Source organism: Haemaphysalis longicornis, unplaced genomic scaffold (assembly GCF_048455015.1).
Source record: "Haemaphysalis longicornis isolate Haplotype H1 unplaced genomic scaffold, Haemaphysalis longicornis Haplotype H1 scaffold_1, whole genome shotgun sequence".
In the NCBI taxonomy this organism is placed as follows: domain Eukaryota; kingdom Metazoa; phylum Arthropoda; class Arachnida; order Ixodida; family Ixodidae; genus Haemaphysalis; species Haemaphysalis longicornis.
In genome coordinates this window covers 410,602,462-410,674,550 of record NW_027526203.1, presented here as the reverse complement: position 1 = coordinate 410,674,550, position 72,089 = coordinate 410,602,462, and the positions used below count along the sequence as shown (strand labels likewise).

Sequence of the window (72,089 nt, the reverse complement as noted above, 5' to 3'; positions counted from 1 at the left end):
GCATGCTTCTATCTACGTAAAAAAAATACCATGCAATTACGCCGTATTTATCCAAATAACAAGCGTACCAGCGTTTATCAACTTTCTTTTGCCTAAACAGATGGCTTGCGGGAGGGAGTATGCTCTTTCCTTTTCCAAGAAAAAAAGCAGTGCTGCGCAGGGAAACACACCTACCGAGCTTATGTCAGGGCTTGTGTCAGGGCCGCGCCTGTTATCTCATCCTGTTCGAGACCAAACGGTGGCATCTAACCTTTGGAATTGAAAGCGGACTCGGAAAAGGATAAAATGGCGAGGGTCCGACTGAACACTAAAACATTTTTTTTTTTTTTAGTAAGTGGTAAGATGGCAGTGACTGAAGGTTCTCCCTGCTGCTTCGCTGATCGGAGCCCAGCTAGTACGGAACCTATTGTGGGGTCCGCCAAATTCCAATTGGCAGTCTGATGCCCATCCTGAGCAATCAGGCCTTTTATAGGAGTCAGACCTCGAAGGATCAGATCTAAAATCTCGCTGTCCCCATTCCAACCCAACCTCCCATAACCCATTCCTATATTCCAACTTCCCTTTTCCTTCATCCCAACCCCTTCCGCTACCTTCCTAGGGGAGATCAGGGGAGTCTCCCCGGGCCCGCTCTCCTGGCTGTGGTGTCGCTTGGTAGCTTTTCCCCTTTTATTTCTTTCCACTTCGGTGGTCAAAAACATCTTTTGCCTTTCGGCCAATTCTTTTATATTAATATTGGGTTAAGCCTGTTATACCTAGTGGCACAGGCTGAGGCACTTAAATATTTTATGTTCTTTTTAACTTGCCTCACAATATCCATACGCGGGCTTCTGTAGGAATACTGTTTCGCAAATTGCTGTTCCTGGCGTTGTAATACATTTATCTTGAAATGATACCACGTTTGTCAGCTTAGCGTATTTGGTAGCCGAGTCAGGTTTAACGTTAGTTGAACCAGTAGTTTGTTCAAAGCGGAGTAATAAAACCATTTGGAAAGTATTTTCCCGCTGTATACCTTTGACAGGGGAAATTTTATTTACAGTCACACAATCGTGATCAAGATCGTCCTCTAGCGGCCTGCATTCTCATTACGGAGATTCATCATTACGCAAATGATGACGGCGTTCGTATCCTCCAATTTTGACGCTATAGCCAGCCAGGTCAGTTGGGTGGTCCGGCTAGTTTTGAAGGCGTCAGAAGGCTAATTTTTACACTCATTCTGCGTGAATATCTCTACAGAATGTGAACATCGTTGGGGTTTCCATCACAAAAATGGCATGTGGGGAGCAAGTTCTCGTTTCCTCCATGTATGGTACAATATGTGTGCTGGCCTAAAGGGACTTGTGTGCATCTGAGTTCTGGGCGTGGTAATGAACACTCGCTTGTGTTGTTTTTGAGCTTATGATGCGTCTTGTCTCTTCGCTGGTGTCTGGATTTACATCCCCCTTTCGTTGTCGATATGCTCAGCGTCCAGATGCTTTGAGGAGGGGTAAGATTTCGTTACCGAGTGTTTCTTCATGGCAGGAATTACAGATTATCTCGTATGTGTTGGCGCCTCGCTGGCTGCCTGAGGCAAGTGGCAGCCGCTCGTCTTTCTCGGGTAGCTCAACGTCATTTCGGGAAAGGTGCCAGGTTGGCCTTTAGTTTTCTCGGGGAGGTCAGCTCTGGCTCCCCGCGGGTTTAAATTCGGGTAGTATGGCTCCGGGAAACGCGTGCAACTCTCGTTCCAATCCACTTACACATTCACAAATTACAACCCTTTTCTCTACTAAAACCACTATAATACTGCCGAGCGTGTTCTCATTTATGCCATAAATAATTACCGGTCTCAGTTTCAATACAGTGATCGTATACTACGGCGTTGTATACGATCACCTCGGCCAGGAATGTTGACCATACGCCTTTTCTGGTGAGGTGCCACCGCGCCTTTCGTTCTTCCTCAATAAGTTGATTTGATTTTGATTGGTTATGGGTTTAGCGCGCCGAAACTACAGAGGTTATGTGGCGCGCCACAGTGGAGGGCTCCGGAATAATTTTGACCGCCTGGGAATCTTTAACGTGCGCCGAAATCTCGAACACACGGGCGTTTTTCCTTTTCGCCTCCATCAGAAAAGCGGCCGTCGCTCCCGCGAATCGAACCCGCCTTCTTGGGCTCAGCAGCATAACGCCTTAGCCAGTGAACCACCGCGGCGGGTTTCCTCAATCAGTGTGTCCTGTAACAACGGGTGTAGGAAAAAATGGTCCCGGAAAAAATGGTCCCGGAAAAAATGGTCCTGGAAAAAATGGTCCCGGAAGAAATGGTCCCGGAAAAAATGGTCCCAAATCCAAGGTAGGAAAAAATGGTCCCGGAAAAATTGGTCCCGAAGCCAAGGCACGAAAAGTCTTGTTCGAGTAAAGCCGGTTAATCGAACCAAGAACGTTTGTCTCGCTAAAATGAACGAGGTATTAAAGAAAAATATAGAAATGTTCAGTTTCTAAAAATACCCGAAGAAAATTGAACACAGCACCAATCTAAAAATGCAAGAGCTGCGCTACATTGTTGTCTATAACCCATGTTAAGCGAAAATAAAAATATAATAGCTGTTTCAAACAAGCAAGCACACGATAATTCGGTCGCCGAAATGTTTGCGTACGGAGGTGTCCGTGCAGCGAAACGGTATCCGTACACCGATATGTACGTCCACCGAAATATCCGTACACCAAAATGTCTACAGCGAAACGTCCTGCACCGATATGCCTTGCACCGAAATGTCCTAGATCCGGGACGACGCTGTGCGCTTCTTTGATGGAGCTCCCACAGCTTCTTGTGCAATTTTCACCGATACTGACGAAACCTCGCAGCGAAGAGCTTCTATGACCTTCCAGACACTGAGATGACTGTGTTCGACTAAGCTACTGAACCGACGGTTCCAGGCCTCGCAGTTGCTTGTGCGGTTTTAATCCAATTACTTGCATAAAATGTTTAATCCATGCTCAGTCCTACCATACATCCATCCATCTATCTATCCGTCCGTCCGTCCGTCTGTCTGTCTACCCAATTTTCTTTGTTAGATTTTAGCCTCCAAAGGCGTTAATTTCGGCCCCTTATAGGAATATTAAAGCATTCCATCTTTCTCAAACCTTTAGCTAAAATGCAAAGGGACAAAATCAAACCGCAACAAAGTTCAGATCGGACTAACTTGAAGGGAAACACGTTGGCTGGGCCATGGGACCATTTTTTCCTAGATGGTCACTGGGACCATTTTTTCCGGGACCATTTTCTCCGGGACCATTTTCTCCGGGACCATTTTTTCCGGGGCCATTTTTTCCGGGACCATTTTTTCCGTTTCCGGTAACAACAGCACGTGTGAACTCTTCATCGGTTTCACGGCATGCATGCGCTCGACAACTTTCTGACAGAAAGGCCAGCCGGATTTTTCTGCTCCCATATTGTGTGTCACTGTAGTGCGTATTTTGATATCACTAAATTTTCTTTGGTGACCACGACATCAGTCAGAATTACAGGCTCGAGCGCAGGGTTTACCCCCCGGCCCACGAATCCTTAACGAAAGCCCAGGAGATATTACTTCGGCTGCTTCAAACGAATACGTTTCCCCACTTGACGAAATCGCGTTTAATGTATCCAGCCCAGTACTCCGCTCTTTGTCAGTTTTGTAGCGAACCTGGCACGTTCTACCATATGGTGTGGGGGTGTCAGAAAAACCCCAAGTTAGAATTCCTCGTCCGGCTTATGAGCAGTGGGAGAGAGCGCTGTCCAGTTCCAGTCAGGAAGACCATCTTCGGTTGGTTGAAAGGGCTGTCGCAGCTGGCACTACAAATGGGTTCCTGAAATGAGGAAACCACTCCACATTTCTTTCTCTCTCTCTTTTTTTTTTTTTGCTAATAAAGAAGTTTATTATCTCTCTCTCTCTCTGCCCCACGTTACGTCGCGGCGGCGCCGCCGCAGGCGAGAACGCGTCATTCAAGGTACGTCAAGGTCACCCGGTAACCACGTCTGTCAGGTGCCATTGCAACTTTCTAGCGACATTTACCGCTGCTGCCGCTTGCATCACTGGGGCCTGTCCCCGTGACTCAGGCTGGACAGGCTAATTGTCTGCGTCAGCCCAAATGTCATATGCGGGGTAACGGCCTTTCCCGGAACGTGCTGGCTTTTAATTAGGTATACAGAAAACGCAGAAAGTATTACAACTGTCGCATGAGCGTATTGTCATCGTGTGTCGTCCCTGATGTACAGGTGCCGTCATAGGTAATTGGAACAAGGATTTCTGAATATCACAAAATATTTCTGTTACTGGTCATTACCGGTCTACAGGAAGCTTTTTCTACTAGGGAAGACTCCTTTAAACGCACACCACTGCAGCCAGGCAGTTTCCGGAAGAAGAAATTCGTGTAAATTTACAAGACCATGTTCCAATTACTTTTGACGACACCTGTAAGTTTTAAGGGATACCCCCTTTCCATATGGCGGCGCTCTCTTGACAACCACATGCCACTGCAGCGTCAACTGTAGGCTAAACCAGAGTCCTTAAATTGCAGGAGTGTGGCAAGTTGGGCGAGTTGGAAAGACATCATGAACGGAACCAGCGTAGAAGACACGGAGACGTAGAAAAGAAACACACCGGACAGCCGCTGGTACTGTGCTTGAAGTACACGGGCAAAACTGACTTTACTGAGATTTAAAAGTGATGCCTGCAATTTGCGTTACAAATGGGCTGGGATGCATTACGCACATCAAGAAATCTCTTTATCGTCCTTTGTTTATCGAGTATATATATATATATATATATATATATATATATTGCTAAGTCATGATTTCAAGCTGGGTAAATAAAAAATAGCGGCGGGCTGTTTTTACGCGCAACATCGTCACTGTCCTAGAGCTGAGAATATCGCGGCGTCATCTATTGCTGGCGTGACTGCGTAAATTGCGGTAGTGTAACGCGCAAGCTATCTGGTGGAATATTATTATGCGGCACTTCTCTACGGCGATATATAGCGGCAAAAAGTCGCAAGAATTTTTAAGCGAACATAATATGGCTAGAGTTTCGTGTATTTCTCATGTCCGCGAGTGAAAACTTCCGACGCCCTATTTCTTTTTGAAGCGCGAGGAGTTAGCGCGATCCGTTGGAGAACGAACGTCCTGGTTTGTGTGCTATTAGCACGCGGTCATCACCAAGGTCGCATGACACATAATTTGGACCTCAGTCTAATACGTCTCATCACTTGGATATGCCCCTTGAGTAAACTCGTTAATAATAGGCACTATTTTCCGCATCCAGACATGACTTACACCTCCAGGTTATGCGTCTTATTCCTTGGGTATGAATTTTGAGTATATTAGCCGTTATTGATAGGAGTGGGCGGTTGAACGATTAACCTTCGGATTAATCGATTAGTGCTTTAGTCGCGATCAATTTTTAACCGGTTAATCGATTGTACTCATGCTAGCGAAATGAACTAAGAGTGCCATGTTGAAATTCTGCGCAAGCATGCTGAGGGTCATATATGTCACAGCATGTAACAATGTAAGCATGCTCAGGGACGACAGCGATAAAAAACGCAAGCTTACGCAAGACAGATGGTAAAACGGTCATCTAATACAAATACAAGGATCTATACAGGGTCCGAAAACTGGCGAACGGACGCTCACACCGTTTTGATCAATCTGCGCCCATTTCAATTAAGGGGAAGACATCGGCAGGTGCCGCTGGTCCTCATTCAAGGAACAGTGTGAATGACGACCGTGGTGATAAACTTCTCGACCGCATCAGCGCCATGACGCGTCTGGTATGTCTGTGAACAGGCCTGCAAACATACTGATGCCCGAAAATGTTTTAAAAAATTCTGCTCCAGAAGCTCGCCATGAATGCCTGAAATTATTTTATTTTGACTGTGTCGGCCACATTACAGTAAAAACACCTGTCAAGCGTAAACCTCACTTTCTTACGTTTTTTTTTTTCATAAACGAACGCAGCCTATTAATCGATCAATTAACCGATTAAACCCTGCCGATTAATCGGGTTAAAATTTTTAACCGATACCCAGCCAATAAGCATAATTTTCTATAGCGTTCGAGTCAAAATAAACACGATATGCGTGTAGGTGAATACGTGTCTCTAGTAGGGATGACTACCGCCGTCCCTGGGAAACAAAATTTACTCATATTTTTCTGCTAAAAGCTGCGTCGCCTCTCAGTCAGTCGTGAGCTGAAAAAAGCGTCGCTGGTCATCCCCCTTCACAGGTTGGAACGGCTCATGAACGATTTTTCTTTTTTATTGGTTTGAACGACTCAGCGCCTATCGAGCGCTAAGCTCTATGAAGTTGATGTGTGGTCTGGCACGACGCCGTGCTAGATTGTGTTCTTGTGTGTGGCCTGTCCTTCCGTCACATACGGCCACTCGTACAGTTTTACGCGTTATAAGGTGCTCTGTCAAATCTTACACCAACTCCAGGTATTTTTCGTAACTGATACGACTCGGTTTCGCTGGCCGTGCCACTGCGAGGTGTGGCGTTTTTTTTTTTTTTTTCGTCTAAAATAGAAACACACGTACCACATAAAAAGTGTTCCGGAAATACGCAAAAAACCAGACATTTATGCAGTACCGTCTAGCTTCAAAAAACAGTTGCCTCCCGTATATTTATCGCGGATATCCCGAAATCCCAATCCGACGCATTTTATTAGAAGTGGCCCTGCAGTGCTGCCGATAAACTCTTCCACTCTTTGTTCCCCACTTGGAAGCCCTGCACCGAAGGCTACAGTTACCGTCAGCATGGAGCAGCACTGCGGGATTTGTTCGTCACCGCAGATGTATACGCCTTCAAATTTATGCTTTGCTACTGTTGCGATTTGGTACTGTTGTGGTACCAAGCTCGTTGAGTTTTGTATGGTGAGCACAGCCAGCCGTCATGTGAGCTACATATGGGGGTTATATTGCAGTGGAAACCTACCTAAAGCACACAAAACCACCCGAACTGAAATAAATAATCGCAAAATTGAACCTGAAATGAACCAAAGCAACCCAATTTTAAACTGACCGCGCCTTGTTTGAGACCGGTAGCATCTTAGCACGCATGCGTGGCCCAAACTACGTGATTGCCGTCTCTTCTCTCGTTCGCCCTAGAATGTTGAAAATGTGCGCAAAAATTTGGTATACATAGCACGAACAAACAAAAAATTACAGGGTCACCGAATCTTCTCTTGTGGTGTGCGAATGCGTGAACATCATTTTTCGCTGACTTGTGAAATCATATGGGTGGGTGGAGGTAGGTTGATGTCGGGACCATTAGGAACAAGTGAGTCATCCATGATTCTGTGACTGCTGCTAGCTGTCATCAGCCAATGAAGACGTTATGGCGGCACATACGCGCGTTCACTCCCAATGGAAATTTTGATGTTTCTGGCTACACTCAGCCAGTGGGAATTTCAGTGGCAGGTGGGAATGAGGGATGCCGCTTTTTCTTTTTTGTGTGTGAGGCAGGTAATGCGTCATTGATGCAAGTAACCGCCAAGCCGTGCGCAGAAATTCGTCTATAGGCCATGTGATACAGACTCATCGGATTGGCGACACGATGACGCAATGATTGGCGGCACACCGGGGGCAATGCACGCGAAAAATTCGCGCAGAGCGTGCCCAGGTGGGTTATTCCACTCTCTCTCTCTCTCTCTCTCTCTCTCTCTCTCTCTCTCTCTCTCTCTCTCTCTCTCTCTCATCGACTTCCCCTCCCTTGAGCAGTGGGAGTCAGCGCTGACCAGCTCGGCGCCGGAGCATTAACTCCCCCTGGTGCAATGAGCCCTGGATTTGGCGCAGGCTCGCGGCCTCTTGGAAACAAGAGGCTGACCACATCCCTTTCCCCCTCTCTTGGTTGCTTAATAAAGATGTTTTTTACCACCATCTTGCCCGGCACCGCAGGCAGCGCTTCTCACGGCGAGAGTATAGATGCCGAGGCCGAGGCGAAGGGCGAAGCAAGTAAAGAGACGGCAATCACGTTGTTTGGGCCACGCATGCTTGCTCAGATGCTACCGGTCTTAAACCAGGCGCTGTCAGCAGATGTCACCCGTGCAGTCCAGAGCCGGCCGCTTCAGCGTTATAGACAAGCATTTTGCCGACTGTACATGTATGCTTACCGCAGCTTGCTCAGGCAGCCCTTTTCTGACCCATATGAAGAGCCCAAACCAACCTAAAGCAGACCAACTCACCAAAATTGGAAGAAAATTGTAAACCAAACCCAGGCAACACGGAAACAACCATATATTTCAACAGAGGTAGCTGAAACCGACATAAAAGACACAAAACTACAAAAACGTACAGAAACTGACCTAAAGGGAACAGGACTACCCGAATCCCATTTAGATTACACGAAGGTGTCATAGATTGCGCGCGTGATAAAAAAATATTATCCTTCCCCCGACCTCGTGAAACGACCATCCTCTTCCATCGTAGCCTCCAAGTAATACAACACGAGCTACACCTTCCCACTCACATCGACCATGTTTTCATCGAGCTCATTCCTCGATCCAGTAAACAACAACAGAGTGTGTTCATATTTAACATATATAGCAGCCCCGACTACAACACCGTTTCCACGTACTCTTTAAACAAGCGATCACTCTGGCAGGCAGACATCCCCTCGTAGTAGTAGGCGACTTTAATGCCCACCACCCCGCCTGGGACTACCCAATAGAAAATGTCAAAGGGCGCCGTCTCTGGTTAGACTGCCAACAGGAAGGTCTCACTTTACTCACGGACACCGCATACCCAACTCGCTTAGGAAGTAGCCTTTGCAAGGACACCTCTCCCGACCTCACCTACACAAAAAACACTCATCCCTCTCCCATCTGGTCTCACACGCAAGCGGATATAAGCAGCGACTATGTAATTATTAAAATTGAAATGGGCCTACCATCAATACAAGCCAACCAAAATAAACAGGCCCGAATAATAGACCGGGACACATTCAGGTCACATAAAACGGGACATCAAACCCCCACTGCACCAGTTACCATCGCCAACCTCGCAAGGTAAAAAGAAGCTGTACACGAACGTCTACGCAACTCTACACAAACAGTAGACATCCCTGCAGATTCCCTAGAAACTGACTCCAAACTCTCCAGCTACCACATGTGATTTTGTCATGTGAAGAAAAACCCCTACAAACTCTTAAAAAGCACCCCACTTTATTACAAATTACGAACGCGGAGCAGTGGGAGGCCGCGCTGCTCAACACAGACCCACTGACACAGGCCTCGCTATAGCCCAGGTGGCCGAAGGCGCCGCAGAGATCTATATGAATCCTGCCGTGGCCGGAAGGACACTGAAGTCGACCTGAAAACGGTCCACCCGTGGCAACAATAAAGTTTTACCTGATCTGATCTTCAAGGAGAACCAACAATTAAAAATAAACAGACACAACTCTAGGGATTCGAGCCCTGTTTCACAAGCTTGCTAGAAAGTAGCGACAGCACTACACTAGGGGACCTTCTTATTGCATTTGAGAATACGCTGAAACATAACGACAGTACGAGGACATTAAATAGCCAAGCAGACAAGAGAATACACTAAAATCGGGGCAAGCGCAAATACATCGAAATTCGGGTGAACATATACAGGCACTATGCACAAACGCCACACTATCTCGGAAGTATATGTATACCACTTTGTTGATCTAGGTGGCTCGGCATGCCTATCATATAATCGACACAGACTATTTAAAACTGCACCGACCAATTAAATCAATTCATAGGGTGGCGAACCAGGACAGCCGAATGGCAAAAAATTATATTTAGGAAGGCGTGATGTCTATATCTTTTCTGAGTGTTGGCTGCAAAATGTCCCAGAAAACGACAGCATCCCTACAATCTACAAAACACTGATCTATTGTCTTTGGTCGTGAACAGAGGCGGAATTCTGTCAGCCAAGACTTGCATCGAAGTTTTTACATGGAGCGTACCATGGTATGTAATTTAAAACCCCTGGCGGTACTCACATTTTACATACTCTATTTAGGACGTCCTGGTATCGGCGCTAGAGGCCCGGCACACGATATGAAGGGATGGGGAAAAGGACCGAAACCAGGGCATCAGAAATAGGCTCGCGCGAAGCATTGAGTATGTACTCAAGGCTAAAACTATAAGGTCTGTAAGAAGTGGAAAGTGGCAACGCTTTCTTTGAGAAAACCCCGTGAACGTAGAGGTTCTTCCACAGACATCGAAGACACAACAATATCAGGGAGAAAGTGGACAAGACGACTTGCAGTACAGCTCTCAAAAACAGATTTTAAATATTTCGAAAGTAGAATAAACGAGACACAAGCGGCCAAACAAAAAGATGGACAGGCCCAACAGGGCTTTGTTTTGAGTAGCGCAACCCTACCTCCACCCGCACAGCGGGAAGAAAAAGGTTATCACGACGCATAGGCTCACTACGCATAGACTCACTGCGCGGGAAGCGATGTACAACGCCTGATCAGTGGACAAATCGTTGTTAAAAAACGTATTGGTAGGACGATTCGCGAGTCACAGCCATTTCCAGCGGGGTAATTCTTTTTCTTTGAAGTTCTGCACGGCTTGGCACCCCTTTTGCAGTGAGTAGCAGAGCTCTGTGTCAGCATCTGGTAGCCCCCTTGGGCTTCCGGTCTATTCGGCCTTTGCCGTTAAGTGCCGCCAGGCAGGCTTGGGGCTCCTAGCGCACTCCACCGCGTCCACTCGAGCTCTCCGCAGCGAGAGGAGCCCCAGGACGAGCGCGCAGTCCCGAAGCGCCTTGTTTGGGGGTGCACCCAGGCGCTGGAGCTCTGACCATGGCAGGCCCCACCGCTCGATGAATGAAATCTGTAGTTCGTCCCTGAAGACGGTCGGTCGCGGTGTTACACTCGATGAGGACTTGTTCTGCTGTTTCCCGTTTTCCACAGAGGAGACAACCCGCGCCTCCATGGAGGAAGAATCAGCTGTCCTCCAAAAGGTGCCTTCGCAGGCAGCACCTCAGTATCCTTTGAACTCGTTTCAAAACGCCGTCAGGTGTTGGGGGAGTTGTCGGTAGAGAGGGGCGGTAAAACCTTTTCCACGTGGTCCCAGTACAAATTCCTGGGCTTTGTTTTGAGTAGATATTCCCAAGAAAAGCGTTGCTCAATCAGGGCCAGGGCTAGCGCAACTTCTTTGTGGAACCCGGTTGGGCGTGTGCTAAAGCAGAAAAGGGGCTGTCGTGGCAAGCCACGATGCCAAATATCTGGTACCCAGGCCCTGAGGGGCTCACAAGGAACGGATCGCGTCGATCCAGAAAGTTCAGCAATTGGTGGACGGTCAGTTTGAGTTTCACGTTGACGAGGCCCAACTCACTTTTTTCGACGCTACAAAAGAGGTTTGAGCGCCTCATGGGTTCGTCATGCAGGGCCGCCCGGAATAAATATGCATAGTCATGTTGTGTATTGCTGCTTGCTACTAATCTGAGCATTTCTTCGATAACGCTTGTGCAGTAAGCTTCCCCCTAGCCTCCACAAATATCTGATCACCAGCGAATGCGTTCCTTCAGGGAGAACAAGTGATGAGGCTACAGCGGAGAACTTGGTGTGGAGCTCCTCTGCCCTGCCCTGCGAAGAGCTATACGTCTTGTGCACATCGCCTCCTGCGGCCCGCGCCCCGAACATCCGCCAGATTTCATGGCGTGGTTACAAGGTCCCCACCATGGCCCCTGCTCCGATTTATTCGGGAATCCGTAGTCTATATGTACATATAGTTTTCCTCATGCTGGATAACAAACTTCCGCAATAATAAAAAAAAAGCGATCGCAAATTGGTGGTATGCTATAGCTCTGCTAGTCCACGCTGCCCAAAAGTGCTTCTCGTACCTTGGTTTTACAGTATGCGGTAAGAGTTACGGTTTATTTTAATTTTTATTATCTATATTAACTTCGCTGACTCTTCTCCCGCCTTTAATTGGCCTTAGATTTTCTGCTAGCATACCAGTCTTACAGGCATGTGTAGCTTACAGTTCCAGTAAAGTGAAGTCAGCGAAGCGTCGTAAGCCAATACAATGAAAGATCGATAATTCGAACTTTATTATTTCGAATTTATGGATAATTTTAACTGTACTATTTGGTCCGGCCAAGTCTCGATAGAAGTCGATGTATAAAGAAGCCCGTTAATTCAAACCCGAGTTGATTACGGCACGAATAATTAGAACTAGGCACCATCACAGAAGCGTGGCGCCTGGCACACGGCTGAAGAAGCGCACCCGCTACCTACACACGAGGCTGCGTAGAACGGAGAGGGCAAAATAGGGTAAAACCAATCTAAATCCCACATCGGGGACGTTTTGGAGGACGCATTCTTTGCGAACTACGTAGATCAGGAAGCGAGCATGTGTAGTGCGCTGACAGATTAGGGCATCATATCTCACGTTAGAAGCGCAGAACCTGTCACTGCCAATGGCGGCAAGGAGGGTGAGGACGAAGCATGCTGCCGTCCGCTCAGAGGTCATGGCCGGATGGAATGCTGCCGGTTTCTTCAGTTTTTAATCAGGCGAAGATGAGGTCTTCCGTTGCATTCTTTTGTTAGAGCAAAAGTTGATTGATTGATTGATTGATTGATTTGTGGGGTTTAACGCGCCGACGCAACGCAGGCGATGAGGCGCGCCGTAGTGGAGGGCTCCGGATTAATTTTGACCACCTGGGGATCTTTAACATGCGCCGAAATCACGAACAAACGGGCGTTTTTGCTTTTCGCCTCCATCAGAAAAGCGGCCTCCGCGGCCGGGAATCGAACCCGCGACCTCGTGCTCAGCAGATCACCGCCTTAGCCACTGAGCCACCGCGGCGGGTATTAGAGCAAAAGTGCTGACTGCCGCCGTTAGGGACAAATGACAGGTAGCAGTCACGGGCTTTTCAAGCATCGAAGTGTTTGCATGCCCTACTACTAGCTGCTTTCCATTTGAAATGTACTCTTGTTATTATTTATTTTCGTTAGTTTGAACTTTCATTAATTCGAGCTGAGATGGCGCCCTGGTTTTACTGCATTCGTATTGCGTGTGCGCTAGTGTGGAGCTATACTTTGACTTCAAAGAATTTACTAAGCTTGATGCACTCTACAAACCAACAAAATAAAGCAACATTATTTCGGGCACAAATCTTGTCGGGCGAATGAATTGTGACGACCCGCCGGCGGCCGGCCGACTGACTCTGTCAGAGGGACAGCGAGCCGCGCAGAAGACGCAGTCAAGCCAAGCCGCAAGAGTAAGCATCCTACGAAACGTCATAGGAGATCAGCAAGGAGGATACAGAGAGGAGGACAGCAGTATTGAATTAATTTTTCTACGAAACAAATTTGCGTAAACTCAGTTCGAAACATATCCTAAGGCCTCCAGACTTAAATCTGCACAAGTAATCTCGCAGTGTTTACAGTAAGTCACTTCCCTGTCCTTTCAAATTTCCCGGGCGAGAAAAAGGCCCTCGCTGTCAACTAGCTAGCCTGCATGCCTTTGGATGTTTATTATTGAGCAATAAATACCAATGAACGAAAGCACTTGTCACTCCCTTTGTTCCTACGAGCCACGGCCCGCTGCGCAACCGCGGGGTGGGAGATAGTTTGCTATGAAGCTGGGCGAAACGAGAATAAAATACTTAAAGCCGATAAATAAACAACCGAGAGTACCAGCGTTTTTTTAATTAAGAATGCGCGTTGGATTGGTTTTTACAGTTCTAACGGTAGTACCTGGCGGTGCCCGGGTGGGCCACCGTAGTAATTTCACGAATGGGTGTAACAATTGTTGAGTTATCTCTTACTTGTCATAATTAGGCCGTACACCTTGGAATTGCACACATATTAGGAACTCCTGGCTGCTGTCAATAGATGGGCTCCTAACGGAGGCGTGAGTTTATGGGAACCGGCTGGAATTCGTGCTTTATTCGAACTACCCCGAAACAAATTGTACCCATGGTGTGCTCAAAGGACTACTTGCTCATAGGAAGTATTATCCGGTAGGCGGGAAGGATACCCATCAGTCACAGTTTTATAATAAATGACATGGGCTCTTACGGGAGGCGTGTGGTTGGTGGTTGCAGAAATTCCCAACGCATGCCGAGCGCTATGGAAAATTGAACTGAATTCCACTTCGAGAGGGGTGTAAATTAAAAAATACCGCTCGCCTCTTTATACGCCTGTTGGGACAAAATCCAAAAAATGGTTTTTGGACAATTTTATGGGCATTATTTATAAGCAAAAACGAATTGGATATATCAACTGGCTGAATAGTTATTGAGAAATCTGTAAAAAAGGTAATTTGCCAAAAATTTTGACTATCCTGAGGCTGTTGGGAAAATCTTGTAAAACAGTTTTTAAGCATTTGTATTGGTTACCTATATAAGCAAAACCTGTTAGATATCTCAAGCGGCCAGCCATAAAAACAAAAATTTGTGGAACAAATTTTTAGCCCTTCTCAGTGTCGCAGGGGTGTAATTCTTAAGAAATTCGGCCATATTGAGTTTCTACGTCATAATAGGAATGCTCTCCTCAAAGTTAAAATTTCTAAAACCAGAAGTTTTGGCTTGCCGTTCCGATAAAATGCTAAGCTTTTTCATCCTTCATGGGTGTAATTTCAAAAATACCTTTCGCCCTTACAGCGGCGTCGCAGGGTGAAATCATTAAGCAAAACTGGTTTTTGTGCATTTGTAGGAGTAACGTTTATCAGGAAAAACCAATTAGGTGTACCAAGCAGTGAAACACATATTGGGGAATATTTGAAAACAACCACTTTGCTCCTAATATGCAGATTCGTGTCATTAGTGTTAATTAGAGCAAAACCGTAAAACTTCTTTTTATAGAACCTTACGGGCTACATATATCAGCAAAAAGCACTTAGATATCTGAATCTGTGGCCGACAATCACGAATTTAGAAAAGTACGCTTTACCACTTTTCCTTTGTTAGAGGCATAACTTCCGAAAATAGCGCCTTTGTGAACCCCTGCGCCATCAGAGCAATGCGCTCCGGAGCAGTTTCGGCTGGGCGTTGATGAGTCGGTCTGTCGGTCGGTCGGTCGGTCTATTGGTCGGTTGGTCGGTCGGTCGGGGACATCATTTAATAGGTATATATTATGGCGAATGTAAAAACAAAGTATTAAAGATGGTTACGAATAGAGACGAGATGAAAACAAACAATAAACAAAACTTGGCTCATGCTGCTCCAAGCAAGGTTTCACGCGCTTGCCCCAAGAAGTGGCGCGCAAGCAGTGTGAACACAAAATTGAATTTACCGCAGGAACGGTAAATTCATGGCAGGAGCGAGAGGGTACGGAAAGGGCGTGAGGGTTGCGGGGAGAAAAGAGGAGCGGGAGGTACATGGCAGTGGCGGCCGAGGACTACATGGTCTTTCGACGGCCTTCTTCAAATGGTGAAATCGCCGACTGTCAACGGTTCTTCTTACCTTCGTCTAGAGCGTGTCCGAAACCTCGCCATTAAGTTTTCGCCGAAGCCATTCATTTTCAACAGCTCGATTTTCTGCTCAGAGCACGGCCCTTCCTTCTAACAGCGGAGCTGTTTAGGCCGAGAAATAGTCGTCCATCGCACCAAAAAACCTCGAAACGTGAGGGAAAGTGGCGAGAAGGCAAGGAGCCCACGAGCAGGTATTGTGAGTGTGCGCCTCGAGGAAAATGTGGTCAGGGAGGTCCCTGGAATTGAACCCGGGACCTTTACGACATGAAAGCGGCAACCTAACCACTGGGCCACCCAAAAGGCCCGAGGGGTACAGGGTTAGCAGCGGTGGGGAACAATAACATGTTCAGCCAATTGGAAAGAAGAAAAACAGGCCCCCGCGTTTTTATGTTCGCTTTCCTGTAGTGTTGCAACACCTAAGCCAAAAGCTCGCAACAGCAGGCCATCGTATTCGAAAGTACCGCGAATAGTTGATTTATCAGTCTGTGAAACATGCCCGCAGAGCCTATTTAAAAAAAAATTGACCACATTTTTCCGCAGGGGGAAACCATGGGGTGATGCGACGCATCTGGGCGGTGCTTATTACGGTTGCGCCGACCATCGCGGTAGCAGACCTGTTAGTCCCCATTCAAATCATCGGTGGTCATCGGATGTCATCGGAGCGGCGGCGGTGGAGCGACTGAGCGGAGCGGCGCAGTTATCGCGTTTATATGTACCGCGCGTTAACGGTGAGGGGAATGAGAGAGAGTAGCGCATGCGCATGTGTTAACCGAGCGCTAACGCGCGCTGACGCACAGCTGGCATGGCGAGGGGAGCGTGCGCTAACGCAAGATGGCGCTGCGGTGAGAGCGGCGTTACCGCGCAGCTGGCGTGGCGAGGAGAATGGGGGAGAGGCGTGCGGACTACGGATGGATGGAGGGACAAGGCGAGTGAAAGAGATGCGTCGCATCTAAATGTTGTGGCCTCCGAGTTATAATTGTGTGCTGTGCTGAGAGGGAGATAGATAGGTAGAGAAAGCACGCGGACCTATGACGAACTTTCCCATTTGTCGAACCGGCCTATGACGAACGACCCTATGTGACCAAACGGCCTATACGAGCGGGCCTACACCTTTTACACACATACCTGCGCTGAAAGCAAAGAAGCAGCCGCGTCGGCGGATTGCCTCGCAAACGCGTCATCCCTATTTCATATTTGCCGCACTTTCGAGGCGCTTTTTCAAAGAAAGTGCTACGAGTTGTGCCGCGCCTCCGCCAGATGGCGCCATGGGTCCCGCGACCGAGAGAAGATGCAGTGAAACATCCCCCTCGCGAGGGGCACGATCAAATGCAGAGCATTTCCGGGGCGCACGAGGTTAAGTAGTTTGCGTTACGTTAACGTTGTTGCACTTGTGGCAACTGCTGGCGAGAGAGCGCTCGTCAGCAGTAATTTGAATGAGTCAACGATATAAGGCGCGTTGGTAGCGTCCCATTCTGTGTCGGCTTTGTGGCGCAGTGGGTAGAGCACCATGTACATTGCGTTCCGCCCGCAGCGTCGAGGGATCGAAACCGGGCGCCGGATAGTATTTTTGTTTATATAGTAGGGAGGGGTGCGGTGCGGACTACGGACGTCAACGCGGGTGACATCGTGAGTTACTGAAATGCTCTGCATTTAAAAAAAAAACGCTCCCCCTGGTCGGAATCGAACCTGGGTCCCTCGCGTCACGAGACTGGCGTCTATCCGATTGAGCCATCATCGCTTTGTTTCATTTTTTATTTGATTGAGCTATCATCGCATTTCGAACGCGCAGCATTTCCTTTGGGTTCGTAGCGTGGGCGTTGGCTTTGTACTTGGCCGCGGAAGAGATGGGAAAGCTTGTGGACGAAACGATCCGGGCCTGCCAGTCATGGAGGGCTTTACGGCAAGTTCGGAAATAAATGTGAGGTGCAACAGCCGGGTTTTTACACTTTTTTGCAATTTTTACATGTTGAAACATGTGTAACAGTGGACATTTAGAATCCGAGCTCCATATGCACGTATAAAGGTAACTGGGTGAGCCTGGCCTCGGTGAAAATTATGCTGAAGAGGGGCATTTGTATGGCAGAGGTGGCAGAAGGTTATCGTCTTTCGACGACATTTGAGGCGAAGTGAGCAGGTACGCGGCCAATTTTCTTTCCCAGACAGACGGACGGACGGACGGACGGATGGACGGAGACAGAGACAGAGACAGAGACGGAGATAGAGACAGAGACGGAGATGGAGACGGAGACGGCGACGGAGACGGACGGACGGACGGATGGACGGCGCACCACCCTTGTCTACGCGTCGTGAACGTAGTGCAGCGGGAAAGTGCAGTTCGTCACCGGAATTCTCGGATTCAGTGCACGGGGGTCCGTGTTCGAGGACAGATTTAAACTAAATCCAAAAAGTTGCAAGTGACATCTACGGTTAGCTCTTGAGATGTAAGACGCGATAGCCTTTCTTCGGCATGAAGGGGTGTTTTGTTTTGGAGTTCGTGTATTTACAGTTTCCAAGCAATACAGTTCAGTGACGGGAGCTAGACTACATGCAAGAATTTTTCATCACTGAGGCACAGGAAAAGCAGACGCCCCTCAAGACTGTGCGCCTTAAGATGTGGGCGTGAAAAGTTCCGGCTGCGGTGTGCCGGTCAGTTTGAGCAAGAAGGTGACGGTTTCGATGTTTCAAAGTGTTTATTCTTTAGCTTCAGGGCTTGGATGAACGTTTTGGCTTTTCTACAACACACACACACATGCCGAGAGAGAGAGCGAGAGCGAGAGCGAGAGAGAGAGAGAGAGAGAGAGAGAGAGAGAGAGAGAGAGAGAGAGAGAGAGAGAGAGAGAGAGAGAGAGAGAGAGAGAGAGAGAGAGAGAGAGAGAGAGAGAGAGAGAGAGAGAGAGAGAGAGAGAGAGAGAGACCTTTCTTGAGCAAGATTTAATCGAAGTTCGGGAAAAAGGGGAAAGGGGAAAAATGCGTAGTAAACTCCAATGGTGACCCCGAAGTCCACTGGTCTCTAGCATCAGCTGACGCTATCTTGAGAAGACAAGCTTGCCAGGACACCCTCGTACGTGTCGAAGTAAGTGTAAAATGCAATTTTTGAATTGTTCACCGCTGAGCATATTTTTCGATGTTAGCAAGTAGCACGCATCCTACTAACATCCTTAACATCTTCGCCCGTATAGACTAGTGGATATGTGTGTTGGTTTGTATCCTGCACCGAGTTTGCGATTCTTCAGCGTTGAGGTCCCCGTGTGGCACGGATAAGGATGGTTGGTGTTCCTAGGCGCAGGATGAGGAAACGATATCAGATTTTTTTTTTTTGGGGGGGGGGGGGTGGAGGGGAGGTAGGTGTGGTAGCCGTGGTCAACAGGGAGCACGGTACGCCAGTTTGCGTGGGTGTTCGTCGGGTGCTTCGCCTCTCTCAGGCCCTTTTGTCCATGTAATGATGTGATGTGAACTTTAATCATTGTGAATAAAAGAATCCTTCCCAAGCGTTTAGGTACTATGCCTGCAGCCAAGACGAGACTAAGGCCTTTTAAGCGTGTGGAACGATGTTCAAGTGGTTGCCACTGTAGTCCCCTACTACAGTTGTTGCCTTCTTCCTTTATAAAAAGGAAAGGTTCTGCAGCAGATGGTCAAGGATCACTCTTCACACAAAGACGCTTCTGCAAAAGTGCGACGCCGCCGACGATCACGACGGCGTAGATCATCGAATGCTATCGGGGTCAAAGACGGCCAGGACCACTCACGTGAGAATCCTACGTCTTCACAGGCACTGCCTCCACCACCGCCGGTAGACTCGCCTACACCACCACCACCAGTACTACCAGCGGAGTCAACAAGCAGCGTGGCCTCAACTTCATCTGTAAAGGTCAACGAAGCCGGAAAGTCATCGCCACCAGTGGACCCGTGGCCAAGGCTGCCGTCTCTCACTGCGGTGGAGCCCAAGCGGGTGGATTCCAAGTCTATAAACAGACCCCGACTGCTTTGTCGAAGGATGACGCACAGATCGTCGCTGTTCTCAGGTCATCGATCAACGCCATACGTAAGCTACTGGATACGTTGAAAACCCCTACCGCGTTGAGCGCCCTCGAAGTCCTGGATGCTCTGGGTCCACTACTGGTCAGCCTCGCGTGATATCATGGCCCGTGTTACCGCGTCATTCCGTCAGGAAGTCCGTAAAGCGTCTATTTTTCAGTGGAACGCAAGAGGTCTCAAACCCCGAATTTCCGACATTCGCCAGTTCGTATTTAATAATCCGTTCCCGATTCTTGTGATCTGTGAACAAAACCTACCAACTGCAATTAGACTGTCCGGCTATGAAGGCATCGAGTCATCTACTTGTGGGACAAGCAGCAAAGTCATAGTATTTATTCGCCGGGAACTCACCTATACTGTTCATTCGATACGCCCGCATGACACTAACCAATACGTATGCTTAATCGTTAAAAAACGAAAGCTTTCTTTCACGCTCCTCGGTGCCTACATATCCCCATTAGCTATCATTGACCTGCAGAGACTGAAGCATATCTTCCAAACAATACCAGGCCCTTGGATCCTCACCGGAGATTTTAATGCCCACCACCCGCTTTGAGGAAGCTCCAAGATGAACCTAGGTCCCTAGGGGTCGACGTCTTGCATCAATCGCATCTGAATATGGGCTTTGTGTACTAAATGATGGCAGTCCTACATTTCTCCGCGGCCCGACATATGGGAGTTGCCTGGATCTCACATTGGCTTCAAGGCACTTCGCTGGACATCTCGAATGGTTTACTGATATCGAAACCCACGGCAGTGATCACATTCCAACATATACCAAAATTAAAAGATTCCAGAACCTTTTTTCACCCAATGTGACCAAACATACTGACTGGCCGAAATTTCAATCCCTTATGGAGGACGCCTGCTGTGCGGGTCTTTCCACAAGCTTAGAAACCGCGATCGGCAGTGCAACACAGGCTTGTACGCGTACTCTCACAATGCCGCCAAAAGTAACAGAATTTGACATCGAACTTGAACGGCTCCGGGCAATTCGACGGTGTGAGGAGCAATGGTACGGGCGTACAAAAGCCGTGCACGACGTAAGGGTAGCCAGAAGCATACAGAAGAAAATACAGCGCCGCATCGCTCAGGTCCAGGCACGATGGTGGACATCATTCTGCGAGTCCCTCGACCCTCGGAAACCTTTGTCTTCTATATGGAGGGTAGTGCGTGGCCTTGCGACACCTGTGCAGCAGCGCTACCCATTCAAGGCTTTGGCACTTTGTGAAAACCGTTCAGAGCTGGAGGTCGCAGATTTCTGCGCGAAGGTTGCCGCTAGAGCTGATGGCATCCGACCTTCAAGGACCCGTGAGTCCCCACCCCACGCGATCAACGCATGGACGTGCTCTTTTCCATGGAAGAGTTAGAGGCAGCTCTGGCATCCTGCAGGCGTAGCTCATCACCAGGTCCCGAAGGGGCTTCCTACTCCACACTATGCCACCTTGGCCCTCAAACACGTCAAACGCTTTTGGACATCTTTAACAAGACGTGGACGGATGGCGAATTTTCAATGGTTTGTCATACTTGAAGATGAATATTTTTATCACGCATATAATCTATTTCTGACATCTTTTTGCATTATAAATAGGATTTCGGGCATTTTCGTTGCCTTTTGGTCAGTTTCAGCTTCTGCTTCGTGTACGTTCTTGCGGGTCTTTTAGGTCGGTTTCGGCTATTTCTGTTGAATATTTTTCTACACCATGGCTGTCACCCATTGCAGGTCCGTTTCGGCTGTTATTCATTTCAGTTCGGGTGGTTTTGCATGCTTTAGGTACGGTTATACTGTGATATAAGCCCCATAAGCAAGCTCAGGTGACGGCTGGCTGTACTGACTAGGAAACGCATATACGCGCCTTTGTAACGTCATGGAAAGAATAATACTCACGCGGCTGCAGTGGTACCTTGAATACAACAACATATACACTGAAGTTATGGCCGGTTTCCGACGTGGGCGTTCCTCCATAGACTGCGTGGTGGACCTGGTAACGTTTGCACAGCAAGAAAAAAGTAGCAAACGCCTGTCCGCAGCCCTCTTCCTTGACGTTAAGGGCGCCTACGACAATTTCATTCATGACGCCATTCTAGATGCCCTGGAGTATTTCGGACTTGGTGGGCGACTTTACCGATGGGTAGAAAGCTTCTTGTCCGGAAGATCTTTTTATGTTATGACAGAGGGCGGCCCAACATCACAGCACCTTATTCAACGTGGTGTTCCTCAAGGTGGAGTGCTAAGCCCAATGCTTTTCAATCTAGCGATCGTCGGACTTGTGCCCGCTCTCCCCAAAAATGTCTGCGTTTCCATTTATGCCGATGACATTTGCCTGTGAGCTTCGGGTGTCAACCGCCCACAGCTGCGGGCACGACTTCAAAAGGCGGCCAATGTCACGGGATCTTACCTACAAAGGCAAGGTCTGTGCATCTCCGGTGACAAGTGCGCGCTTGTCGTATTTACCCGCAAGCCCATGTCCCGATATTGCATCAAGATCAATGGGAGGTTGGTTCCCTACTCAAGGCATCATAAATTCCTCGGCATTATCATCGACAGAGACATTTCATGGAGCGCACATATGACTGTCCTTAAGACGAAACTCACCGCCATTACCAACATATTCAGATTTCTTGCTGGAAAGACGTGGGGAACATCGGTAAGGGGAATGATGCAGCTGTACTCCGCCCTATTTTTTAGGAGTCTTGCGTTTCAGCTTGCCCGCAATTTCCAATACCTACTCCACAAACCTTCGGGTAATACAGAGCGTCCAAGCACAGGCTCTGCGTACGTGTCTTGGTTTGCCGCGTTGTGCATCAACAGTGGGCACCATTTGCATCGCTCAGGAATACCCAATAGCAACGTATGTGGCTACTGAGACGCTACGCCTGTACATCAGGCTTCTCACGAGGCTGCCATCTCACCATCTGGCGCAGTTCCCTTATAACCGACCACGATTTACGTTTTCAGCCATTGTTACAATGCACAGGGCTGAAATCCCGTCGAGGTATTTTCCTGCGGTTACATCGTCCTTCCCGTTGTGGTGTCTGGCACAGCCTGAGATCCGTCTCAGCGTTCCGGGAATTGGCAAAAAGGTCGCCTTGCCATCCTTGGCTCTTCAACAGCTTACAATGCTGTTGCTGCATGAGCGGTACAACGACCGGAAACATGTATACACGGATGGGTCAGTAACGTCATCTAGTTCGACAGGTGCGGTGGTTGTTCCAGCAGACTGCGCCACAACTCGATTCCGTGTGGCCCATATTATGACCTCGACAGCCACAGAACTCGCAGCCATTCGTGAGGTTCTTCATCAAGTTATCAGAGCTACTCCTCAAAACTGGGCTATTTTCTCGGACTCTAAGGCTGCTTTACAAAGCTTACGCGCAGCCCTGCGCTACGGCCCCCTCCACCAATTGGTGACAGAGATTAGAGAAAAATTCATCAAGCCATCACAAACGGCCATGACATAATATTCCAGTGGCTTCCAGGTCACTGCGGAATCATCGGCAACGTCTTGGCGGATGAAGCTGCTCGAACAGGCCACGACAGCGAACGCACCATCCTGCTTCCGCTTTCAAGGACCGATGCCGCGAGATTGCTTCGCTCCTTTGCTCGCAGAATCACCATGAAGCAATGGAACACACCGGACTTTTCGAATGACCGTCTCTATGTTCAAGACCCCCTTCTTCAGCGCCGTCTTCCGTATGGGTTGTCTCGACCCCAGTCGACTTTACTTTGTAGACTATGGTTGGGAATGGCCTTCACGAAAGCCTACTCCTTCCTCATCGGGATGGCCACCAGCGCCCAATGTGACGCCTGTGGGGCGGAAGAGACGATAGAGAATGTACTGTGTCGCTGTCCCGAATACTCTTCGGAGAGGAGCGTGCTTTCCACCGCGCTCAGAAGATTGGACAGTCGACCACTTACAGTAGACACTATCCTAGGTCATCGGTCTCCACCATCGAGTTCACAGAAGGCGGCGAAAGCCCTTCTATGCTTTCTGAGCAAAACGAATTTGCAGGAAAGACTGTAGTGCCCAAAACGGGACTAGAGAGTGCGCCTTCCCACTCATATCTCTTCCTCTTCTGCCGCCCTCGCCTTTATCCCCTGAACCCCATTCCCCCAGTGCAGGGTAGCAAACCGGGCTCGACACCTGGTTAACCTCCCGGTCTTTCCGTCCTTCCTCTCTCTCTCTCTCTCTCTCTCTCTCTCTCTCTCTCTCTCTCTCTCTCTCTCTCTCTTAGAATGTCCAGGCATCGGCGTATACTGTGTTTTTATAGTTTTCGAGCTTTCCTCGGATGAATTTGATCCTTGCTGGTCGCAAGTTCATGTATAGGTTTGGGTATGTGTTTTTTGTTCTAGGAGGGCTTTTATGGAGATCCGCAGAATTGTTGACAAATACATCATGGCGTCCAGCCTCCTTTTCTCTGGAGGTGCGGCATATATTTCGTGATATAACAACTGGGATTAGCGCTTTAAAGAACAGGACACACGTAAGAGAAAACGGACAGGACTGGCGCTAACGGACAGGTAGCGCCAGTCCTTTCCGTTTTCTCTTACGTGTGTCCTGTTCTTTAAAGCGCTAATCCCAGTTGTTATGATCATGAACCAACTAGCCCAGCAGCTAGTTTCGTGATATAGCTGGTTCCAATGTTTTTCCCCGAAGCTCTTTTTGTACTAAGAGAGTAGCCTCCTTGGCATATTAAAAGTAATTATAAGACCTAATTTAGGACCTTGGCGGCAATCACAAAAGTTCAGAGGTAAGGCTGCCCTATAAGCTGTTGTGATAATTGTAGTTTTTGGCTTTCTTCAGAACGGGCAAGTTTCTGGCTCGGAGGGCTGACCTAGTGTCATTTAGTGACTCTAGGCTGACCAATACCCTGCTTATGGTTAGTGCATACATAAGTTTTGTTGTTTCCTCTTTTATTCCTGCTCTTCCCGTGTATCGGCGTTTCACAATTTGGCCGAAATGTTCAAATATCTTCGGTAGTTTGGCAATTGTGTCATCGGCTCCACCGCTTCTCTGTGGGGCCATGTAAATGCTTCTTCCGCGGCTGTTTTCTGAGATAACATGCCGGTTTATATTTTGGTTTTGTAAATTGGCCTCATGGTGACGTTAATCGTTTGCTGGAAAGAGGTTGCGGCAGTGGTAGGGCCCCAAGAAATCTAAAAAATCATTTTAAGATTCTTGTAATTAGAAGCCATATACTTGGTTTAATTGTTTCTTGGCCGGGTCACGTTTTATGTCGTTTCTGGTTTTAATCTAGGTTTCTCTCGGTTTTAGAGAGCTGGACATTAATATTTTTCTAGCTTTTTTTTTGTGTAGTTGACACAATGTTAGCTCGCGGCAGCATTACTATCGGTTGAAGATGCGCTGTGGTGGTGGCGTAAGTTGCGGGTGCGGCTGGCGAACGTGTCAGACGAGCATGCGAATGAATTAATGAAACTTTATTAAAGATACGGGGGCTTGGTAGCCTAGTTGGGGAAGAGGGAAGATGCGAATAATTATCGTGCGTAGAACCAACATCACTGCGCAGGCGCGGCGCCTGCCTAAATCGAGTGCGTTTTCTTTCATCCCGTCCCAGTAGCATTGTCCCTTTGTCCGCAATGTAGTTGCTGCTGCTTTGTACTCCCGGTTCGGGCGAGCCCTTGTATCTGGCTGCCTCAGTTCCTGTTAGCTTCGATCACGGATTTTCGTGGGGGCCTGATGAGCACGGCTGAAAGCGGACGGCTAGCAGGCGCGGAAAAACCGAGAAATGAGCCTAATAACGTTATCGCGTTAATAATGTCTCACAAGTGGCTACGAAATGAAGGTGTAGCGCAGTGTTGTGAATGAAGTGTAGCTTCGAAGGTAGTGAGGTCCTGCGAACACCTATCATTGCGTCGTTGTTGTGATGAGGATGCTGTATGGACGACAGATCACAGTAGTTGTAGACTAAGCGTCGCCTGTCTCGCAAGATTCGCTGAAGGTGCGAGGAAACAACCATTATTAGATTCCGCCTGACTGAGACGACGTCCTGGCATGGCGCCAGCGGGCGGTTGCCCGACATCGAACGTTACAGAGACAATCGCTACTTGTCTAAGACATGGGAGGGGCAGGACACGCTACGCGGCTTGGTTTGCAGAGAATACTGCGAAGCCGGGCCTGAATGCCGTGGTGGTGAATTCAGAGGTGGGAGTTGGCAGTGCGATAAAACACCCACCGCTGTTTCCTTAGTTTCAAATTACCGCCCGACAATTGTGGGGGGAAATGATAAAGCATTATAACCCAGACTGGTAGCGAAAATAGATAGGAGTGCAGCAACCTGACAAATTCTCCGTCGCCTCAAAACAACACGTGCTTATAACCAAAAGAAAATAAATTGCTGATGTTGAACGGGGTTCAACGGAGTTTGTCGAGCGATAGCTCGATTTCGCGCTAAAAGGGCGCAAAGAAGGCGTACACAATTGTACCGCAAAACAAAACACAGACGCAGCTCGGCGCAGCCGCCGCTACAGGCGCCAACGCGCAGTGAGCATGGATGCAGCCAGCGCCTTCATGTATCGTTTTGTGATTGCATTCGCCCTTACTCTCTGCCCACACCCCCCTTTCGATGGATTAGACGCTTTCACTGCGTGCAAGCGTGAGAGGCACTGACTTGACCTCAGCTGAGCTTGAAAGCCAGATTGACCGAACGAGCTGTTTCTGCGTTTTTACCTAAATAGAGCTTTCTCTCCAGAAGGATGCCGACCAAAGTGCTCTCAACTGTGTGGAAAGCCTTCTGTTGCCCCGCACTTTTCAAAACAATGTCACGTACTTAATTTAGCTCGTTTACACTCAAGTGTAGCTGGCTGCCGTGAAGACGTTTTCATTAGTGTTGAGGTTCTTCAAATAGTACGGAGGAGTTATTCGGTTCAATGGTATCGTTTACTTCGAAACACATTTACTTCTTGTAACCATCTTCATTTCTATCACGTGGCGCCTCTGCGTTATGAATTATTCAATCAGCCCTCGTTATAAACCGATTCTTACAGTGCCCATTCTTCTCATCACTTACACCAATGATAAGCACTGCTAGCATCAGCATCGTCCTTTTCCACGAACCGTCGGCTGCCATCACGCAGCCCTTGCCTCACGCAACCACCATCATCATCACAGTTTGTTTTTATGGTTGCTTGGTCGGGAATGCCCGAATAAATGCTTCCCTGCCTTAGCCCTGCGTTATTCCCTCAAGAGGCGGGGAAAATGAAGTGAGCACAGTCTAAATACCGATTTATGTGATGGCATTCTCATTATCGCTTGCACCAGCCAGAATCACTGCAAAAATCAGCGTCGTCTTCATCCACGCACCACCAGCTGCCATCATCGCGTCCCTTGCCTCGCACAGACGAACCCGGGCTTGTGGGAAGCCCAAGTTACGCCGCGAGGTATACGAGATACTGGAGAGTGATGTCGATTGCTTGTTTCAGAGCTCCTTGTTAGTAGCCTGGCGAGAATTTGTATATCGAGAGTGTTATATCGTCCGCGTAAAAGGCGTGGCAAAAATCTCATATCGTGGAAAGTTGTGCCAGTCCCAAGAGGGTGACATTGAATCATGGAGGAAAGCTCCTCCATGCATTGAACAGCAAGGGGAAATGACAGCCTCTTGGCTTTCATGTGGAAAGTAGGGGAGTTATGGGGTCCCAAGGCCGACAGTTGATGCGCGGGCAGTGACAAAGGTACGCACGTTGTCGAACGTCCAAGGATCGCATTGCATTTTAAGAAGGCCCTGTAATGTGACGTCATTGGCCACGTTGTCAAGTGCGCCCGCCCTGGACGTATGGGGTGAGCATGATGCTGGGGTTGTCGATAATTTGCTCTTTGAGTTGGATGAGCGAGTGTTGAGCAGATATCTGGTTTATGAAGCTAAGCATGGTACGGGGAAAGAGATCTTTACTTTCGATGTAGGAAAGGCGCCCAGAATGCATCATCTGTTCGAGAATTTTTTCCAAACAGGATGTTATAAGAAATGGGTCGCAGTTTGGGGGGGGGGGGGGGGGGGGGGCGTAGCAGGCTTAGGGTAATACCTGTGTGACGCCATTGAGAGGGGAGGGTGCCTGCCTGCCAGTGGCGGTTGTAAAGAGTGAGGAAGGATGCTTCCGCTTCATCGTCGAGGTTGCGGATGAAAACTTTGTTGGTGACTTCTCTACCCAGGGTGGCATCGCGAGTGAGACGTTCCGGGGCCAGTTAGAGTTCATCATGAGTGAACAGAGCGACGAGTGCGTCGTTTGGCAGATCAGTGTAGCTGGTGGCTGGAGGGGGTGGGTGCGTGACTGGTTGGCCGAAGATGTGATCTCTGATAGAATGGAGGAGTGCTCGGGAATGATTCTTGATTCTTAACTGCTTCTTAACTGCTTCTTAAATGATCCTTAACTGCTATGAATGATTCTTAATTTGGTCGTTGGTGGCCGCGCGAGTAGCTTTGTCGCCGATTAATTTCCGGAGGACATGCCATGTGCGCTTGGTGCAGGGGTTGCCTGTTAGATGGTCGCAAAAGGAGTGCCAGTTGTACGTATGTAATGCTTAGGCGTACTGTGTCGCTTGTAGAGTGATTGCCGCAATGCATTTTTGAGGGTGCGATTACGCTTCTGTCGTTGCCACCGCTTGACTAGCCCTCGGCAGGCTACCCATGGATGGGGCAGGTGGGCGTAGGCGGCAGGATTCTTGTCGGTGAGGGTAACCATTTCGGGATGCTTTTGGGCGGGAGTTTTAATCACCCTTTTAGGTTGTCGGTGACGGGAGGTAGGGTGGGGTGGTGTCAGTGGCTGTAGTGGGTCTTTGCAAGATTCGGGTCAATTATTTATCTTTGTGGGGTCAATTTTTGGGCTGTGTGCAATTGGGATATACAGTACGATTCGAAAGAGACGTAGTGGTCACTTCAGGGGTGTCTGGGGTCTTTACAACGTTGGCTGCGCGAGGTCTCGGGAAGTGTCGCGTGATACACTGTTCCGCAGGCTGTTTGGGGTGACTAGGTCATTGTAAGGGATGAGAGCGTGGTTTTTGGTGGCATGAAGAAGAGCCACTCCTTTTTTTTTTTTTTTTTTCATGGCCAGTGGTGTATCCTCCAGAGTTTTGAGTGGTGTTAGTCGCTGAGCAAAAAGAAAAAGAAAATGGTATTGCGCTTCCTGCTTGGCGTCATGCACGAGGGTGTAGATTGCTTGGAGAGAGGTGAGGTGGGTTGTATACGTTTAGAGTAAAAAATCAAGCACCCCTCCGTCTAACGACGACGATGGTTGAACGCGAAGCTTCCTCGTGAGGTATTCTTTGGTTGTCGTCCGAATGTGACTCGCAGACGGTTTGCACTTTGGCTCGTTGAGTTTTGGCTTTGACTCGCACGCAGCTTCGTCTTTTTGATCGCAGCGGATTTGACTTTGACCCTTCGCCATTTCATTTTGCACGAAGAAAGCTTCGGATTCAACCATCGTCGTCGTTAGACGGATGGCGAGTTGCATCATTTTTCTGCCTAATTTTGCAAGTCCATGCAGCCCCTTCTAAATCCAAACTGCTCTGAGCGTGTCAGAATGGCGTGATCTTTTTTTTTTTTTTTTTTTTGCCATGTGCGCATGTTAGATGGTCGCAAAAGGAGTTCCAGTTGTACGTATGAAATGCGTAGGCGTACTGTGTCGCTTGTAGAGTGATTGCCGCAATCTGAAAAAAAAAAAAGAAAGAATGGCGTGATCGCGTAGACGTCGGCCTCATGGACCGAGGGACCCACGTTCGATTCCGACCACGGGAAGCGTTTTTTTTTTGTTGTTTTTTTTTTTTTACTTCATCCACGGTCATAATCACAGAGAAAGTTAGCTTTCCTGCAGTGCGTGTTCAACGCGACATAAGCCCTCAGTGAGACACAGAAAGCTCCGCATTAAAAGCGCTGGGTCGGTTTGCTCGACTTGGGAGAATTTCGACAAAGGTGCCGGCTATGGGCGAGCAGGACTGCTCTTGGGCGCTGAGATGCTGTGAGCTTCAGTGTAGTGCACGCGTTTTTGGGCGTAGGCCACGTACCCACCAATTCCAGGGGTAGGGATGTCGGCTTCTTGGAGGGCAATAATATCGCGTGGGGCAGGGCGATCTAGAACATTCCGCTTTTAGCTGTTTCATCGTAATTAAACCAGTACCTGCAACATGACGTACAATGTGTTTCACGTTCCTTGGAGCAACGTTGCGGTTGCCTAACTACAAGATATAGACGTAATAAAACATCATGGCCAAGGATGTGTCATTGTAACCGAGAGAAGAAGAAAAGACGCAAAGAAGAGAATAGAAGACACGCGATTTCAGTGCACGCCGCACCCGCCTTTGCCTTCACCTAAACCGTATAGTCTCACCATCGGCGCATCAGTCACCAGCGATCCAGAGCGCTATGGCGGCGTCCGCAATAGCGGCACATCTATTTGGCAATGGGACACTAATAATTTCGCCTTCACTACATCACAAGGTGTACTCGCAATTTTTTTTATTTTTCGTACGTGTTTCGGATCTCTTGCTGGCCGGTAAGGAGAAATAAGAACGGAACGCACACCCTTCGATACGTGGTACGCCATCTGACTACAAGATCTAAAAGCTGCGGCCCCGCGCGTTCGAGAATGCGATGTTCTGTTGGATTAAGCGGCTCCTAGGTAGCGACACTGCACGTATATCTAGTTGCACCTTTTAATACCGCTGCGCAGTCAAGTGCGAAGCAAAGTTCTGGCTTCAGAGTGCGTCACGAAATACGCATTTCTGTTTTGTTTTGGCAAGTTTCGTTTGTGTTTGAAGGCGAGAAAAAAATCACTGTAGCCTTCTGCTTAGCTTCGCACCCCGAATGTGCATAAGCGCGGCGGCACTCATGCGGGTGTCTTTTACCGATAGCGAGAAAGACAGCCGAGCAAGCGCGCGAGCAGGGCAGACCTTGTGAGAAAAAATGGTTAGACCCACAACTTGCTCGTTGCTAGGTTGTGCAGGGGTGTCGAAAAGTGCAACCATACATAAACATGCAACGTTGCTTGAATGAGCACCCATCCGGTCTATTGGCAAGCCGTTCTACCAGACCTGTAGAAGATGGGAGCGTGGCAGAGCTTTTAAAGCGAAACTTTCTCAGTGGGGCCGATGTCGTTGAGCATAAAAACTAATGTATTTCCCCATAGACCGGTTGGTCGACCGAAAAGCTCTGATAAGATTTCTGGACACACTATGGGTGTGTGAAACCGGGCTTCCATTGTGTCAAAACGGTTACTCGAAAATCGCGAAATAGGAACGGTTCTAGATGAGACAATGCACGCATCGATCATGAAGAAGGAGTAAAATAGTATGCCTTTACCTGATAAACCAGGTATCTCTATACATTTAGATCGGTCGTAGATGCGTTTACTTAGTGCGCAAAAAAATCGTCGCACGAGTTCGTTCTCCGTTTGCGATTTGAGTCTCTGAAGGATTAACGATTGATTGGACTCCCTTTCAGCGAAGGCTGAGCGCACCTTTCACGAAGGTTTTGACGAACTTTTGACTCATATTTGATGATAGAAAGCTTTCGCGCTTCTCTCAGCTTTCTTCGTTGAAGGGATGGTAATTTTTTTTTGTACTTTGTGGTGGCGTTGGCGCTCGACATGGTGATGATGATAGCCACTGCACTAAGGGAATACACAGAGAAAGGGCAGTTTCTGTTTCACGCGAGAGTTGCGACGCTGTTACGTTTAGCCAAATTCGTAATACAAAGACATGCAGACAACAGAGCACACAGCTTCAGCTAGATATCGCATTCCCTGAGTGCAGTGGCTATCATCACCACCATGTCGAGCGCCAACGCCACCACAAAGCTGTGGTTTAATGTGCAGTATAGCCTAGCAGGCCTAGCCGCGTTTGCCTCTTTTCTCTCTCGTCGTGTTGGGTGGCGGTGGCCGGTCGGTCGTTCTTCACGCTAATCACGTGTGCGGGCAGGTATTTCTTTGTTGTGGGTGATTTTGCTGCGAAGCTCGTGCAAGATCTAAAGATGAATGCAGCTAGCGATAAAGCAAAGAAGAAGCGAGAGCAGCCATCATCTTCAGTGACCACGACGACGCGAAGGAAGGCGACTGTGGTTCACCGAACACAGAACATGAGATCCGATGTCGAACATTGATGTTTTAGTGCACATGAACAAATTCCGCACTTGCATTTCTCGGTGCAATGACGTACCCGCTGAGGTATTGTGCAAGGTGGCATATGTAGAGGCATTACTAATCAGTCGTGCGTGCTGCACTCGCCCGAAAATTTCTTCAAATCAAGTAGCTTTGAAATGAGCGCAACATGTTTGTTTCAGAGTTTTTTTTTTTTTTTTTTGTCTGCACACGCGTCTACTGCTAACGTACGTCATTTTCATTCCTAGGTTTGGGCACTGGCTTATAAACACCAGATTTACATTACAACGATATTTCAAAACAACGAACGATTTTCGGTGGTGCCGCGTGATTCGTTATATCGAGATTTGGCTGTAGTAGCGCATGCCCTCTGCGCAGATGGTTCGCGCCAGACCACGTGGTTCGCCGCGTGCGGACGAGCGAAGCCGAGCGTTGTGCGGTAGCTGGAGGCTTCCGTCTTCGGTAAGCGGCGTCTGACCACCCCGCGGATATCGCCCGGCGAGCCGTTCGGTTCGGAAAACGCCGGAAGCAGGATCACAACCGTAGACAAAAGCAGGCTTTGGGCGAATAGTATAATAGATTTCGGCGCACGTTAAAGATCCCCAGGTGGCCAAAATTAATGCGGAGTCCTCCACTACGGCGCGCCTCATCGCCTGCGTTGCGTCGGCGCGTTAAACCCTTCAATCAATCAAATCAGTCGAATAGTAGAATAATTACACCTAAATCAAAGGTTAACCAAGTTAAACCAAGGCTTATACAGGCTAAGCCAAGCTTTCGCTTTGCATATCCAGGGATTGCGGCAAAGCCGCAGCCTTTTTTTTTTTTTTTTTTGCCACTGGATATAAATGGGGTTTGACCTCACCCTTTTTGTTTATTTCGCAGCTTGTCTTTCCTTTTCTCTACTTGCAGGATATTACCCACCCGTTCCTTTGCGCAGTGGTGCAGCGTCGCCTATCACGTCACGTGCAGTTTCTCACCATTTCTTCCGAACTGCAGTACTGTCATTTGTATGGATTTCAAAATGAACTAGAGGATACTATGGTATTCCTGCGAGCACAGTCGTCTGTTGAGTAGTTGTTTAAAGTCACCGGAAAAAGTCTAATCAGAGATACAATAGATGTCTGCTTCCCTATCTCAGTTTGTCGCTCAGTGTTCAATAAGAGAGAGCCTTCCGGTGTTTTTAGGCCTGTGAAACGCGTGTGTGCGCGGGCACAAAAATGTTTTTATTTAAACTGAATACTTGAACTCTTCCCGTGAAAACATGGCAAAAAGAAAAGGGCTTCTTCGTACCTTGGGGCACTAACTGCAGGATATGCAAGAAAGCCTGGAACAATAGAGCATTGTTTTATTGATTGCTGGGATGCTGTTTGTTTTCTGGAATGTGTTGCAGCATACATTAGGAAAAGATTTTGACCTTAACCCTGCTACCATTCGATTTCTCACACTAGCAAGTGAGAGCAGTGTTCTGTGAGATCTCTCCTTTTTAATTGGCCTTCATAGTCTAGGGCGAGCTAGGATGACAGACCGTCATGCTGAGTCTTCGCGCTAGCGAAAAGCCGGTTTCAAGTGGAGATTGCCCAAGCAGTGCACGCAGTGTCCATGAACATTCAAGCGATGTTCTTGACTGGTTTTAGTGTTTCGATCGCTGCCTGTCAATGCCTGACTTTTAATGTGAGTTATTGTGATATTACAACTTTTGTTGTAGCTGGTGTTTTGTTTTAATGTGTTTGCTTTGCTGGTTGTCGCGTTTGGGTTATTCGAGTGGCATTTGCATCTTCCCTTCACTTACCATCTTCCGTTCTTTTTTTTTCGACCTTGTAATCTTTTTTTTCTTTGGAAAGCGAATCAAAGGAACACTGTGGAAAACTTTTACACCATGTAGACCGACTTCTGTGGATATTACTCATCGTATTGTCATCACAACGTCGCTAAACGTGCCACCCTGAGAATTGTGTATGGTAAGTGCCTCAACTACCGGAAACTGCTATCATGGGCCACTAATTCTTGTCTTGTCGAGACCAATCGTCACTTTTCGAAGTTGCATTGACGATGCTAGCACTATGCCGTCTTGCGACGTCCCTCATTGGTGTCGCTTGGATCCTTGAGATAAGACGGATCATCGGCGTATTTAAAGCCCGTTGTGTACACATGGTGCGAATTTCGCGCGAAAATTCGCAACTGCGGCGGCGCTCACGCGGAACAGCGACCTATTTTCCTACAGTCAGCGCTCACAGGAGAATTTGGACGGTTCAAAACGTTTGGGCAATTCGACACAGCAACGAAAACATCGTTTTGCCGCACGAGTGGCGCCACAGCTGCGAATTTGCACGCGAAATTCGCACCATGTAGAGCGGGCTTAAATGGAGCCACGATAGTTTTAGAATATATGTGTTGTGTTCCGAGTGGTGAAAGACTTTCAAGGTACCAACGGTGCCACTGACAAGTCCATCTATGACATGTGCATTGTGGGATTCATGCACCTTCCCCGTGATACGCATGACCGCCATGAGTAAATTCCCCATGTCGGCATTCGGCAACGTTTTAACCTGAGTAGTGGTCTGAATGCATTCTTCATTAGGCGCGTACCCAGTGATTTGATCTTCATAAAAGCGCGTAACAAGGTCTGCATCGGGTGAACCGGCGTCGCTCCTCTTGACGACTGAGTCTTTCGTGACCATGATCAGTATTGACGGGAAAGAAGTCCACTCCTCCTCAGCTGTCCCGTCACGATAGTGAGGCGCGGGTGGCTCGGCCGTGAGCTACTTCCAAGGAGTCATTAACTTCTCAAGCTTCTGATGGCAGCTAACATTGCCATTGGCGAATATCTCCTGCAGATATGTGCGGACTGAGGAGTTCTTTTTTTTTTTTTAATGACGAACGCCGGACGCCGCGGTCACGAAAGATCTCGGCGAAGGCAACACTAACAGCTTCACTGTAAAACCATTCGACAGAGAAGATTGGAAGGCAGTGATATTTTGAAAACCTTACAACACTTGCGCGACCAAGGCGAATACGAATTAGACTGATATTTTTTTTCTCTCTTGATTCGCCTCCACTGCCTTGCAGCCACTGCTCTTGGATTTGGTATGTCACCAGCTCAAACGACAGCGTAACGATCAGCTCGGTTGGCTTGTTAGCGACCATCCGCCAGCTATGGTTGTAGGCGCTGGAAGATAAAGAACAGGAAGTGAAATTTCGCCCCTCGGCCGTCACTACAAAGGAGGGCCTCAATCTTTCAGTCCTTGAGACAACAAAGGAGGCGCCGCGGTCACAATAGTCCGCAATTACGGACTGCCATGGCGCTTCGGGACAACTGTCATTCGTATGCTATTACGCAGTCTTTACGCGAGATTTTTTTTAGTTTGTTACATTGGAAAATTTCTGGTTAGGTTAAGTGACCATCGTGCTTTCGCGCACGTATTTGGAGTTTTATTTTTTGTTCTTCCTTTCAATTTTCTCCTTTCATTTTCAGTCGAAATGGATCGTTTTAACAACATACACCATCAATGTGACCGCAATGATGTTTAACTTACGAGAGTAGGATTTCTCAATCAAAATGGATCGTTTTAAATAAGGGAACAAAATACACCATCAATGCGACCACAATGATGTTTTACTTACGAGGGTAGGATTTCGCGAATTTATTTACGCTTGAATAAAATTTCAATGGACCCCATCTACTTTTACAACTATAAATTATAGGCAAGCTGTAGTGTATGTACATTCAGCTGTACGCAATTTCCGCCTTGCTGGTATTTGCAGCGAGAATGGAGGCGAAGGGGGCAAACACCTGCATTGGTCATTAATGAAATCTTCAATATTCTGGAGACCATCTCCTCCTTCTTATAATAATAATAACCACACATTATTAACTAGATTAAATCGAGTTGAAAATGAGAGCGAGGAGCGTGGGGGGAAGTACGGGGTTCAGGGTATATCCCATCGCCATTTAGTTCGCGTCGTTCTTGAACAGAAAAAACCCAGGAAGGCAGGCGTCCACGTGCCACGTTCCACGTGCCTACGAGTCATACTGCCAGTAAAGCCCCGCCCTTACGGCCAACAGGATGAATATAGAGCAGAATCAAGACTTGTTAGTGAAAACTAACATTCAGCCAGCCATGTAAATGAAAATATAACGGCAACGTACTTGTTCGTATCAGTCTCATGATCGCATATCGCATATATAGGTACGCGCAAACGAGAAGGCCACCTCAAGGACAGATCAAGGGCGCTGCAAAGTCAATCTCGCTGGCTCGAAAAGTGTTCGTTGTTCGCGGAGGGGCCAATTAAATTCTTTAACGACAGGAAGAGCGGCGCCCCATCCTGAAGTGACTTAATTTCAGTCATTTATTTATCCTTAAGGGCCTGGAGGCATTGATCATTGATGCCTCCGGAGGCAGCATTGATATTGCGATCGAAAGTGATGTCACTTCCGGTTGCGACGACTCTTCCACTACTGGTGACATGATCAGCTATGTTTAAACGCCCTGCAGCGCAATGAACAGCGGGTGCGAAACGGGGGTGTCCGTGTGGCCGGAGGAATACTAAAACTGCAGGAAAGCAAGCTGCGCTAGTTGGAATGACCGGATAGTTTGCAACTTTTCTAACTGGCGCGAGAACAATCGACGACGAGGCGAAGACAACCACGATCGTTAAAAGTCGGCCCGTGTTTCTCTTCTCGTTGTCTTCGTTTATTTTCGCGCTGGTTTCACGCTCAGTACTGTAGCAGAGACAGCTCACAGACGTGACTTCACAGAATCGCATTCGTCATGTCTTACCCAGTGAAAGTGTCTCCTAAAATTAAACTTAGAAAGTTATAATTATACGTCACTGAAGGGAGCCGCCTTGGTGTGCTGACTGCGCTCCGCTTGTCGCACATAGCGAGGGACACGAAAGCTTCTTGCATGTCATCCGCGCTAAGGAGAATAGCCGGAACCTACGCAGTTGTGCACACTGCACAGATGCTCGAACAACTCATTCGACGACTGAAGTTATCATCCAGTGAACAAGTGCCATTTTTTCGCACTCCGCAACGCACGCCAACAACTAATTTAGGGACTTATCTCTGAGCTTCAAATGTCTGAATATATTCCTGTGCGGTTTGACCAAGGTGGAAGAAAAGTGTTGTTTTTAAACAACAGGACAGGAGTATTCAAAGCATGCCCTTTTTGGTAAACTGAGTGCAAAACCCGTGCGCCTTTCTGGCTCGGCGCGCTATATATAGATCTACAACAGACCTTCCGCTGTACTGCGGGAATGCGCTCCTTTTGAGCGAAATCCTGATGGCTCCTTCTGTCCTGATATAAACGGCGTGTGTCAGGACATAAACAGGCCTGAAAGACGTCTCAGGACGTGCTTCTGATAACGACGCAACGAAGCGCGCGTTTGAACACTCGCTGCGTTTGCGCGTGCAATCCATGTGAAAACGGACGTGTGCGAGAGTTTACGACTGCGAACCTGGAAAGTGTTGCATACAAACGTATAAAGAGAGGAATTCTGGCGAAAGGTTTACTTGCGTTGTGCTATGCGTAGCATAAAGATAACAGATAAGAAGAAAGATTGCTTCGCGAAAGTCCCTATAAAGCAAAAGCAAACTGTGCCAGGCACTGCACATCGAGATGAAATCGCCAGCTTTATTGCTTATGTTGCAGAATCAATACATGTGAAGGAGCTAATCTACGTCTTTTTTCTTTTCTTTTCTTCCACTCTCCTGCGGTGATGACACCATTTGTCAGGCAGGTAATCTTGGCTAGTCGCGTGACCAGCAAACCCAGGAAGAAACGCGCATACGGCTGACGCATGTTTCGTTCCAGGAGTGGCTCCACGCCTCGTTTAACCGTTAACCGAGCCGGCTTTCAGGTGCCGGTGCGAATCCATAGTATCCATTCCAGGAACAGCGTTGACCACAGCCCACCTTACACGCAATCATGTTTCCCATCCTCCTCGCGCATGCGGCGTGAGAAAGGGTGCGCTTGTCTGTGCGCGGGGGACGCGACGAAAAAGTCCAGCCAAACCCAGCCAAGCGGGAGCGCAGCCGTGCCTGTTCGCCCCCCTTTTTTTCCGCCGGGGTCTTTCAAGCCATCACGAGGGCGAAGACGCTGGAGAAAATGGAGGGCGCACACCTTCCCATTGACTGGCCGCTGCGCCGCTTACGGAAAAAACGATTAGCATTCTCGCCGGCCGTTTCAGATCAATTCTGGCCTGTCCTCTTCCTCCTCGGTCGAGTGTCTCGGCTCTCCCCGCGTGACGCTGCCGCCAAGGTCACGTGACGCCACCCGAGGAGGAGGAGGAGGGACGGCGTCCTCCTGCGTATCCATTCCTGCTCCTCCCGGCGATGGGAGAGCAGGAGCAAATACAAAAAAGAAGCGCAAGAGATAGGGCAACCGCTAAAAGTTGACTCGCAAGCTCCGACTTTATCAAAGCTGTCTGGGAAATCGTCCGTTCGCTATCGGATCTGCACCGGTGTCGTTTACGCGCGCAGAATCTCACCGTCAAGTGTTCTCCAAGACGAGTAGCGGCTTCTCGAGCGCCTCGACCGGAGCGTTTGCCGAGCTCTAGCTGTCCCCGTGGAGCCAAGGGCACGTGAAAAAAAGTATCTCAGGTACTGTTCGTGCGGCCTTATCCCACCGAAAAAAGCCGAGAGACAGCCCCGCCGTTTCGATTTGGAGGCATTTGAGGGGGAAGTCCGTTCTTCAGGCACCGGCAGCGAGTGAGGCGATGGGTCGCGTACGCCAGTTCCGCTCCTTTTGCGGCATCGACGAGGTGTCGGCCACCAGCAGCCTGTGGAAGTCCATGGTGGCCGAGTACGTGGGCACGGCAGTCATCGTGCTCATCGGCTGCGGGTCCTGCATCAACTGGGGCTCGCCCGAGAAGCCCCAGGGGGAAGCCACCATGGTGCAGATCGCCATCGGCTTCGGCATCACCGTGGCCACCATGGTGCAGGCGCTGGGACACGTCAGCGGTGCCCACCTGAACCCGGCCGTCACCATGGGCATGCTGTTCGTGGGACGCGTGTCGCTGCTGCGGAGTTTCTTCTACATCGTCAGCCAACTCATCGGCGGCATCACGGGCGCCGCCCTCCTGCGCGCCGTGACCCCGGAGGCCCGACACGGGGCCCTGGGCGGCACCGGGCTCGCCGATGGGGTCACGCCGCTCATGGGCCTCGGCGTCGAGACCAGCATCACCTTCATCCTGGTGCTCACCGTGTTCGCCGTCTGCGATGCCAACCGCCTCGACGTCCAGGGCTCGGCGCCGCTGGCCATCGGGCTGTCCGTCACAACCTGCCACGTGTTCGCGGTAAGCAAACTGCCCGAACACTGCGGCTGAAATCCGCGCTTTCATTAATACCACCGCTGCAGCGAGACTGTGAGCGACGCCCTGCACGCGTGAAACCTGGGATGATCCCGTTTCCGTTTGAAAAACGGGGCTGTCGGTACCCAGGTTATTGATCTGCTGCTCCTGCTGAAGCCACAGCAGTCGTTGCAATGGCTGTCATTGTAACCACTGCTGCAGCAACTGTGGAACTGAGCTACGCAGCTGATTCATAAGCGGGAACGGTGGACTAACTTTACTGTAGAGGCAGCGAAACCTCATTATTACAAATTCACTAATATAAAATCGTGAGTTACATTACACCGTCATTGCTGCGTTCATTTGAACTTACTGATTTCCGCAAAAAAAAAAAAATTCTTTATTAAGTTTCAGTTATAGAGATTTCACTCCACTAAACGAATCCTTCACATTCAAGTTTCGTCGAGTGGCGGACTGTTCCGGAAATCTGCTTTTCCATTATGCGCCTGAGCGACAATCGCTGGGTATGGGAAAGAGAATTTAAGGAATGACGCTAACACATGATCGTACTGAAAAACGTGATCGGTGCTCTTGCATCTCGCGATAAAGACATCATATTTCCAATAAGGGAGTCGCAGCGCTGAGCACATTTCACAAGTGATATGGATATACTGGGTCTTGTCGTAGCCCCTTTGTCCGCGCTATGATTGGTAACTGCAGAGTCGCTCAATACTTTGAGGGGCTCTGGTAATTGCAATGAGGGAGACTCACGGCTATAGCCCAGACCCGCTCCTGTGATACCACCAGAAAGGCAGTCGTCAAAATGCCCTTCGAGGGGGAGGGGGGAGTTACTGTTTCGTTCACTTAAGGGCAATTGTTACAAGCAGAGCAAGGTGCGTTTATGTTAGAGATCTAAGTGCGGTATACCACAGAGTACCACAGGTGAAGGACAAGCAAGGTTCATCCATGCTTCGTGCACCACATCCTCAATGCACCCACGCGAGATTTTATCTCGGTACAATCTATGCAACATCGGGGGCCCTTTACTATCGCGGCACATTACAAGTCGCAATAAAAGTGAATGGGCCCTACTGAAAACAGGTCACGTTTATCGATAAAGTCTTGTTAACCACGTAACATTAGGCGCACTTCCTGGATTTAGCGTGCGTGCGGAGTGGCTTAAAAAAAACCCTTGCACTTTGTGTATACATATACTCGTGTATGTAGTGAATAGAGAAAGACTTACTACAGCGGGTCATCAAGCCTCCTCAGTTTTTACGCAAAAAATAATAACCAAAAAAGACGTTATCTGAGTCGGCAATTTGTACTGCCCACTTTACAAGCTGATCGCAATTTATGGTCGGTACGTGACAAGCAAGCAAACCCACGAGAAGAATGTTCCTGGGGCGTAATTGATGGTAACCACAAGAAAGAGCCTTACGGACGCGGGGAGCCAGAGTTCCATCGCTCTGCAGCGTCACCTTTGTCCTTCGTGTACTTTCTCTAGCGAAGCAACAGGCGCAAGTAACTATCCCCGCCCTTGCAAATGCACGCTGCCTTGGCATCCGAGCCAACTGCGAAGCCCTGTACAGCCTGCTGTGCTATTTCACGGCAGGCCTAATAGATTCAGTTTTGCGCGCGAAGGAGCACTCCAGGTGCCTCCCTCACTCACTCCCGCTGGTGTCATAACTGAGAAAATATTCGTGGCCTCGTACCATTTTTTTATCGCTTTTCTTGTTTTATTTTGCTGTTATATCATATATATACACGAGACACAAGCACTTGGATACCTGACGAAGACATTCTCGTCGAAACGCTGGTATAGCGGGCTGAGGTTATAGACCCTTCTCCAAAGTCTTGTCTCGTGTTTGTTCGCCGTCTTCCAAGTTTCATCGTTCTCCCCCGTCGCATGAAACACGTACACATAAGGACGGAATAAAATGGAGGGTAATTCAATCGCTCCTGTGTCGATTGGTGCAGCATCGGAAGCGTTAGCGCATGGTTGGTGGTTTGAATTTTACCGGGAGCATAAATCAGAATGTCTCTTTTAAGGAACTGGATGACCCGCCTGTCTACTTCAGGAGCGGTATCATGAACTCATTCCTCATTTGGTAAGGATGTGAAGGTAACAATCAGTCTCCCAGATAGGAAAAAAAGATTCTCGAATGCCTGGAAGCTATGCCAAACAGCCGCCCCGTTAGAGGAACTTCATTGCAAAATAACTCGAGTATTTAAGCTGTACACTTCGTTGACTGATTCTAGAAGTAGAAGCAGCTATGTTAGAAAATATTTCGAAGATTGGCGGAAGGATTCAATGATTGAAAAATAAAAGCGTAGCCCTAGGAGGAAGGTGGGGGGGGGGGGGGGCTGCAAACAAAAGTGCATCTATAAGCTTGTAGTGAGGAAGACGGCGATTTACACGGCGCTCCTACAGTCTTTCCTTGTTTCCCAAGTTCGTTAAAATTTTGCGCTCCTCTGGGTTATGTGAAAATATCTCGCCCAATGCAAGGTTGTTCTATGAATGCAGTTTGTCTTTCTGAACCGGGTCTGTACCACCGCACTTCAGTTCCGAGCAAGAAAAGGAACGGCTAAGAATTAAAAAGGGTAAGGGCAGACATTGGTGCTGCAAAAAATTCCAGGAGCTTCAAACGTCATAAATTACAATTATTCCTATGGCGCATTCCTCATTCGTATTCGTCACCGCTATTACCGTCGGAAAAATTTGCCGGAAAATTGCGTCTTGAATAGCGGTTATACCGTATTTCCCCGCGCACAGAGGCGCTGCCATTTTCCTTTCTCTCTCACACCCGCTCTGCGGCAACCTCGCTCCGCGCTTGCTGCTGATGGGGCGAGCGCGACGCTGCTGGGATGGCGCCTGATAGCGGGTGCTGGCAAGGTCTTGGGAGAAACCTAGGGGCTGCCTAGTCCAAGTGAGCGTTCAACCCGGTCGAAACACGTTCGATAACTTGCCCTGGTTTTGCAGTCTAGCGTATTTCCCTTTTTTTACCATTGTTTCATTCCGTTTCGTTTTCCTGCAAAAAGAACTTTTGCCAAGCTTTAGAGAACCCAAACCTGGTAAAATTTACTCTACAATTTAACGTCCTCCTTCGAGAAATAAGCCGAAATAGCGCACAATATTGAGGCCGGCCGGTCTGTCGAAACTAGACTCTGAAAATTACCTCCTATATTTTACCCCCTTATTGAAGGTGCGCCAGCTCTGTTTTCTAAGCTCAGTCACGGCCGCCCCAATGAGACTGCGGGGCCAGAGGGAGATACAGCGGGACACAAAACGCCCAGAATAAGAAGTGAATCGTGGTTGGCATCAGGTCGACCGCGCAACGTCGCCTCATCGCGGGTTCTGCAACGAAGGTTGCGACACACGCGATAACGGAGGTGGCCAGGTTTACACGATGTTCGCTATATCCGCTTGTCCGTGAAGCATTCCGACATTCCACTCTCAGAGGGATCATCTCAATACCTCGCCCGCCCCGATGGGAAAGCCGTACGTACGGCGCCTACTGTCTCGTACCCTCCAAGCGATTAACTAGACTCGCTTTATATCGTGCCCTATATGTTGACGTTTCTTTTCTTTTTTTTTGGCAGTTTTGTCTTAGACACCATAAAAGTCGACTCTGGTTGATGACTCCGGCCTAAAATGTTTTGAATTTATACCATGCAAAGCCGCCCCTCAGGCATTACAAGCTAGATCAGTTGTGGTCTGTTGGTCACTATCAGCATTCCGTTTTTTTTTTTTTGTGTGTGTGTGTGTGTGTGTGTGTGTGTGTGTGTGTGTGTGTGTGTGTGTGTGTGTGTGTGTGTGTGTGTGTGTGTGTGTGTGTGTGTGTGTTGGGAAGGATGCTTGCAGAGGTGGAATACAGCGCTTGCTCTCGCGTTGTCGTTTACCCAACGCAGCGCTAAACGGTTGTTTGTTGAGGTACCACATTGCTAGCATACATGTGCCGCCTTACTATTTTTCAGGGCCAGGGGGGTTAACGCGCCGACGCCCGCCGTAGTAGTGACACACAGACGCACTATAAGGCGGTACCATGATAGTATTTTGCCCTAACATAAACATTACGTAAACCACCCGCACGGGGTGTGTGTGTGTGAGGGTGGGGGTGAAGGGGGGGGGGTGCATATTTTAGTGCCAGATTGAGCGAGACGACCGGTGCCAGCTGCTGGGGCAATGACTGGTGTGTCGCATTTCCCGGGGGCATTTCCCGGCAGCCCATTGCGGCCTTTTTAAAAATGCAGGAGAGTTTGTTGCTGGGCTAGTTGGTGCATTTTTGAGTTTAGAAGAAACCAGCTGGTTTCTTCTAAACTTAAAAATGCAGTATTTTGCGCGCACACCTCTCCGGCTACCAATAACCGAGCACAGACGCTTTGCGTAACGTTAGTCACCTTTCATTTAATTAGTCAGCTAAGGTAGCTACCTAAGTATAGCATATCGCAACGTCCTAGAAAGCTCGCTCGAGTGTCCCTCTTCGTAGGTCGGCGCAAGCCGATATCAGGGGCACACACGCGTCGAGCGGCGCCGGTCAACAGGGCCCCGCTGCTCAAACAGCGCGTGCATCGGCAAGGCAGAGGAAACGCTCGACGCCAGCCGTAACGGGGGCAAACAAGCGCGAGGGGGCCAAGAGGCACGGCGCAGGCCTGTAGGGCAACCTTGTTCGAGAGAAAAGTCCTCAAATATGATCGCCTGCAGGTGATCAACGCACACGAGGCCGGTCGCGGTGCACCACGCGAAATCTGCACGCGTTCGGGGCGACCTGGCGGTGTAGGCGCGCCGAAGTTCTTATGCGACGGCATTAGCGCGCTCTTCACGGCTGTCATGCTGCTGTCATACCGCCTCGCACCTTGACCTCTGCGCCCGCTGTGCCGGCGAAGACCGCCAAAAATCCCTATCGGAACCACGCTAGATATATGCGAGCCGCTGATCTTGCGTGCTTACGTGTCCGGGTGCGCGTAACACGTAAGTTTGTCGCTCCTGGCTTGTTTTGCCGTCTTCCTGCTCGGCCAGCCTGCGTGCCGCCGCCCGTGCTGACAGGGATTTATCGCGCGCAACTGAAGCGTTCCCGGCACAGCGTGGCTGCAGATGGCTGAACCGGTCGGCGAGGCCCTCTCCAACCATTCACCCCGAGCGGAATGTCGGGCTGGCCGCCGGCAGGAGACCATGCGGTCCGCGTGGGTCACCGGTGCTCGCCGCGGGTGTCGCCTCTTCTGGGCGCGAGAGTTCACTCCTTTTTGTGACCCCGTCAGCGGGCGCATTTCGGGCCAGCTGGCTGTCGAGAGGAGCGAGTGCCCGCTGACAAATGGAATCGAAAGCGGCCACTCCTTCCGGGCCCCTTGAGATCTTCTCCGATCGAGATAGCGAAATATCCTCCGTCAAACAGACCAGTGGTGGTACGATAACTCACGAGACATGTATCAAAAGCGTCTCACGGTCGACCCATTCGCCGACTGTCGCGCAGGTATATTGATCAGAAACTAAGGCGTGACTACACGTGCCGCGGAGGAAGTCTCGGCCCAATGGCATAGTCTAGACGCCGTACGGAGCACGGTGGGCTCGTGAGGAGCCTCAATCGCGAACCACGAGAAGTTCCTCGTTGGCCTAAGAAGGAAGGCGGTAGTGGTAGTGGTAACGCCCACAAAGTAGGATGAGAGTTCACTCAAGGAAATGATAGAAGACCATGGCCGTCTAACTTGACAGCGTAAGTAGGCTGTCAAGAGTTCAAGGGTACACTCTTCGGACTTGGCCTGAATGAGGGGGGGGGGGACTCAAATCATTTGAGTTTGCGATAACCACGCGCGCCATAGTGCAAGGCTGTGAAATAATATAAACCATGCGCGTGCATGTGTACATGTGTGGGCGTTTCCAGTTTTGGACCTCATCAGGGAAATAGCCATTGCTCCCCAGAAATGAATCGATTCCTTTGTGCCCACGCCGCACAACGACACTGCCCCCCAACGACGACTCAACCAAAGGAGAAGGGAGGGGGGGGGGTCTACAAGTGTAGCATTGTAATAGCTACAATATCAAATACACCTTAGCAAGTGCAGCCCAGGCTGCCCAGCCCAACAAAACCAGCGCGCGGGGCTCCCATTGTTTTCAGTCTCTGTTTTATACCTCCTCGTGACACCGGATATTGCACATTTACTCCGGATTACTCAGTAATTATTTGTTCCTGAAGGCAACTGTATGCACCATATAGTTTCGCTCAACCGACATAAATATTCTAGCTCATCCTTGGTAAACAAATTGATTCAGATAGCGCAGCATGGGTGCAGTTGGAAGTCTCTGTGTGAACAATGCTTCGTCTACAAGGGTCATATCAATTCGATTATGATGGTGGTGATGATGATGATGATGATGGGGTGATGATGATGATGAGTATGTTGTTGTTCATGATGACGATGATGACGACGACGATTATTATTATGGTAATGATTATGAGGGTAAGCATAAATAGAGGGACTCACGGTGGCAACATGCAACCGTAAGACGCGGCCGTGACCTTGTACACGTCAAACTAAATGCGTGAAATAGCTATTAAACAATTTCATGCGCCTATAAGTGTTTAGTTGCTCCTCATCCTTAATCAAAAGCTCAGTGTCGCAGACCGCTTGTATAGCTGCGATGTGCCAAGAAGATTAAACTTACCGTTGCTTTAATTTGTCTTTATAACTTTATCACCTTTGTGTCAATTGGGCTATCCGCTACAAGGTTGAAGGGAGCAAAATGAGACCGCGCGAGTAAGTCGAGGTTATCGTCTTTTGTCGGTCAGGCCACTAAGCGAGCAGCCTCTGAGACGCGATGAAGTGGCTGCCACTTCAGTTAGACGCTATCTTGTTGTCCCGCTAGATGTCCTGTAGCTTCGACTCGCCGAGTGAATGAAGATATCTGGGTAGATGGCGAGTAGAGTGAACACGTGCAGGCACAGGCGCCAGTTCTTGACGGCGTAGTGAGAGCAAAACGACATCATTTTGTGCCATGTACGTCCGGTACATGACACAAAGGGGAACCCGTCCCCCCGAAGCAATTCTCCCACTACGTTTTCCCTGACGTGGTGAACGTACTGCGGACTCATTCACGCTTAGCACAGACTCTGTGTGTATGCTTGTATATCGTGATGATATATAGTACATGCATCGCAACAAGTACGCCATGGAACTCATTCCACGCATAAGTAAATGTTGCAGCTTTTAGCCAGCCACGTTTTATTTTCCCACTTACGTGCGATAGAAGGACAGTCCGTTACTTGGAATACCGATTGTTTTCAATTTAATGAATGCGTTTTGTTGTGCAACCGGAGAGATACTCGTAACTTATCAGCGCGCAAAAGGCAAGACAAAAAGAGAAGGAATGGAACATAAAAACAGCGCTGCTTCCTTCTCTCCAGCAGTTGCAAGTCTATGTCAATGTAGAGGGCCTTCGTCCTGATTTGGAATTTTGAAATCCTGGGAAAAAAGAAAAATGAAGAAAACCATGGACCCTGGTGGAATCCGAACCCACGATCTTCGGATAAAGCGTCCGATGCTTTGTCAATTAAGCTTCCGGGGCGGCTGTGTTCCACTTCCTTCTCGAGTGTATTTATATGAATGTAAGGGCATCCTACGCTTGAGGGTGGTGTCCGGCAGTGCTCCAACAACTCGGGGTGAGGGGGACCTCCTTTTCGAGCGTCGCCAAAATGTCGGGAGCAGTTGACCTGAGGGTAACACCTTTATACTAACCGTAGCGCCAAAACCGTCAGAACCAAGGCCCTCGCTATGCACGCGGCTTATCAGAATTAAGAATGAGAAGATCATTGAATCTATTCATTCAACGAGTACATTTACAATTGTGATAAGTTTTATAAATGTAACGGATTAACACCGTGCGTCGAGACGGGTCATCACGGCGCCGGAGTCAGTTACGAAATAAATGTGAGAAAGAGGGGGGGGGGGAGAAAAATGTCTCTTTCCAGTCGCGTCGTAAGTGCACTAATCCGGTTGACACGAAGAGACTAAAGATAAGCGAGATACGGTTACGCAATCAAAATAGTCCCTATAGCAATCAAAATAGGCAAAATAGCCCCTAGTTCATTAAGGAGGCACACCACGTCGCTTCGCTCATTCCAGCATTCGATGAATGCGCAAAATATTTGTTTGTGTCCAGCGCGGTTTGGCACAGATGCTTCTTGCACAAATGAATTATACACACGCAAGAAGAGAGAAAAACGAATAACAAGGCTGACAATTATGGTGGAGTTACGTTCCTTCCCCGCGGTGGAACGAATGACCGCATGCTCCATGAGAAGTGGCGCCCATTCCAAGCGCTCGCCATTATTTCTGCTATAAGCGGACGCGCGCTTGGCGATGATCCGCACAAGGATTCGCGCACTGACGCCGCTGCCGGGAAGGGTTGGCGGCCGCTCCTGACCACAGCGGCGGTCACGGACCCAACCTTGCCGGACCGCTTCCTCCTCTTCGCCGATGCGCGCAATCTATCATTGGCTCGCGCACTGCGGTCTTCCTTGCCTCGAGCCTGCTTTGCATTCTCAGTTCCCAGGCCTGAAGGATGGCATCCCTGTGATCACCGCCCCCTCTCTCACGTCTCCCGCTACAGCGCTGCCCGTGATTGCTCGTAACCCCCATTGCCCGGAAGCGGACACGAGGACACGGGGAGGATGTTCTTGATGGCTCTGTGTTGTGGCAATTGATGGGCGCTCGTTCGAGCCGCTCTGATGCTTCCCAGCATGCGTCCCGAACTGAAGACCATTGCCGAAATGAGATTAGTGTCCATCCTCCCCTCTGTTGTTTTGTTTAGTCTCACAGTTATGCATCGTACCCCACTGCCAATTTCGAGGGCACGCATTCGGAGAGCTGCTATTCGTCTTAATCTTTAAGACACGCGCTGTAAGTACGCAAGCTTGCGGACGGAAACACTGGAAGGAGTAAGCAAGAAATGTTGAACGAAGTCTAGTTGATAGCTTTTCTTACCTACTTTTTTAGGTAACCCAACAGCGCAATATATCGATTCGGAATGTTTCCGAATCTTCAGCATTGGACAACAGCTACTGGAACACGAAAGCGCCAACTTTTTTGCGTCAACACAAGGGAAAAGGAAGGGCAGCAATTTATCTTACTGTAATGTATAACATCAGCCCTTCAATGTTCCCAGTTTCCAAATTCGAAATACCAGCTCCGCCTGTTACCTTCTTAAAATCGATTGCTATTAAGCGCGCGAAAAAAAAAAAAAAAAAAAAAAACGCTTGGCCTATGCCCCATTGGAAGACAGCGGATTATATATATACTGACTGAGACTATTTAACATGCTCCGAAATCCAGTAAACACGTGTATTTTTGCTTTCACTTCCTTGAGGATAGGGACCACTGAACCAGCGGGGAATCGAGCACCCGACCTTGCGTTCAGCAGTCCGACACATGGCGTCTGCAGCTACTGCGACAGGTCGAATGAACATATCCACCCCTCCCCCTTATTCCCAGGTTCTGACAATGGGTAGAAAAAAAAAAAAAAGCTACGGTGCTGAGGGGCTTTACAACCATTTCTTTTCTCCCTTATTTTTCGAATTTTAGCAATCGCCGCGCGCCGAGTAGCGCGTGTGTCGAAAGCTTCAGGTCAGTTCAACTCTTACGGAAGGAATAGCAACCACTTGAAGTATGTAGGTTGAAGTATATATAATGCTAGAAGCAAAATTCTCAATTAGGTTCTTTTTTTTTTTTTTCAATAAATGCGGCGAGTTGCTAAATTCTAGAAACTTCGAACCCTCACTATATTCAGGGGGACCAAAATTAAGTATACGGGGATTTTTAAAATTAGGTGCGTAGATTTACGTTAATACTGCCTGTATAGTCAGTTTAAGCGCCCAGTGGGACACAGAATTAGGGGCTGGTTATTGCTGTCGGTGGCTTAATTAATTAAAAATGAATAATTAACTTTTAAGTGGCTACAGTAAGCAGGCATGTTTGTATTTAAAGTTTAGGCGTATTCATGGTTCTACACATTTTCATTTGGCAGAATTCTTCTAGCGCATTCGTACTCCGAGATTAAACTGCGCAGTTTAATTGCCGTTCGTATGATTACGCAAGCAAGATAGTGAAGACCGACACAAAGCTCCTCCCTTTTGTTCTGTGTATCAATAGCGGTTCCGAGTGCTGCAGATTGCGATAATGCCAGCCAGCCAAGACTGAAAGGGTGCCAGTTATCACTTTTGACTATGCCTCCACCCCCTTGTCAAAGTAAACACCGTACACAGCAGGCACGTCACAGAAGGGAGGAGCTTCGCGCCGGTCCTCACTGTCTTGCATGCGTAATCATGGGAACGGCGGCAATTAAACTTCGCCGTTCGATATCTCGGAGTACGGATGCGCTAGAAGAATTCTGGCCAATGAAACTGCATAGAAACACGACTGCGTCTAACTCTTCAATTCAAACATGCCTGGTTACCACAGCCACTGAAAAGTTCATTATTCAAGTTTAGTTAATTAACCCACCGACATCAAAAATTAACACCTCATTCTGTGCTCCTGGGCGCATAATCTCACTGTAGAGATGGTCTTCACGTACATCTAAGTGCCTGTTTTAAAGAACACCTGTCGACTTAACTTTCATCACCCTGTATCTTACGTCAGGTTGTAAGATGGATCGAAACACGTGCTAGCTAAAAAAGTACTTTAAACATCATCGATTAGGAAGTTTGAATACAATGAAACTGTACGTGAAGATGTTTTTATGCAATTTCTATAATTCACAAGTGTAAGCTATTTGTACGACATACAGCATAATTTAAGGTACCAATTCGTGCACACAATGACACCGCCGTGGTTAGCCCGTTAAGATAGTGTACAGTTAGCGTTCGAATATTTTTGCCCCAGCATGATTCAACGAAATTAATAATCTAACTACCGATTCTCGTTCCACCATTTAGCAGACTTTTAATCTTTGTTTCACATGGTAGCAATTTCGTTTGGAATTTTCGCGCCAATGAGGGCTTTGTGAGCTTCAATGGATTCGTTGAAGGTATACATTGAGCTGGACTAACGTTTTCTCAATTTTACAAGCGGTGACACTGCATGTTCGTAACGGCGCGTGGGATAACCTAACAACGTACGCGTGCCATCCTTCGTTCAGTGGCTGTCCGGGAGCGAAAAAACAAAAAAACAAAAAAACAAAATGGGGTTTCACTCGAGCGCGCACCTTGAGACTCGGCTTTTTAAGTTTCAACTATAATTTCAGGGTGTCACAATCATAATTCTGATGAACCGACGGCCTTTTCTGCATTTGTGGACCAACAACTCGGCAAGAAGCGCAGCCTGGTGGAAATGAGCATGGTTTACGGCGCGTCGCGTCGGTGCACTGGGAAAAACCTCTGATTCCCAACCGTTCGTATCAGCGGAGCCATCTACGCCACGCCTTTGAATGACTCGATTATCCAAACTTCTGAGAAGACGAAGCCTCAGGCACGAGCTCCCAGCGGGGCTCATTAGGACTAATTTCGCGTGCAAGCTGACATCGTCGCGTCTCTGGGCCATCATTTAGCGTCCCGGAAGAAAACCCACAACAGTTAGTGGAACCTCACTTGAATAGGCCAGGCGACGCAATCCAGAAAGACGCGGACCCGCCGAATGGAACGGCCTGCCCCCTTGCGCAAATGTCGCTATTCTTCGAGCCTGTAGTGTCACGGAATAAAGGGCTCGTGCAGCCCAATCACGTTAACGAACGCCCTTTGCCGTCAACATGCAAGCAGGAATTCCTCCAAGCTCGCTGCATGCCTACAGGAAATCGGGGACAAAATCGGCTCGTGCTGCTACCTGATGCAGCCCTCGATTCGCTCGAACCCAGAACGATAAGCGTGAACGTAAAAAAACGGAATGATGCCGTTGCGTAGCGGTAGCCAGGGATAATTTCCATGAGTAGGTCACGGCTGGCGCGGTGGCATTGATGTTCCGGGCCGGTCCAAAGAAGGCACGAAGACATCTGACGCGGACGGGGTCGCGCTTCGTGCATCATTGATTTACGCGACGGATGGCGTTCTTGGGACCTTCCCGCGCGTCGGAATGTTAAGCTCGGCGACACCGATACATGCCTCTGCTGACGGATTCCATGATTTGCCTTGTTTGCGTACCACGTTCCAGGGGACAGGGGACGTCGCCAAGTACACACGCGGTGCGAGGAACAACCGGGAGCCACCGGCGGCTCAAGGTTCGCAGGCGGCGAAACTAGGTTCGATGAAGCAGTGTCTCCCTCACAAGCGCACGAACAGGGTCACTGCAGGTTTTGTCATCGTCGAATTATTTTATAAATTGTATCGCTCCCTCACCGACTATAGAACCAGGGCCGTAACGACTATTTTGACTGCCGCGTGCAAAGGCGTCGGAAGAACTTGAAAAATGTGTAGGAAGACGGTAGAGGGGGTCTCGTCCCGCTAGCCGTGTGGGTCTCTTTCTGCCCATGACGGCTTCGCGGCATGCCTTTTCGTATTGTACGCCGCAGGCCATGGTTAATCGGCATGCTGAGCATCGTAGATAAGCGCAGGATGTGAGTTGTGGTGTGTACCTCACCCGTTGTCAGCCCCGGTTATTCATACCTGAATCGGGCCCCAAATATAGAATGTCACTTGCCCCGGCAAGTCCTGCAAATGGGCAATCCAGCGATTGAATCGCACGCTGCACGACTAAGCGTTGGCCGAGTACCAATTTCGCAATTTTCAAGAGATTTGCTACAACAGACTTGTGAAGGAACGAAAAACCCCGACTGAAGGTTACGAAGTGCTGGCACGAGCTTTCAACGCGGTTACGCTTGTTCCAATAAAAAAATGAAAATCGCTGGCGCGGCACTTACGCGCACGTTCTGGGAACGCGACAACTTATTTGTAAATCAGCCAGCCGTAAGTGGGTGTGAAGAAAAGGCCCCGTGACTTTACGCACGGGCCACGTCACTCATAGTTTTCAATCATGAACTTAGCACTCGGTGGTTGGGTGTTCTCCGACGCGTAAAGATGCCGGGCTGGCGCGCGACCTTGAATCGCTAAAAGAGTGCGGATGACTTGGCTAGTGTCTTTTCTCGTCGGACGCTGAGGCAGCTCTCCTTCTCGTCTCTTCGCTCCTGGCCGCACTCATTCGGTTGCTCCCAAACAAGTCTCGGTGGCACTTAACTGCCAGCTACGTAGCCTGCAAAGCGTAAAGGAAAGCATGCCGACGAGGCTTTCCTACTTTTCTTTCCGAGCGGTCGTGATGTCGCTGTGTCGTTGCTGATGGACCTGTGCCAAGCGAATGCGTGCTTTAGGAAACTGCTAGAGGGAAACAGAGGGAGGCGGCGGTTATTGCATTTCGTGATCTCCTGTAGGGATGCGGCCGCTGCTTGCCCAACCCGGTCGCTCGCTGGCCGCCTTTTTATGCGTCTTCGCCGCAACCCATCACAATTACGCGGGACAGGTGGCCATTAAGACGACTGCAAATGAAAAGAACTCGCTTCTTCCTTTGGGAACCCGGGGGGCTGTTTCTGTTTGCTTTTGTAGTCTGTACTTCTACGAAGAAGAAAAAGACCTTTTTTTCTCGGTTGCGTAAGGTATGTTGAAACAAAAGAAACGTGGTGACTGCACTAAGAACCATCGTTACGTGCTGTTCAGCGAATAATATGGAATAGAACAGCAGAGTAGTTTGTGGGTGGCGAGTTGGTTTAAGTGAACAAAAACTTGCCTGTGAGGTTCTGGCCTTGTGTGCAGGAAGAAAAACAATGGAGGGGACATTTTTTGGGGGTCTGTTAGCAGGTTTTTTCAGCAAATTGGGGAGGACGATTAAACGCTTATCCAGTTCCAGATTTAGAGCATCTGCGTGGCCTCGTTAGGCCGGTTAGCCGTGCACTTTCGCTGCTCGGGTGGCCCGCTAGAGCTTGTCAGCGCGCATTCTCACTGATCGGAAATAGGCGAGGGGGAGGGCTTCTGTAGGCAGAATAATACAAGGTTGGAAGCTAGCGGCTAGGGCGTGGCAGACAGGGCAGTTGTAGGGGAAACGGCTGGGGGAGATGTGGGACAGGATGGTGTCGTTGCAGTGTTAGTTAGGAGGTGTGACCAAACGTGGGAACCTTCGTTCGTGAGTGTGGGTTGTAGGAGAGGTTATTCTTTGCGGATGTGTCGGTAGTATTATATATATATGAGAAGGTGTCCTATAATGGGTATATGTAACATGTCTGTCAGGTTGGCGAAGCAAATTGAACTTTTTGTTTTGTTTTGCTGCGACCTTTTTGGGTGTCTGTGAGCTTACGAATCGAATAGAACGAAACTTTATGAATAGGTTGGCACGTGGCCACATTGGAGTAAAGGAGAAATGGATTAATAATGTATCTTCATGAGACTCTGTGTGACGAAGGCCAACAGCGGCAATGAAGTCATTTTATGGCGACTTGTTGGTCGTATGCATTCCTCACCGGAAAGAACCCACAATGGGAAATTTCGGGTGCGCAGGCCACTGAGGCCTGGGCACGGCCACACGAGTTGGGGAACATCTGGTTTCACCGTACACTGACAGGCATAACACTTCACTGTAGGCGGTGGTGTGGGCGAGGATGCCGCCAGTTCTTGCTCGGGGAGCCATAAAAAGTGGATATCAGTGTCTAAATCCGACAATGACAACTCCACTGCTCACGTTCGTTTGGGAAATCTTTGAGCAATCCACTGTGAGCTTACGTCAAGCCTGTATATTACCCGTGCCCCATAAGCAAGCCAACTCATTCGCTAAGTTAGCGGCCGCTTATGAGCCCGCCATTGCGCAGGAAAGTCGGCCGTGCGTGGCATTCGTGCCATCAAATGATATATCGTATCATGACCCGAACGAACACACTCTCGACGCTCCTGCCGCGAGCTTTTGTCCGTACTCGCCGTGAGGAATGTCGACTGGCGTCAGGGAGCTGCTTTATTGTCTCACATGCTTGAGCTGGATCGCTATTCTGTGTTTCCAGGCCCCAGTACCTGCAGACGAGATACTGCACCTGAGCGTTTATGCCCTCACATTAACGATTCAGTTGACGTCGTAATAACTCGAAGCGAAAACTTGGGAGTAAGCTCCGGTGCTCCGACCCATATCCGAAAGTCGCTGCTGTTATTCTGACCAATTGATACGCACCAACAGAGTCGCAAACACCCGCGAAAGGGTATTGGGCAACGCTTTATAAGCAGGAAAATGGGCTGCTGCAGCGCGCGTTGCCACCGACGCTGCTGGGCAGTAATCAATGAATCAATCAATCAATCAGCTACTTAGAGCGTACACATTAGAACCGCCGACCGCAAGTAACCTGTGCCCATACTCTGAACCGCGTATGCGTACTCTGGAAACTAGCTATTTATTGCGCACAGAGTACCACATGCGCCCTCATTCATGGCACATGGAAGTAACACATTCACCGACATAGTGGGTACATCTGGAACACTTTTGAAACATGGTGAATTATTCCGCACAAACGTTAAATAAAGTGACCATGCCATCCAAGGCAAATATTACTGCTCTGAGCACAGCAGAGAAGTTAGAAACTCTATTGTTGACCCTTTCATGCTTTGTTGACATCCTTCGTTGCTCATGTGCCGTAGCAGGAAATATCGGTGCTATCGGCCGCCTTGCTTTCACCAGCACAGAATATATTATATAAAACCTAGAGCAATAAAATAACAGCACATATCAGGTAAATATGAAGGAAGAGTCCACTTCGCCGAGCTAACCACGGAGAGCCGTTAAGAGCTGACGATGAGAAGTTTTTGTCAGTGCATCAAAGTCCAGAGAAAAAAGTAAAAAAAAATCAAGTTAGCCCTGAAGGTGAAAAAAATGTTCGCGTACATGCTTGCTTCTAAGCAAATGACGCTAAAAACAATATCGTCCATTCCACTGCGTGGTGACACCCTTATTCCTTAATTCGGTTGTACATTTCGTATTGCACACACTGTCCAAGAACTCAAGTTCAGTTATAACTTACCCTAGTGGACACCAGCATACGACGGCACTGCAACGTCGGCAGCTTCTCGCACAGACACACGAGTGTTCAATCGGTGGCCCACCCACGGGTCATCGGTGTGCCCATGCAGGTGGGTCACTAGGCAATCACCAGTGAACCACCAATCATTTGACAGTGAGTCAGTGACCTACTAGCTACCAGAACCACTAATGACCCACCTGTAACTGCTCAATTTTTTTTCACAGACAGACAGACAGACAGACAGACAGACAGACAGACAGACAGACAGACAGACAGACAGACAGACAGACAGACAGACAGACAGACAGACACAAACCTCCCCTGGTCAGTGGCTGTCCGGCGAGTTTGTATCTGTGAACTTTTGATCAGTGATCAATAGAGCGATAGCCATAAATTGATACATGGGGCTTTAATTTGGACGCGAGGAGTATTTTTGATCACGCCGATTGCCTAGTCGCGCCTTCAGCGGGTATGACCGTTTTTGTTATGAAGGTACGTATCATAATTGCAGGAACGCGTGCTCAGCTAAGAGGGTGTCACGGGCTTCGTGCGCGTAGCAACTGCCGAACGTCTGTTTGGAGGGCGAGAACATGGTAGATTGCCTTTTTACGGCTTGTTTGTGTCACTCGACGGTCCTTGAAGTCCTCGATCAGATAGGTAGGTGCACGTTGAGCCTTCCGGCGACTTTCATGAAAATAGAACGGCTGCGACACCCGCGAGCAGAGAGCACGCACCATTGAACCAACTGATAGTACTCTCGCAATGTGAAGCACGTCGGAGACATTTAATTGTGTTTACGAAATGTAGTCGCGACGTTGCGCCACTTTGGAACCATTCCGCCTCTAGCCTGCTACAGAATCGATGATTTCCATCAACGGGCGATTAAATATGGTGGGGACAACACGCGATTCCGGACGCTTCACTTTCCGCCTGTTTCGCCCATCTGGTCCGGCGCCAATTGCGTCCGTGGGCGACGATGCGCATGCTGTGTGTTGGCGCAATGTATATATCTTTTCGGCTGCTGGAGCGAGTCACGTAACCAGAGCGGTGGGCGGCCGTTCGACACCACCTCCCACAAGCGGACTTTTGACTTCCGCGAATTCAGCTAAACGAAGGCAATTGACGCGACTGGCCAGTGTGTCGTAACTCGTGTACAGGTGACCGAAAAATTGATCCACGCATTGGATTTCGCGATAACTGAGCGCATGCGCATAGAGAGCCTGTATGGACGAGTGCTGCAAGAAGTCCCGCCTTGCGCGGAAGAGCTAGAATGCGAGTTTCCCTTAAGTTGGCTTTTTCTCTTACGTCAGGCACAAAATGGCGCTCCTGGGAAGCTCGGGCCAGCAGAAGCTGGCGGGCAGTCATCAGATTGCCGCGGTATGCTTCATTGGCAGTTGGGGAATGTATGAACGCAGCTTGTTTTCAGCAGCGGGTAACATTACTGCAAACTCTGCGTGATGGCATTCCCGATGTCCGCGTGTGTGTCGTTAGCGTCAAAGTACGGGGTTGCCTGTCACGAGGCATCTGGCAGTGAATCGGACGCCGGCGGAGACCTCGACCTTCGGTCCGCGTTCCGCTCGCGTTGGCCTTGACCCAGCTGCTCCCTGAGACGCCGAAAGTACCGTGACCACGCCGTTTGCTGCTGCCCCCGTGACCTCCTTGTGCGCGGCGTACGCAGTCACTGGAAGCTTGCGTACCGGTACGGGCACGCATTAGGCAACGTATGCGCGTACTGCAAGCGGTGGTTCAGAACGTTGTCGGTATGGTAAAGCGTGCTTTCCGCCATCTTCGATGTTGGACACGGCCCTGAGAAGAAATAGCCGCGCGCAGGGAGCACGCAGCGCGTGTTTACCTTAAGATTTCGCTGTTCTTTCCTGACTGCCTCGCTCAGGGTTTTTTGGGAAGACAAACGAACGACGTCATCATTAAATGGCTGTTATCTGCCCATTCGCCAGTATCGGTGTTTTTCTTTATTTCCTTTCGGTTGGTGTCCTTCTTGGCTTCCTACATATATAAATTATTCTTATTACCGTTGAACATTTGTTTTCAGTTATTATCATAGCATACCGTGATCGGGCAGTTTGGGATATTTTGTATAGGCGGCATTTTATGGTATAGTAATGATGGTGGTTGGATACATGCAATCCTATATGGGCACAAATAAACAAGATTCCTCTGACTCTCTGTTTGTAACTCGTTGCCCCCTCAGGCTCATCGTGGGTTCATTACTTTAGTATCCGGTGGAGTGTGCACAACGAAATGATTTTAGCGCAAACTGGCTAAATTTTCAAGTAAAAATAAAATTATGGTTTTACGTGCAGCTTACTGTTCTGATGGCTACGGATTAATTTAGAGCACGTGCCATTTAAGGCGTGCAGAAATCTCGTACACACAAGCCTTTCAGTGCTATATTAGCCTACTTGGACCAATTTCGTGGACGTAAAGTCCGGCGGAGCCTCTGGAGCCTCCAGTATTTTATTGTTCATAACGCGCTTGCTCAAAGGTTGATGCGCAGATAGAGGGAGCGTGCGACGCGGGTCTGCGACAGCCCAACGTTAGGCCCGTCAGGTCTTGAAGTCTAACGTTGTCAACCTGTACCCATGCCACAAAGTATTAATTGCTGTCATGGTACTTCAACCTGCGGGTACAGGATGACGTCGCAAAACCTCAAAAGGAAGCGTCAGGCCTAAGTTTGGGCGCTGAGGACCATATCCTACAGATATTGACGTGATTCTAGCAGAGTGACCCATAGAGTTAAACATACCCGCACTGGGGCATTGGACAACGCTTTACAAACAGGGGTGTATGCTGCGCGCGTTGCGACAAACGCTGTTTGGGCTTGCACCAAACATTAAATGAATGCACGAATCAATTACTTACAGCGCAAGCACTGGATCAACCACAAATCTGTGCTCGCATTCGCTATGTGTACGCTCTCAAGCCGAGTAAAGTGTTTCATGCGCACCGCACAGCACCTATACCTGCAGTGAGGTACTGGACAAAGTTTTATAAATTATACGCAGCATTGTATACACTGCTACCGTCCACTGTTGGAGCCGCCCAACCGCCTCTCAATCTATCGTTTTTCGCCACCGTAGGAAAAAATGTATATTGATGCTGATCAGTACAATACCTTTAGTGTGCCACCACAGATGGCATATTTTAATACAGGGTGCACGTTACGGTAATTTTAATGGTACTTAAACTGTGGTACAGTTTTGGTGATTATTCCGCAAACACGTATAGTTTCTGTCCTCAGGATGCTTTTAAACTGATCTCAACTTTGCCGCTTATAACGAGCACCCTCGCACCTCAGGACAATTCGGACTCGCTTAATTAAAATTCGTGCGCCATAGCAATACACGGCCTAGGATGCAGCCAGAGATGCGTGAATTTAAAACGCCTTCATATGAATGAGAAATGCAACTTACTTGAAAAAAGATTTGGAGCTATAACCAATAGGATTCCGAAGCACACGTAAATGGCCTACTGAACTTTCTGGCGGCCCGGCACATGCGCTTCAAAGGTGATCATCTACTCCGCAACGAACTATTTGCTCTTCGAAAAGCACCTAAAAGTCTGATTTGGCCCTCGAAAGCTCGCAAGTTTTTTTTTTATCTCTGTGATTGGGTAAAATTACCTGGAGATCCCGCGCTCTCCATATTGGGAAACTTCGAAGCCCCTTAAGCTTTAGCTTAACAATAACTTTGTCATGAGGAATGCAATCAATTAAATACCTTACTGAAATCTAAGTATGTGAAATCGACTTAGCCATTATTATTGAGGGCAGATTCGAATGAATGAATGAATGAATGAATGAATGAATGAATGAATGAATGAATGAATGAATGGTAGTGGAGAGGCGTTTTCTAAATCTATGCTGATAATTAATCAGATAAAATTGCATGTTCGTTGAGGTATTTTAGTACGCAGGTGGCGTAATATGCCCGAGGACTTCGCAACAAGACGATGCAATCGAAATTGGCCGGTAGTTGGCAGCCAGGAGATGATCTGTTCTCTAGTTGATTGTTACGACACGTGCTGTTCTCCCGTGCAAAAATCGCCGCTAGAAACTTTAACAATAGCTCAGCGTAGTTGCGGAACAATGCGTCAGGTATTTCATCAGAGGTTCAGCGGATGATTTTAATTTTTATTTGAAAATCATACTTATAACTTTTTCGTACAATTATAAATGCCGAGCAAATTATCCGGATCGCGATACACAATTACAGGTTCGGAAATATCTTAAAACACACAATGGAGGAGGACATTGAAATCATCAGCAATAACCGGACCGCTCGCAAATATCCAATTAACCGAATTTTTATGATCAGTGGAGACCGAAAATTCTGCGGGTCCGTCTTTAAAGGAGCCATGAAAACAAAATACAAGTTTGTTTTATTCCAAAACTTGCGTTTTATAGTGCCCCCACTGCTTCTCCTGCAGCAAACGGTGGCTAACTCACTAAGAAATTAAACATCTTAAGCTAAAAGTTTAATTCTCCCGCTAAATCGAGTGTTTCGTGACGTCAGCGAAGACGTGTTCACGGAAGGCACCTGAAACGGAAGTTAGTATGTTGACTCGGCAACGGCGAAAGGTGCCTTTTGTTGTCTTACTGTCAGCCTTTATAGGGGGCGCCACAAATACCGCTCAAAGACCGCTGTCCGCACTTGCTCTATTTTTAACCGGATTTGTACCTGGCTCACTTTTGTTACGGTTGATAGTAATCGTTCGTGAAAATTGAGTATTCTCGACAAACAGGGTCATGTAAGTGGCAATGGAGAGTTTTAGCTGACTGTTTTCGACGGTCCGCTCCGGTATCGGCGGCACGCGCGGCGCAACCGGAGCCAATGCCGTTTGCAGCCAAGCGCGCCACGCATGCGCAGTAGCGCTCCCGCTTGCTATCGGAGCAGAGCGGACCGCGAAAAACGGTCAGCTAAAACTCCCTAATGTCGCTTATGCCAGTTGGCCAGTGTCGTGTCAGACAGGCCCAACGCCCCCGACGGTTGCGCGTCTTCGGCCGGCATAGTGCGCGCCGTACGCACTGGTGCTTTTATATTTACATGTTCATTCGGTACTTCCATTGTTTACCCCGCCATTCTCACTGCTATTAAAAGGATGTGCACTAAATGTAAGCGCGAACAGCTAATTCTGTAAGCGTACAATTCGTGTTTAATTTGCGTTCTATTTAGTCGACCTCAGCCAATCGCAACCACCTGCCCATAATACGTCATAAGTTTAGTGCGGAAAAGTAGCTAGGGTGCCGTACGCCTATTGTGTTTTCCTCATTATATAGCTTATTTTAGTAAAGTTTGCGTTAAAGGTGGTGTCAGCGTTTTCCTAACGAGGAAATCTTTCGAATGAACCAAACTTGCATTTTGTCTTTTTATGAAAGTGGCGTCTGCGATTATTGAAACAAAAAAAACATACTAGTAGTAGGATTAATTGCTTTATGCAAAACAGCACAGACTCCGCTGAGGTGGTGTGAAGCTGCCTAGATTTTTTTAGACGTACATACTTTCGCTCTAACTGCATCTAGGCTCAGTCACCCAACAAGTGTACCTGCTCCCCCATTTTTTGTTTATTGGTAATAAATGTGTCGAAACAAAGCGCTCATAATTGCTTAAATGTGCCCTAGAGCATCTCCCCATGATTTCCTTAAAACTTGACCAAACGAGCGTTCAAGTAATCCATGGCATGTGCACCATCGAGATGCGCTAAGCTTTTAACAGTTTTAGTGGCATGTGTTCTTAGGACGGCTCACGTGCAAGAGGAATTTGATATAGTTTTCCTATCCGAAGAGTTATAATCACCGGACATTTAATCCTTCTTTGCAGGATGGGGGTATGCTTTCCATCAATTCCAAAAGGTGAAACAATCTACTGGGGTAGGAGTTTTGAAATTCTACGTGCATTTGCGTGGAAGCTGATATTCTGAAAAGTCATAGCTGATTGGCAACGATGTTCCAAACAAGCCGATAAGAAAGGGCTTTTCCTGAAATGAAGAATTTCTGATGAATTTCCAAAGAATTCCTGCGGATAGTTTACCAACCACTGATCGCCTGTTATACCCAGCGTCCAGTAGCTCCAATGCTAAAGCTTTTGTGTAAAATAGGGAGTGGCAATGTTTTAAATATCACCCCTCAAGTTTTTTTTTTCTTTTCGGGTGCATATTAAGGCCAGCAAGGTATTAAGACGCCGGGAGCTTAAGCTTTTTGCTCGTATCTCGTTATTCAAATTTTACGTCACCGAGCTGCATCCTTCGTACAACGTGATGTGTTTAGGTTAAGTCTGAAAACCTTAACAATGGCGCGACCATTATTGTCTGCATCGTCGTGTGCGCGGGTGCATCAACTGCATTTATGCTCATCCCGCGTCCCGTTGCATTCCAGGTCCGGTATACGGGAGCCGGCATGAACGTGGCACGCTCTTTCGGACCCGCGGTGATGTCTGGAATGTTCGACGACCACTGGGTGAGTATTACGCCGAACAGTTTGTTCAGTTGTGTAGTCTGGCATGCATTATCTTTTGGGGATTTCTGCAAATATAAGCACTAATCGGTCAGATCCCATACCGCGGTGGCGCTGCGTTTCAGCGGGGAATAGATGCTGAAGGCTCCACTTAATAAGATACGAGGCATACTGATGAATTCAAAGTCGTCCAAACGAATCAAAAGCACTGGAGCCTCCGCTACAGCGTGAAATGAGTACGCGTTCGATGGGGGAAACTGTTGCACGGAAAAAAATTCAGACACCGCGTCTACCAAAAGGTTCGCAGCAAACGGAGAATATTACCTGCAGTGAACCGGGTAAGAAAGGGAATTCCGACTACGCAGCTTCATGCTGTTTGAAATAAAAATGGAAGTTGCGACCTATTATGCAATGTAAGAGCTCCAACCCGTACCACCAATCAACATACCCAATCGCCAGCAACGAACCGCCGCGGTGGCTCCGTGGCTGAGGCGTTGAGTTGCTGAGCCCAAGAACGCGGGTTCGATTCCCGGCTGTGGCGGCCGCTTTTCTGGTAGAGGCGAAAAGCCAAAGCGCCCGTGTGTTTGAGAATTCGGCGCACGTTAAAGATCCCAAGGTGGTCAAAATTTATCTGGAGCCCTCCACGGCGGCGCGCCTCATCGCCTAAGTAGCGTCGGCCCGTTAAACCCTATAATCAATCTATCTATCGCCAGCAACGTGCGCCGAAGACCTCAGGACAGCGATTACCGACGGCCGACGACCTGGGAGAAATTTATCAATTGTGACATCTATCACATGACATTGTAGAAATGTTTCGCCCAGCACACAGTGACTCATTCTCAGGCCGCAATTTATATATATATATATATATATATATATATATATATATATATATATATATATATATATATATATATATATATATATATATATATATATATATATATATATAGCGAATCAGAATAGGAAATGAGGAGCTCGTTGAAAATAAGACAGAAAATAAGAATTGGCAGTCAAGAAGACCTCGGAAAGCAAAGGGGAGGATGTAGTTGCTCAAGATAAAGAATTTGGAAAATAAGAAAGTGGAGAAAAAATGCCTGCCAGGTGGGATCCGAACCCACGACCTCCAGAATACCGGTCTGGTGCGATAACCACTACGCTACCGGCGGGGCTACTTTAGCCTCCACTTTCTGGGGTATTTATGTTCAGGTGTTTTTGTTTCCTGCGCTTGGGGGTGGTAGCCAGCGCCACTCGGACTACTCGGGGTGAAGGGGACCCTCATTTCCTATTCTGATTCGCTACATGCATAGCGAGGGCCTCGGTTCTGGCAGTCTTGGTGCCATAGGGAGCTTAAGAGGGTTCAACGCTGGTCGACCACTCTCGACATGTCGTAGACGCTCGAGTCTCGGCCCGGGGGTTAAAAAGAAGGTCCCCTTCACCCCGAGTAGTCCGAGTGGCGCTGGCTACCACCCCCAAGCGCAGGAAACAAAAACACCTGAACATAAATACCCCAGAAAGTGGAGGCTAAAGTAGCCCCGCCGGTAGCGTAGTGGTTATCGCACTAGACCGGTATTCTGGAGGTCGTGGGTTCGGATCCCACCTGGCGGGCATTTTTTTCTCCACTTTCTTAACTTCCAAATTCTTTATCTTGAGCAACTACATCCTCCCCTTTGCTTTCCGAGGTCTTCTTGACTGCCAATTCTTATTTTCTGACTTATATATACAGGGTGTCCCAGCTATCATGCACCAAGATTTAAAAAAAGAGAAATTGCGTAACTCGAAGAAAACCTAGTGCATAATGTTTGCAGTGCTGTGAAGAAGCGGGGAGTATTTTTTCGTTAATGAGACTTAATTAATTAATTGTAATTAATTATCTAACTCGAGAAATACTGTTCTAATCACTAAAGTGTCAATGAGGCACTTGTAGGTAACCACGAGGGGCATCTAACTGCGCTATTTTCAGCGACGAACTAATTGCGTACTCATTTATTCTGACTGATAAAGGAAACCCGCGAAATATGAAAAATACCACGTGACGACGCTGACGCGCGCATTGTAAAGCAGCGTCCCCAAACAAAGCTGATTGAAAGCAACTGCTTCGCGTGCACGGCCTCCGCGATCGGCGTCTGGCGGCGCGCCGTTGCTGCGCGCCGCCGGCAGCCGATCGCGGAGGCCGTGTTCGCGTTTTACCCGCCCGAAGAGACAGCGCATCACCTTGATAATAGCATGCATGGAAGGAGCAGCAGCAGCAAGATTCGCGGGACGCGTGTGCAGATAAGGAACAAACTCGGTTGCGATTTCTTCTTTCTTTCTTTTGTCTATTTCATTCTGGCTAACTCAGAGGCAGCCTGTTTGAGGGCGTTGCTTTACGGTGCGCGCGGAGGCGCCGTCACGTGGTATTTTTCATATTTCGCGGGTTTCCTTTGTCAGTCAGAATAAATGTGTACGCAATTAGTTCATCGCTGAAAATACCGCAGTTAGATTCCCCTCGTGGTTACCTACAAGTGCCTCATTGACACTTCAGTGATTAGGACAGTATTTCTCGAGTTAGATAATTAATTACAATTCGTTAATTACGTCTCATTAAAGAAAAAAATACTGCGCGCTTCTTCACAGTACTGCAAACATTATGCACATGGTTTCTTTCGAGTTACGCCTTTACTCTTTTTTTAAATCTTGGTGCATGATAGCTGGGACACCCTGTATATATATATATATATATATATATATATATATATATATATATATATATATATATATATATATATATATATATATATATATATATATATATATATATATATATATATATATATATATATATATATATATATATATATATATATATATATATATATATATATATATATATATATACACACACTTCTGTTGAACAAAAAAAAAATCCTAGCACTTGCGCGCATCTCCCGCTAAGCCGCTATTAATACGTCTAGTGTCCCTTAGTGTAGCGCTATTGAAAAGGACCTAACAAATCATTCCCCCCTGATTCAAAAAGCACCGCTTCGAATTTGCACCTGGGCCTGCTTGATAGTTCACACTTTTAAAGGGGCCAGGCAGACAAAATACAAGTTTGTTTTATTCGAAAGATTCGGTGTTTTATAGTGGCCCCAGCGCTTTTCCGGCAGCAAACGATGCTTTATTCACTGAGAAATTGATCGATTTAAGTTAAAACTTTGATCCTCCCGCCAAATCATGTGTTTAGCGGGAGGCCAGGACAGGTCTTCAAGAGAACGTTAGTGCGCTGTTTAGTCTGCAGCGGGCTGCAGAACGCCTTATTTACTGTCAGTTCTCCTAATGGCGCGGGAGAGCCTTTGCTTTGTTCCTGACCGTATTTGCACCTGGCTTGTTTTTGTTACGGTAGGTAGTAATCGTTTCGTGAAACATGGGGCATGCTCGACAAACAGGGTCACGTAAGGCAACGTCGCTCACGCCAATCAGCCAATCTCATTCATTTTGTTCGTCCAAATTTAGGCGATTGATATAGGTAATGAGGAGCCTGAAATCTGTTCCTCAAAAACCGAATTCAGGTTTAAACGGTGGCAAGGGTGAAGTTCTCTTCGCTCTCACAATAGAAAAGGGCAGTCCAAAGTTTCTTTATTACGTCTGGCGACGTTGTGTTTATTGCGAAAATACATTTAGCGACGCGTGATAGGGACGGAAGGCTGGCCGCGTTTGTTTTGGGGAAGTTTAGCGGTGCGGAATTACCGGTATATTAGAAAGCAGGTTAAAAGGTCAAGCGTTGATGTGTTTGGGAATAATAAATCAGCCGGAGGTGGCGGGTAAGAAAAAAAACGAATCAGGGCAGTTGAGGTAAATACAATCATGGTTGGTCAGGTGAGCTTGTATAACAATCATTTCTTCCACCAATAGCAATCTAAGACCCAGGCACGACCGTGGACACTATCGTTTTTGGAACTACTCTGGGATTACTGAGTGGTGCAGCCAGTAACTATTTTTTCCTGATTAATAAAGAACATACCAACGTCTATAAAAATCGAAGCTGGTGACCGGCCACGATGGCTCAATAGCTAAAGAACTCTGCTGCTGGGAAAGAGGCGGTGGCTTCAATTGCCAGTGTTGGAGGTACCCGGGTGCAAATCATTCCAGGGCCAGGCAGAGAGGTTTTGAGGTATGTTCCTCCCACTGGACCACTGTGGCTGGCAACTGCGGTTTGCTCGCAGATTTACGGACCTCGGCGGTATTCGTTGTGCAGGTCTTCTGGCTGGGCCCCATCCTTGGAGGCGTAATCGCCGCCGTGGTGTACGAGAACGTCTTCCAGGCGCCGCCCATCACCACCGAGGACATGGACAAGGCCCAGATCACGGCAATGGCCAAGCTGGCGAACAAGGAGGTGGTCGCCGACCGCACTACGTCCATCTAAGAAGCGCCGGCTCGCGGAGGGCGCGATATGACCAGCCGAACGGCCTTTTCCTCTTGGCTGCGCGTCACGTCCGCACACTGAGATGGCAGTTCAGACATCGGGATATTTCACCGCGCCCTCACTGTTCCTGTGGCTGCATGCGCTGCTCGTGTTTTCGCGAGGCGCCCTGTAATAAGATGCGCATGGCTGAAGCAGCGGGGTGGCCGTTCAGCGCAAGACATGGTACCAAGAGTGCGCACGAAAGCACGCGTCTACGGGAATTGTGTCCCGCCTGGCGAAAAACGAACGCATCGGCTAGTTACGCTTCGCCTCTCTCACATTGCCCCATTTTTTGTCACAGCGTATATATCACGAATACCCATCTCAGCACATCGTGTCTCACAATTAACTGCACACCTTCTTGTAGGGAGCTGCCATCTCGTGGTCGTCAGTGTTCACTTCTTTTCTGCTATCATATTTTATCTGTAATCCCTAAAATAACTACCACGCAAAACTGCTGCAGCACCTAGGCACGTTGCGGTGTAAAAGGAAAATTATAGTAGAATACATCTTATGGGAGGAGGAGGAGGAATAAAAATTTATTTTAGCAAGAGGGTGTTGGGGCACGGATGTGGTCAGCCTCCAGGAGGTCGCGAGCCTGCGCGGAATACAAGGCTCGTTGCACCAGGGATTCTTGAAGCTTCGGCGCCGAGCTGGTCAGCGCGGACTCTGCTCAAGGGATGGATTGTTAATGGGAACTTTGTTTCTTTAACAGCATTCTTTATACCAGCGAAGTTAATATGCACCTTACGTTAACTGTTAAAATTAACGGAACCCTTCAGTGCTGTTAAGCAGTCAATCTCAGTGTCTCTTCTAACTCAGCAAATTTTGTGAGACAATGACGACTAACCATACGGAACTCAAACTTCATACGCGTTTGTAACTATGCGAACTGTTTACCAACGCATAGAGGTAGGACACATATCATATAGTTTGCATAAAAACATGATTTGCTGTCATAATCACTGTTATGCGAGCGCGCACTGGCAACTGTACATTCATGACATCGCTCGCTCAGCTAACTACAAAGCGAACTCATACACAAGGTCAGTTGCTGCAACTGGGCTGGCGAGCTAACATATGCCGAGCAACAAAGCTTGTTTGCTGGCTACCACTGCCATGTGCCTCATCATAACGCAAAAACAAAAACGCATAAAAACTACGCTCACAAATGTTTCATCCCACACCAAGTGCTCTCATAATAAACATTGACCCAGCAGGGCTAATGCGGACGCCTGGGATGTCCGTACGTTTAGCGCACACTGCGTTTGACAAATGTAAATAATATCATGCTAAATAGAACGCGTACGTTTAGTGGGAAAGGATTCCAGCCACATGCAGTCATGTACTTATTCAAAGAGTTAGCGCTGTACTTGGATTCTTTGTAATAAATACTTATTTAAGCTGGCGTGTTTGTCTTGCCTGTGTGCCCTGACTCGAGTTGTGAAATGAGTGGCCGCGGCTCGCGGGTGGCTTTCGTGCGGCTACCGTGAGGTGCCCGTAATATATATGCAAGTTGTACACCGGGAATGGAACAGAAGAAATCTAAGAAGGCCTCCTTTAAAAAGTGTCGCAGAATGCGTTCCACGGGTTTGTATATCCATTTTTGAGAAATCGATGCGTCGGACTAGTCGGTTCGCATTTATGACTTCATAGCGCAGCAAAATGACAGCACAATGACGACAGATCCGGCCCTTTCCCGGTGACCGTTTGGATTGAATCTTGTTTCTATTCAGTGTTTTTTTTTTTTAATATATATTCGCCTCCATCAGTTGAACTGTTTCGACACCACACAGGCACAACGATATTACTTCGAGACGTACGGGGCAAAATATTTGCGACATGCGCGCGCACAAGAAAGGCGATCTTTTGAGCCAGTCTGTCACGGGCTGCTAGAGAGCTTTTGTACGGGGACCTGCTGCCCGAGATTCGCACAAGCCACTCCCAGGGCTTGCAGTGTAGCCAGCCTCATGGGTACCTCAATCCTCGTACTTCTCGGGAAAATTATCCAGGCTTGGCAGATTTTCAAAGAGTTAAGGTTGAACTAGTACTACGTATCAATCAAAGTTATAGGTATGGCTTAAGTTAATGAACATTCGTGGACAGTTCAATACTGATTAAAAGTTCAGCTTAATTTCAGTCAGACTCTCACCATAATTACCTGAACAGGTTCTTAAACCTGACCTGAACAGGACTTGGCTATCAATTTTTTTAAGCTGAGTAATATGTTCGGGCTGTGTATATTAAGATAAGCAAGAAACAAAATTCACAAAATTTAAAAACTGATATTTAACGTTGATTTTAATGTTGCATTGGCGACTAAGAATAATGTGCCAAACACGATTTCACTGCTGTCAAAAGTGTTCATTACTAAAGAGCACAAACCATAGCTATGGAAATTAAAAGATACTGCAATTTCTTGCCTCGAACCAACAAGCACACAACGTTAAAGCTATTGCCATAGGCAGTGGCACGACTTGGAAAATCCAGATCAGCTCAGGTGCTTATGTGCCTAACACATATATATGTATATCAGTGTGCCGAACGGATGAATACCGGTCGGGTTACGGTCCGGGTTTAGGATAATTCGTTTTGTTCCGGTTCAGTTACGGCTTGACTAATTAGAGAACCGGTTCGGTTAGTTTTATAAGCTATATGCGAAAAAATGTTTGGTAGTTTGAAGCAACCATAAAAAGAAAATACAATTCTGGTTCATTCAAAATGCTGCCTTTCTTCAATTAAAGTTGTGTTATACATAAGCCTATACATAAAACCACGGCCAATAAACGTGACTGTAAGATATTTTCTAACGTATCCTTTCTTTTTCGTTCAATACACAATGCTCTCTATGTAATTACCCATCACGCTGGCCGTTAAGCCCATAGAGTTAAACCTCCGTACCGCCGCATCACCTCCATACTTAGCAGCGGACATATTTAAATACCAGCGGTGTACTTTTTTTTTAGTCAATTGCAGCATGAGAAAAAAAATTGAGTGGTTGCCGGTTAAACCAAATTTTTCGAGCGACAGCTAGGTTTTCGCGCCGAGAGCACGCAGTGAACGCGCACACGATTACACAGCGAGACAAAACACTGACGCTGCTCGGCCCATTCACTGGTCTGCACCGGTCTAGGAGCGAACGTGCAGCTAACTTGAATACAGCCAGCGCCTCCTTGTATCATTTTCTGATGGCACGCGCCATTACCCTTTCCCCCTACTCCTCTCTCCTCACACCTCTCCTTGGAACAAAATAGCGATAGCCGCTTTCACTGCGTAACCGAAGGGGCGTCAGCTTGACCTTGGCGGAGCTTGAAGGTCACATCGACGCTACGAGGAATTGCCGAAACGAGGCATTTTCAGAGTGTGCACCTGGAAACAGCGACCTTCCCATAACAGCAGGCGACAATGGGAGCCAGTGCGCCGAAATATTGCTGGGTAGGCACGGGGCGCTCCGTCAGGTGGTACTAAATTTAATCATTAACCTCGCCAGCTTCGCTTCGCTCGTGGTATGATCTGCAACTGCTGGCATTGCACGCAGTACCAATCAAAACCGACCGTACCCAGCACTGGTAATATATCTGCCTGATCGACTAGCATATTTATTTTTGAATATTTCCTTTTATTGAAACCCCCAGAACCTTTATAGACTGCCTTTATTTTGAGGAGCCTTCTTTTTGCTTAAAACTCATTTGCGCACGTGCTAAGTTTGACGGAAAGGGATTGAATTTGTGTAAGGCGGCTTTAACCGAGCCATGTTGTGGGTAGCAGCGCCGTCATTCTTTTGCGAAAACCTGATGCCTTTTTCAGCGAAGGTATCACTAGAAGACGCAATCTTCCGCAGGGGCTGCGATTCTATCACATAAGTTGTTCCGCGCGCTTGCAGCTCCCTGGGGAGGGGGGTAGTCGGGGGGGGGGGGGGGGGGGGGCAGTTCACCCCGGCACCTCCTCCACTTCTCCACTTCTGCTGCATTCCTCCCATCCTCATCTTCTGTCCCACCGCACCCACTGCATCCTTCCACCGCACCAATTCTCACCTCCTGACGGAGGAGGTTTTTTGGACGCATCGTGCGTGTTAGTACCTTCGCGTCCTGACAGACAGACAGACAGACAGACAGACAGACAGACAGACAGACAGACAGACAGACAGACCGACACACAGGCCAAAATTTTCGCGTTTAGTTAGCCCAAGAAAGGCCATCGTCTGCAAAACACGTCGCTGTGTCGCTGGAAAGTGAACGCATCGGTGATGTTCGCTCGAGTCACATCGCTCACTCTCACCGCTCGCTTTACGGGGGCGAAGGTGCGACGTTGGGAGCGAATTTCTTTGCGCTTACAGATGTTCCCCCTGCCTCTTTGTTACAGACAACGATAGCTGTGGATAAAAAAATGGCTGTCGGACGAGGGCGCTAGAGTATTCGTGTTTTCTCTTTTCTCTAGCAGTGACTTGTGGTCCTGACCATGAAATAGAGCGAACCTGTTTCGTAGCTGTTCTGCAAGGCCTGTGAAAGATCTTGTCTGATCTCTAGCACGAAGCTTGAGAATAAGATTTATAGGTCATTCCACTCTGTGAAGGTGGTTGACCAGCGAAGGCGTATTGGCGGTACGACGGTACGACCGTACAATTACATTTACATCACATTTTAGGCGATTTTTATGGCCGCAGCGTCGTCGGCGTCTCGTCGCCGTACCTCGCGCTCGGCGTCGCGGGCCCGTTCTCCCGCACCGCCGGATCGGAGCAATGTTGACGCTTGCACTCGGCGCAGTGGGGACCCCGTTCGTTCCCGTGCCGCCGGATCGACCCAACAGCGACGGTTACTAAAATTCGGCAGCAAGGACGCGGTCTCGTTCTCTCACCTCCGCGTCGACGACGTGGCAACGACGGTCGCATTCCTGTCGCTGCCGCAGTGTCGTTCCCCGTACCGACGTGCGATTCGTGTCGTTCCCCGACGCGCGATTCGTCGCTGCGGGGATGTTCTCCTTCGCTTTGTAGCGCGCCAACTTCGTCACGAAGATGGTTACAAGCATGAGGCCATGCAACGCCACCTAGAGACCCCGACATTCCCTTTCCCTTTGTGGACTGGTGACCCCGGACTAGGTTTCTTTCGCGCATGCGCACTCTATGCTTCGGAGAATGTACCTTGCTCGCTATCACGCAGATGGTTTGCCCTACTTTTTTTTTAACAGGTGTGATAAAAGGTAGTACAAGTAATACGAGCCCGCAGGATTCGAACCTGGAATCTTCTGGTTCGTAGTCAGACGCGTTATCCGTTGCACCACAGGCGCTGCGTGCACTACAGTCTTAAAAACTGTACGGTGCTCGAACTTTCTTCACACCTGTAAAAAAAAAAAGTAGTAAAAGTAATGCGAGTATGCCGGTTTCGAACCTGGAATCTTCTGATCCGTAGTCAGACGCGATATCCGTTGCACCACAGGCCTTTTTTTTTTCTTGTAACACAACATTTCTTTACACAGATTTACATATGTTCATGACACACAGGCACGAACGAGGCATTGACAAGTGTGCGCGTACATACTGTCGCGACATAACTTTCGGCCACCATCAAGTGGGTCTTCGCCTAGTCACAAAATACACAAAACATGACAATGGGTGCAAAATTAATTACAACCATGAAACCATGACCGCCTTAAAAAGTGTACTGTACTCGAACTTCTCTCACACTGGTGAAAAAAAAGTAGTAAAAGTAATACGAGCCTGCCAGGATTCGAACCTGGAATCTTCTGATCCGTAGTCAGACGCGTTATCCGTTGCGCCACAGGCCCTGCGTTCACATCAGTCTTAAAAAGTGTACTGTACTAGAACTTTTTTTGTATCCATGGTGGCCCAGTTATCATGATACGAGATCGTTAAAGGGCCCTAGAAGCCTTTTTCCACTACTTCATATATACTAAGCGCCTTTAAAACATGGTCAATAGGCGCGCCCATTCTCACATTTCAAAAATTGCTGCTCTACGCACATCAAATGACCTGGAAACTCGCAAAAGATTTTTGCTCCTTTTTAAAATTTTAGCTATTTTTTTCTGCGCCTAAATGACGCCACAGGAGCAATACCGCCGGTTTTGGTTTGCCTCGTCGTGTTTTTTTTTTTTAGTGAAAGAAAATCGTGACAGAATAAAAAAATAGCAGTCATTCTACTCTGTGAAGGTGGATGACCAAGCCTAGGAAGCTGTATAAAATAGGCATTACGCTCATGGTTAGAGAACGTACACGCAATAATTTTTTCATCCTTTCGGCATGGTAGTGACTATGGCTTGGTGATTACATAAGAAACTTGGAAGGGCTAGAGTGTTATCCTAGCATGTAAACATGGGGTTGTCAGCTTCCCTCCTGTAGAAGGAGGGAAACTGAGAGAGAGTAGACGG

The 72,089-nt window shown here is 48.3% G+C and overlaps 1 protein-coding gene and 1 non-coding gene across 2 annotated transcripts; one reads left to right on the top strand and one right to left on the bottom strand.

The window, feature by feature from the left end:
- The first annotated feature begins 37,865 nt into the window (after positions 1–37,865).
- Positions 37,866–67,116, top strand: LOC144155490 (aquaporin AQPAe.a-like). Its single transcript, XM_077686964.1, has 3 exons — positions 37,866–38,843; positions 61,190–61,270; positions 65,502–67,116. Exons 1-3 carry the CDS (start codon positions 38,265–38,267, stop codon positions 65,667–65,669), a joined length of 828 nt encoding a protein of 275 aa, XP_077543090.1. The 5' UTR covers positions 37,866–38,264; the 3' UTR covers positions 65,670–67,116.
- Positions 67,117–71,416: 4,300 nt separating this feature from the next.
- On the bottom strand, positions 71,417–71,489 carry Trnar-acg (transfer RNA arginine (anticodon ACG)). Its single transcript has one exon. It is a non-coding gene; the product is annotated as a tRNA-Arg (tRNA).
- Positions 71,490–72,089: the final 600 nt, after the last annotated feature.

Excerpts from the sequence above, each read along its gene's own strand:
- LOC144155490 (XM_077686964.1), top strand. The coding sequence starts at position 38,265 with ATGGGTCGCGTACGCCAGTTCCGCTCCTTTTGCGGCATCGACGAGGTG. Across the intron at positions 38,844-61,189 it reads CAACCTGCCACGTGTTCGCG|GTCCGGTATACGGGAGCCGG; the intron begins GTAAGCAAACTG and ends GTTGCATTCCAG. Across the intron at positions 61,271-65,501 it reads GAATGTTCGACGACCACTGG|GTCTTCTGGCTGGGCCCCAT; the intron begins GTGAGTATTACG and ends TTCGTTGTGCAG.